Source organism: Giraffa tippelskirchi, chromosome X (assembly GCF_054371585.1).
Source record: "Giraffa tippelskirchi isolate mGirTip1 chromosome X, T2T-mGirTip1v1.2.pri, whole genome shotgun sequence".
Classification (NCBI taxonomy): Eukaryota; Metazoa; Chordata; class Mammalia; order Artiodactyla; family Giraffidae; genus Giraffa; species Giraffa tippelskirchi.
Genome location: NC_137289.1, coordinates 70,785,111 through 70,857,199, shown reverse-complemented (window position 1 = coordinate 70,857,199; position 72,089 = coordinate 70,785,111). Strand labels below are relative to the sequence as shown.

Here is a 72,089-nt window from a genome sequence, read left to right as displayed (position 1 = left end):
AGCTGATCCTCTTCTAGCATGGAGAAAGTTGATTCACCTGACTTATTCAGAAATGGGTCAGGGATCCATTCCTTCCCAGTTTGGGAATCAGTTTTGTGACTGAAAAGTGATGCTCAAGCTCTTTTGAGAGTTGAAGGAAGTGGTCATGGACTAGCTGGCAGAAAGAAGGCCCTGGCTCAGTCCGTTTCAAAATCTCTGCTAATATTGCTAAAATTTGAAAAGTGTCAAAAATTCCGATGTTCACACATCATTTCCATAATTCCAGTTTAACTTTGGTTTTGGCCACTTTATCCTCCAACTTGAGTTGTCTTTATCCCCTGAAGTGACAAACTGAGCTAATTGTGCAGGTTCAATGTCACACAGGTAAGCAAGTTTTGTGATCCATTCTGTGTCACTGAAATGTTCTGCCACTGGTGACTTTTTCTAAAATAAATCTCTGAAGCTGCTCTCAAAACTCAAAAACTCTGGCCAGGTGACCTAGCCTTAGAATAGAAAGCCATATCACTTCTGTGTATAAGAGAAGACATGTGTGCTCTGCATAAATCTCCTCACAGAGCTGCGTGGACAATTGTGAGTTAAGGGCATATAGTTTAACATGGTTGATAATTTTAACTGCAAACTGCAAAATATTGTTAAGTTCAGGTGACATTTTTTGGTTAGCCAGCATTTCCCTATGGATGACAGAGTGCATGGATTTACATTCAGAAGTGACCTCTTTGACCTGAGTAGTGAAACCAGAAAGCTTCTCTGTCATGCCAACCACTCTATCCATGCATATAAGAACACAAAATAACCAATTCAGTTTCGTGATATGTAATCATTCAAAAATTTGAATAGTTCTTCAGCTTTGCTGTTGGTTGGCAACAAAAGTGCACATCACATACCCTCATGAAAAAATAAAGCTGCAATTTTCACAGTGATAAGTGGAGATTTTTTTTAAAAACAGCAAATAAATACCAGAATTGAAAGAGACACGTGTACCCCAATGTTCATCGCAGCACTGTTTACAATAGCCAGGATATGGAAGTGACCTAGATGTCCATCAGCAGACGAATGGATAAGGAAGCTGTGGTACATATACAAAATGGAATATTCAGTTCAGTTCAGTCGCTCAGTCGTGTCCGACTCTTTGCGACCCCATGAATCGCAGCACGCCAGGCCTCCCTCTCCATCACCAACTCCCAGAATCCACCCAAACCCATGTCCATCGAGTTGGTGATGCCATCCAACCATCTCATCCTCTGTCATCCCCTTCTCCTCCCGCTCCCAATCCTACCCAGCATTAGGGTCTTTTCCAATGAGTCAACTCTTCGCATGAGGTGGCCAAAGTATTGGAGTTTCAGCTTCAACATCAGTCCTTCCAATGAACACCCAGGATTGATCTCATTTAGGATGGATTGATTGGATCTCCTTGCAGTCCAAGGGACTCTCAAGAGTCTTCTCCAACACCACAGTTCAAAAGCGTCAATTCTTTGGCACTCAGCTTTCTTCACAGTCCAACTCTCACATCCATACATGACCACTGGAAAAACCATAGCCTTGACTAGACGGACTTTTGTTGGCAAAGCAATGTCTCGGCTTTTCAATATGCTATCTAGGTTGGCCATAACCTTCCTTCCAAGGAGTAAGCATCTTTTAATTTCATGGCTGCAATCACCATCAGCAGTGATTTTGGATCCCCCCAAAATAAAGTCTGACACTGTTTCCACTATTTTACCCATCTATTTCCCATGAAGTGATGGGACCAGATGCCATGATCTTAGTTTTCTGAACGTTGAGCTTTAAGCCAACTTGTTCACTCTCCTCTTTCACTTTCATCAAGAGGATCTTTAGTTCTTCTTCACTTTCTGCCATAAGGGTGGTGTGATCCGTATATCTGAGGTTATTGACATTTCTCCCGGCAATCTTGATTCCAGCTTGTGTTTCTTCCAGCCCAGCGTTTATCATGATGTACTCTGCATATAAGTTAAATAAGCAGGGTGACAATATACAGCCTTGACGTACTCCTTTTCCTATTTGGAACCAGTCTGTTGTTCCATGTCCAGTTCTAACTGTTGCTTCCTGACCTGCATACAGGTTTCTCAACAGACAGGTCAGATGGTCTGGCATTCCCATCTCTTTCAGAATTTTCCACAGTTCATTGTGATCCACACAGTCAAAGGCTTTGGCATAGTCAATAAAGCAGAAATAGATGTTTTTCTGGAACTCTCTTGCTTTTTCGATGATCCAGCAGATATTGGCAATTTGACCTCTGGTTCCTCTGCCTTTTCTAAAACCAGCTTGAACATCTGGAAGTTCATGGTTCATGTATTGCTGAAGCCTGGCTTGGAGAATTTTGAGCATTACTTCACTAGCATGTGAGGACTTCCCTGGTGGCTCAGAGGTTAAAGCGTCTGCCTCCAATGCGGGAGACATGGGTTCGATCCCTGGGTGGGGAAGATCCCCTGGAGAAGGAAATGGCAAACCACTCCAGTATTCTTGCCTGGAGAATCCCATGGACGGAGATGCCTGGTAGGCTACAGTCCACGGGGTCGCAAAGAGTCGGACACGACTGAGCAACTTCCCTTTACTAGCATGTGAGATGAAGGCAATTGTGCGGTAGTTTGAGCATTCTTTGGCAATGCCTTTCTTTGGGATTGGAATGAAAACTGACCTTTTTCAGTCCTGTGGCCACTGCTGAGTTTTCCAAATTTGCTGACATATTGAGTGCAGCACTTTCACAGCATCACTTTTGAGGATTTGAAATAGCTCAACTGGATTTCCATCACCTCCACTAGCATTGTTCATAGTGATGCTTTCTAAGGCCCCCTTGACTTCACATTCCAGGATGTCTGGCTCTAGGTGAGTGATCACACCATCGTGATTATCTGGGGCGCGAAGATCTTTTTTGTACAGTTCTTCTGAGTATTCTTGCCACCTCTTCTTAATATCTTCTGCTTCTGTTAGGTCCATACCATTTCTGTCCTTTATCGAGCCTATCTTTGCATGAAATCTTCCCTTGGTATCTCTAATTTTCTTGAAGAGATCTCTAGTTTTTCCCAATCTGTTGTTTTCCTCTATTTCTTTGCATTGATCACTGAGGAAAGCTTTCTTATCTCTCCTTGCTATTCTTTGGAACTCTGCATTCAGATGGGAATATCTTTCCTTTTCTCCTTTGCTTTTCACTTCTCTTCTCTTCCCAGCTATCTGTAAGGGCTCCTCAGACAGCCATTTTGCTTTTTTGCGTTTCTTTTTCATCGGGATTGTCTTGATCCCTGTCTGCTGTACAATGTCACGAACCTCTGTCCATAGTTCATCAGGCCCTTTGTCTATCAGATCTAGTCCCTTAAATCTATTTGTCACTTCTACTGTATACTCTTAAGGGATTTACTCAGCCATTAAAAAGAATACATTTGAATCAGTTCTATTGAGATGGATGAAACTTGAGCCCATTATACAGAGTGAAGTAAGCCAGAAAGAGAAACACCAATACAGTATTCTAATGCATATATATGGAATTTGAAAGTTGGTAGCAATAACCCTATATGTGAGACAGAATATGGGACACAGATGCATAGAACAGTCTTATGGACTCTGAGGGAGAAGGTGAGGGTGGGACGTTCTGAGAGAATAGCATAGAAACATGTACATTATCATATGTGAAACAGAACACCATTCCAGGTTCGATGCATGAGACAAATGCTCAGGGCTGGGGCAATGGGATGACCCAGAGGGATGGGATGGGGAGGGAGGTGGGAGGGGGGTCCAGGATGGGGAACATATGTAGACCCATGGCTGATTCATGTCAATGTATGGCAAAAACCACTACAATATTGTAAAGTAATTAGCCCCCAACTAAAATAAATAAATTTATTAAAAAAAAAAGAAAGTTAGTTAAAAATGTCAGAATATACTTTTTTTTAATTTGGATTTTTCTTTAAAAAAAAAAAAGTAAATAAATATAACATCTGTGCCCCCATTCATATGTTGAAATTTAAGCCCAATACAATGGCATTAGGAGGTGTGGCCTTCAGGATATGATTAAGTCATGATTGCAGAGCCCTCATGAATGGGGTTTTTGCTGTAACAAAAGCAATCTCGGACTTACCTGGAGCTCAGTGGTAAAAAAAATCCACCTGCCAATGCAGGAGACATCAGATGCGTGGGTTCAATCCCTTGGTGGAGAAGATATCATGGAGAAGGAAATGACAGCCCATTCCAGTATTATTGCCTAGGAAATCCCATGGACAGAAGGAGACAGGTCGGCTACAGTCCATGGGTTTGCAAAAGAGTTGGACACAATTTAGTGACTAAACAACAACAGCAAAAGTGACCCTAGAGAGCTCTCTGTCCCCTTCCTCCATATAAAGGAAAACACAAAGAAAAAACATCCATTGATGAACCAAGAAACCCTCAGATCAGTTCAGTTCAGTCACGTAGTGGTGTCCAACTCTTGCCAGCCCATGGAGTGCAGCACACCATGCTTCCTTGCCCATTACCAACTCCCAGAACTTACTCAAACTCAGGTGCATCCAGTTGGTGATGCCATCAAACCATCTCATCCTCTGCTGTCTCCTTCTCCTCCTGCCTTCAATTTTTTCCAGCATCAGGGTCTTTACCAACAAGTCAGTTCTTTGCATCAGGTGGCCAAAGTACTGGACTTTCAGCTTCAGCATCAGTCCTTCCAATGAATATTCAGGACTGATTTCTTTAGGATTGACTGTTTTTATCTCCTTGCAGTCCAAGGGAGTCTCAAGAGGCTTCTCCAATACCACAGTTCAAAAGCATCAACTCTTGGGTGCTCAGCTTTCTTTATAGTCCAAATCTCACATCTATACATGACTACTGGAAAAACCATAGCTTTGACTAGATGGACCTTTGTTAGCAAAGCAACGTATCTGCTTTTTAATATGCTGTCTAGGTTAGTCATAGCTTTTCTTCCAAGAAGCAAGTGTCTTCATTTCATGGCTGCAGTGACCATCTGCAGTGATTTTGGAGTCCAAGAAAATAAAACCTGTTACTCTTCCCATTGTTTCCTCATCGATTTATCATGAAGTGATGGGACCAGATGCTATGATCTTAGTTTTCTGAAAGTTGAGTTTTAAGCCAGGTTTTTCACTCACTTCTTTCACTTTCAGCAAGAGGCTGCTTAGTTCTTCTTCACTTTCTGCCATACGTATCTCTCACCATCCACAGGCATCTCGGTCCTGAACTTTCCAGAAACCAGAATTGTGAGAACTAAATTTTTGTTGTTTATAAATTAAGATAAATAAATAAATAAATAAAAATAAATAGAAAGAAAGCAAATGACATCCAAGTAAACCTTAGTTCATAGAACAATAGTATTAAAGTGAACAGAGAGATCACTAATCCAAAGGTCTCGTTTTTCAGATGAAGCCTCCTATGATGCTAGAGATGTCATAGGATGCAGAGAAAGCAAAACGCTTGTAGAATTAAACCTTTTTTTCCACTTTGATTGTCTTTGCCCTATCATATTATAGTTGTAACATTTGATTCCCCAAAACAGAGTTATTGTGTGAAAATTAGATAAGATTTGTCAATTTAAAAATGAAAGGTCAAAAGTCTGTCAATAAAATGATAACGAACAAACATTAATTGTATTTCTAATTCTAAAATTTAAATAATCAGCATTGGGAAAACTCTAATAACATATTTGAGACCACATGAAAACTGAGCATCAAAAAATGATACTTACATTGAGTTTTTTTTTTAACTCAAATAAGGAGGTACACTAGATCAGGTAAGTTTTTGTTGTGCAGTTATATTTGTGTTTTTTCTTCTTTTGCTATCAACTTACCTCAAAAATGAGTCTTCAGAAGACTTTACACATGGACATCACCAGATGGTCAATATCAAAATCTGATTGATTATATTATTTGCATTCAAAATTGGAGAAGCTCTGTACAGTCAACAAAAACAAGACTGGGAGCTGACTGTGGCTCAGATCATGGACTCTTTATTGCCAAATTCAAACTTAAATTGAAAAGAGTAGGGAAAATCCCTAGACCATTAAGTTATGACCTAAGTCAAATCCCTTACGATTATACACTGGAAGTGACAAATAGATTCCAGGGATTAGATCTGATAAACAGAGTGCCTGAATAACTATGGACAGAGGTTTGTGACACTATACAGGAAGCAGCGATCAAGACCATCCCCAAGAAAAAGAAATGCAAAAAGACAAAATGGTTATCTGAGAAGAAAAGAAGAGAAGCTAAAGACAAAGGAGGAAAGGAAACATATACCCATTTGAATGCAGAGAACCAAAGAACAGCAAGGAGAGATAAGAAACCCTTCCTCAGTGATCAGTGCAAAGAAATAGAGGAAAACAATAGAATGGGAAAGACTAGAGATCCCTTCAAGAAAATTAGAGATACCAAGGAAATATTTCATGCAAAGATGAGCTCAATAAAGGACAGAAATGGTATGGACCTAACAGAAGCAGAAGATGTTAAGAAGAGGTGGCACAAATACACAGAAGAACTATACAAAAAAGATCTTCATGACCGAGATAATCATGATGGTGTGATCACTCACCTAGAGTCAGATATCCTGGAATTCAAAGTCAAGTGGGCCTTAGGAAGCATCACTACAAACAAAGCTAGTGGAGGTGGTGGAATTCCAGTTGAGCTATTCCAAATCCTAAAAGATGATGCTCTGACAGTGCTTCACTCAATATGCCAGCAAATTTGGAAAACTCAACAGTGGCCACAGGACTGAAAAAGGTCAGTTTTCGTTCCTATCCCAAAGAGAGGCAATGCAAAAGAGTGTTCAAACTACCACACAATTGCACTCATCTCACATGCTAGAAAAGCAATGCTCAACATTCTCCAAGCCAGGCTTCAACAGTACATGAACTGTGAATTTCCAGATGTTCAAGCTGGTTTTAGAAAAGGCAGAGGAACCAGAGATCAAATTGCCAACATCCATTGGATCATCAAAAAAGCAAGAGAGTTCCATAAAAACATCTACTTCTATTTTATTGACTATGCCAAAGCCTTTGACTGTGTGGATCACAACAAACTGTGGAAAATTCTGAAAGAGATGGGAATACCAGACCGCCTGACCTGTCTCCTGAGAAATCTGTATGCAGGTCCAGAATCGACAGTTAGAACTGGATGTGGAATAACTGGTTCCAAATTGGTAAAGGAGTATGTCAAGGCTGTATATTGTCACCCTGCTTATTTAACTTATATGCAGTATACATCATGTGAAATGCCAGGCTGGATGAAGCACAAGATGGAACCAAGATTGCTGGGAGACACCCTGGCAGAGAGGGCCCAGTTGGGCTAGGCCTGGCTGGCCAGCAGGATCCCAGCTCAACTTAGGAGATCCTGATGGCTGTGGTGTTTCTTGTAAAACTCTATGAGTACTCACCTCTTTCTTACATCATGTCGCTCATTATGTGCTTCATCGTGACCACTGGCCTGGTGTTGAGATGGTTTGCTTGGGATGTTCCAGTATTTCTGAGTAATTCAGAAGAGACCCAGTTCAACACAAGAGTTTTCAAAAAGCAAATGAGACAAGTCAAGAGTTCTTTTGGCTTAGAGATCACCAATCCATCTTCAGATTCAATTACAACTGTCATAACTTTGTCAACAGATTGCTTGAAGATAGCTGCCTTACATGCTACCGGGGGTGTAGTGTTCAAAAATTATATGAAGCTCTACAGAAGCAATTTTTACTTCTTCTTAACAAGCACTCTGAGAGCATTAGAAGATACTCTGTATAGTGAATATCTCTATCAAGAGCAGTATTTTATTATAAAGGATAGCAACGAAGAAATATATTGTCAGTTACCAAGAGATATTAAAATTGAAGATCTCACTATCCTTTGGTAGAACTGTTGACCCTGACCAATGAGGATGACTGAGAAATTTGTCATTATTTCCATGATGTCAGTAACTCATATTCCTTATGACTTATAAACTCTCCTGTAGAATATTATATCAATATATATTCCTAGTTCAAGGTCAATTTCATGATCTTAATCAACTTTTCATGTCTGCAAATAATAATTGCACTCCCTCCAGCAATTCTTGTCCAGAAGAAAAAAACACAGACCAAAGTTTGCTAGAAAAGACAGGACTATCTGAAAGTGAAGTGGAGCCTTCAGAAGAGAATAGCAAGGACTGTGTGAGTTGCCAGAACAGGACTGTGAACTGGGTGCTCTTGCTGTGTAGACACACGTGCTTATATGATGGCTGTGTTAAGTATTTTCAGCAGTGGCCAATGTGTAGGCAATTCATTCAGGAATCTTTTGAACTTTTCAGTCAAAAAGAGCAAGATGTCAATTTATGGCAAAACAAATACAATATTGTAAAGTTAAAACATAGATAAATAAACTAATTTAAAAAAATAAAGATGTAAAACACAATAAATATAAATGAGATAAAAAAAAAAGACAAACTGAAAAGACTCTGAGGATGTTGTAACAACTGAAAAGTACACTTCCCGCTGAAGATGCAAACTTTGTATTCTTGGAATTAATCACAACATGAAACCTACAGTGTTAACCATCAGTGTAAATTCTAACTTCATATTTGTATCAGACATGGATGGCAAAAATTAAGTATTCCTTGCTGTTCAGTATGACAAGTACTGGAATTACACTCTGTGTTAATGCGTAAAAGCCCATTCAATCTCTTGTGAATAATGTAAACATTTGGCCTTTTATCAGCTAGAGGAATTCAGGTAATTTCAATTAGAAAAATTCTGAAAAGCAATCCATCTAAATTTTGAAGAAGTAAAAGTCTTAATTTCAAAATATTTTTTCTTTGACATATTCTAAAGTGCAATTGGATAAAAGCTGAATTCTTAAATAATTGTATGTTCGCTAGTATACAAAAGAGTTGGAAAAGGCTTCTAATTTAAATCCATTCCTGAAATACCAGTTTTTATAAATATCCATCTGGTTTGGTTTCTCATTTTCCTTATAATCATAGTCACATAAACACAAGTCTTAATTTTTAAATATAGCATCTAAAGTTATAAATGCAAGGAATAATTCTTGACTGTTCTCAGTGTATCATAGATTTAAATGATACTCATTTATAGGAAGCAGATATATAAAACATTGGTAATACAATTTATTCAACAATTAAATTTATTGTAAAATAATATTAGATTATCAGGGTGTGACCTACCAGAGAAGATCTGTGAAACTCTCAATACATTACCTAAAATTTCCTCCTGCATAAAGAATCCATCCAAAACTGGAGAGGTTTCAGAGCCAGAAAAATCACTAAAAGAAACAAACCATTTTTTTATAGCATGTTTTTTTTTTTAATGCCAAAATGACCCCATGCCCTTCTGAATAGTAAATCACTTTGACCGTCCCTTGTCATATCTTCTGAGGAGTTGAGGAAACTGATAGTCAAAAAAAGCCCCATTCCCCACTTTTCCCAAGATGATTCTGAAGAAAAAAATAAATCAGAGCTTCCTGTTTCTTCAATGGAAATACATTTAATTCACTAAGAAATTATGTCATGGTAAATAAACTGATATGCAAAAGAAAAGATTGCTGGGAGAAACATCAATAACTTCGGATATGCAGAAGACATCACCCTTTTGGCAGAAAGTGAAGAAGAACTGAAGAGCCTCTTGATGAAAGTGAATGAGGAAATGAAAAAGTTGGCTTAAAACTCAAGATTCAGAAAACTAAGATCATGCCATCTGGCATGATCACTTCATGGCAAATAGAAGGGGCAATAATGGAAAAAGTGAAAGACTTTATTTTTTTGGGTGCCAAAATCACTGCAGATGGTGACTGCAGCCATGAAATTAAAAAACAAATAAACAAACAAACAAACAAAAAACATTTGCTCCTTGGAAGGAAAGCTATGATCAACTTAGACAGTGCATTAAAAAGCAGAGACATTATTTTGCCAACCAAAGTCCATTTAGTCAAAGCTGTGTTTTTTTCCAGTAGTCATGTATGGATGTGAGAGTTGGACTATAAGGAAAGCTGAGCACTGAATTATTGATGCTTTTGAACTGTGGTATTAGAGAATGCTCTTGAGACTCCCTTGGGTTGCAAGGAGATCCACCCAGTCAATTCTAATGGAAATCAGTCCTGAATATTAATTGGAAGGACTGATGCTGAAGCTGAAAGTCCAATACTTTGGCCTCTTGATGCAAAGAACTGACTCATTGGAAAAGAACCTGATGGTGGGGAAGATTGAATATGGGAGGAGAGGGGGACACAGAGGATGAGATTGTTGTATGGCATCACTGACTCGATGGACATGAGTCTGAGTAAGTTCTGGGAGTTTGTAATGGACAGGGAAGCCTGGTGTGCTGCAGTCCATGGGGTGGCAAAGAGTTGGACACAACTGAGCTACTGAACTGAACTGACCAATCACGTATGACTTGAAATCACTGAAATAATTGAAATAAATTCATCACGTTTATGCCTCTCAAAGTTCTGACAATGATGAATGGCAGACCACATAGTGCTGTTGAATCAACCAGAGCATTATTTTTGATACTGTAAGTGTCATCCACAGACACACTGACCTTCACTGTGCCCCTGAGAAGTTTAATTATGGAATTCTAGCTTATGGACATTCATTTCAATATTTCAAAGTCATTGCTTATTTTTTTTAAAGCACAGTTTGACCCTACCAAAAGTATTATTGATTACTCTTCTATCATCTTTCTTTCTTGATTAAAGATAGGCAATAGACACATTCTTGAATCTTAGTCATATAAAACAATAAGTCATTAATTTCAAGAAAGAGGGATGAAAGAATATTTTTTTGTGGTGATAATAAAGAAGAAAAGGAAAGCCTATGTACACACATTCATGCAAATGCTATTTATCTAGTATTTATTAGCATACTGATCTAAGCATTAAGGATATTGTAGTGGTGAACAGGACTGCAAAAATCAGTTTTCAATCCACAAGACTGGAAAAGGTCAGTTTTCATTCCAATCCCAAAGAAGGGCAATGCCAAAGAATGTTCAAACTACTGCATAATTGTGCTTAATTCACAAGCTAGAAAGGTAATGCTCTAAATACTTCAAGCTAGGCCTCAACAGTACATGAATTAAGAATGTCCATATGTACAAGCTGGTTTTAAAAACCAGAGGAACCAGAGATCAAACTGCCAACATCCATTGTATCACAAAACAAGCAAGAGAATTCCAGAAAAATGTGTACTTCTGCTTCATTGCCTACACTAAAGTGTTTGACTGTGGAAATTTTTTCAAGAATACCAGGGAATACCAGACCACCTTACCTGCCTCCTGAGAAATCTGTATGCAAGTCAAGAAGCAGTAGTTAGAACCAGACACGAAACAGTGAACTGTTCAAAATTGGGAAGGAGTACATCAAAGTTGTATATTGTCATCCTACTTATTTAACTTATATGCAGAGTACATCATGTGAAATGCTGGGTTGGATGAATCACAAGCTAGAATCAAGATTGTTGTTGTTGTTCAGTCACTCGGTCATGCCTGACTCTTTGCGACCCCATGGTTTGGTCCACTGAAGAGGTGATGCCATCCAAACATCTCACCTTGTGTCGTCCCCTTCTCCTCCTGCCTTCATCCTTTCCCAGCAAACTGATCTTTTCCAATGAGTCAGGACTTTGCATCAGGTGGCCAAACTATTTAAGCTTCAGCTTCAGCATCCGTCCTTCCAATGAATACTGAAGGATGATTTTCTTTAGGATTGACTGGTTTGATCTCCTTGCTGTCCAAGGGACTGTCAAGAATCTTCTCCAGCATCACAGTTGGAAAGCATCAATTCTTCAGTGCTCAGCCTTCTTTACATTCCAAATGTCACACCCTTACACCAGTACTGGAAAAAAACATAGTTTTGATGATACAAACCTTTGTCAGCAAAGTGATGTCTCTGCTTTTTCATATGCTGTCTAGGCTTGTCAGAGCTTTTCTTCCAAGGAGCAAGCATCTTTTAATTTCATGGCTGCAGTCACCATCTGCAGTGATTTTAGAGCCCAAGAAAATAAGGTCTGTCACTGTTTCCATTATTTCCCCATCTATTTGCCATGAAATGATGGTACCGGATGCCCTGATCTTAGTTTTCTGGATGTTGAGTTTGAAGCCCACTTTTTCACTCTCTTCTTTCACCTTCATCAAGAGCATCTTTAGTTCCTCTTTGCTTTCTGCCATAAGGATGGTGTCATCTGCATATCTGAGGTTGTTGATATTTCTCCAAGCAATCTTGATTCCAGATTTTTCTCCATCCGGCAAGGCATTTTGCAAGATGTACTTTTCATAGAAGTTAAATAAACAGGGTGACAATATACAGCCTTGATATACTCCTTTTCTAAGGAGTAAAGCCAATAACAGAACCCTCATGAGACAGCAAACACTGGCAGAAGCTCCTTGGAATTTTGCTGTATTTTGTTAATGCTTTGCAAAGCACAAGCTCTGCATGACCTGGAGTATGTTGTTGTTGTTGTTCAGTCACTCAGTCGTGTCCGACTTTTTGCCACCCCATGGAATGAAGCACGCTAGGCTTCCCTGTCCTTCACCATCTTCAAGAGCTTGCTCAATCTCATGTCCATTGAGTCGGTGATGCAATCCATCTATCTCACCCTCTGTTGTCTCCTTCTCCTTCTGCCCTCAACCTAACCCAGCATCAGAGTCTTTTCCAGTGAGTTGGCCCTTTGCATCAGGTGGCGGAAGTATTGGAGCTTCAGTATCAGTCCTTCCAATGAATATTCAAGACTGATTTCCTTTAGGATTGACTGGTTTGATCTCCTTTCTGCCCAAGGGACTCTCAAGAGTCTTTTCCAGCACCACAGCTTGAAAACATCAATTGTTTGGCACTCAACCTTCTTTATGGTCCAACTCTCACATCCATTCATGACTACTGGAAAAACCACAGCTTTGACTATACAGATCTTTGTCAGTAAAATAATGTCTCTGCTTTTTAATATGCTGTCTAGATTTGTCATAACTTTTCTTCCAAGGAGCAAGTTTTTGTTTTTGTTTTTTTTTTTTTTTTTAATTTCATGGTTTCAGTCACCATCTATAATGATTTTGGAATCCAAGAAAATAAAGTCGGTTACTGTTTCCATTGTTTCCCCATCTATTTGCCATGAAGTGATGGTACCAGATGCCATGATCTTAGTTGTTTGAATGTTGAATTTTAAACCAGCTTTGTCACCTCTCCTCTTTCAATTTCATCAAGAGGTTCTTTACCTCCTCTTCACTTTCTGCCATAAGGGTGGTGTCATCATATCTGAGGTTATTGATATTTCTCCTGACAGTCTTGATCCCAGCTTGAGCTTCATCCAGCCCAGAATTTCACACGATGTACTTTGTATACAAGTTAAATAAGCAGGATGACAGTATACAGCCTTGACATACTCCTTTCTCACTTTTGAACCAGTCTGTTGTTCCATTATCTGTTCTAACTGTCACTTCTTACCTCCGTATAGGTTTCATAGTAATCAGGTATGGTAGTCTGCTATTCCCATCTCTTTACGAATTTTCCACAATTTTTTGTGATCTACATAATCACAGGCTTTAGCATAGTCAATGAGGCAGAAATAGATGTTTTTTTCTGGAATTCTCTCTTGCTTTTTCTATGATCCAATGAATGTTGGCAATTTGATCTCTGGTTCCTCTGCCTTTACTAAATCTAACTTGTATATCTGGAAGTTATCAGTTCAAGTACTGCTGAAGCCTAGCTTGAAAAGTTTTGAGAATTACCTTGCTAGCATAAGAAATGAGTACAACTGTTTGGTAATCTGAACATTCTTTGGCATTGGCCTTTTTTGGGATTGGAAATAAAACTGACCTTCTCCAGTCCTTTGGCCACTGCTGTGTTGTCCAAATTTGCTGGCATATTTAGTTCATCACTTTAACGGCTTCATCTTTTAGGAGTTGATATAGCTCAGCTAGAATTCCAACACCTCCACTAGCTTTTTAGTTATGCTTCCTAAGGCCCACTTGACTTTGCACTCTATGATGTCTGGTTCTAGGTAAGTGATCTCACCATTGTGGTTATCCAGGTCATTAAAATCTTTTTTGTGTTGTTCTTTGGAACTCTACATTCAGATGGGTATATCTTTCCTTTTCTCCTTTGCCTTTCACTGCTCTTCTTTTCTCAATTATTTGTAAGACCTCCTCAGACAATCATTTTTCCTTTTTGCATTGGGCATCTTTTTTGGTGTTAGTTCTAGAAGATCTTGTACGTCTTCATAGAACTGTCACTGCAGTTTCTTTGACATTAGTGGTTGGGGCATAGAGTTGGATTACTGTCATATTGAATTGTGTGCCATGGAAAAGAACCAACATCATTCTGTCGTTTTTGAGATTTCACCCAAGTACTGCATATTGTACTCTTTTGTTGACTATGTGGGCTACTCCATTTCTTCTAATGGATTCTTTCCCACGGTTGTAGATATAATGATCATCTGAATTAAATTTGCCCATTTCCGGCCATTTTAGTTCACTGACTCCTAAAATGTCAATATTCACTTTTGCCTTGGCTTCCTTGATAGCTCAGTTGGTAAAGAATCTGCCTGAAGCTCAGTTGGTAAAGAATCCACCTGAAATGCAGGAGACCCCATTTCGATTCCTCAGGAAGATCCACTAGAGAAGGGATAGGCTACCCACTCCAGTATTCTTGGACTTCCCTTGTGGCTCAGCTGGTAAAGAATCTGCCTGCAATGTAGGAGACCTGGGTTCAATCCCTGGGTTGGGAAGATCCCCTGCAGAAGGGAAATGCTACTTGTTCCAGTATTCTGGCCTGGAGAATTCCATTGACTCTATAGCCCACGGGGTCCCAAAGAGTCAGACACGACTAAGCAAATTTTACTTCACTTCACTCTTGCCATTTCCTTTTTGACCACTTCTTTCTACATTTGATTCATGGACCTAACATTCTAGTTTCCTATGCAATGTTCTTCTTTACACCATTGGACTTTACTTTCACCACCAGACACATCCACAACTGGGTGTTGTTTCTGCTTTGACTCAGGTTCTTCATTCCCTCTGGAGCTATTTCTCTGTTCTTCTCCAGTAGCACACTGGGCACCTACAAACCTGGGGAGTTCATCTTTAAGTGTCGTATCTTTTAGCTTTTTTCATACTGTTCACGGGGTTTTCAGGGCAATAATGCTGAAATGGTTTGCCATTCCCTTCTCCAGTTGATCACGTTTTGTCTGAACTGTCCACTATGACTGTTGGGTGGCTCTGCCTGGCATGGCTTGTAGTTTCACTGAGTTAGACAAAGTTGCGATCCTTGTGACCAACCTGCAGCTTAGTGTTTCTGCTGCGTGTGTGGGGGGAACTTATGGGTGTGCTAAATAAAATGGCATATTTTGTCAGCGTTCAAGTAATGAAATGTATTGGTGGTACTAGGTCATTTATCTCTGAGTCAAAGCAACCTTCCCTTCCATCCCAGCTTTTCAGATGTTCACCTTGCTTCTATCTCTAACTCCACTTCAACAAATGTGTAGAATTAGGGGTACTTGAGGCAAATCAAAAAGTCTTCTTGATTTTTTTTTTCACCTATTTTCAGGTAATATACATCTCTGAGAAACTTATTAAAGTTTTGGACAATGTTATTTTTCCTCTTCTGAAAAGGGAAAATGCACATGCACACAAATCTTTGCATAGTTTCAGGACATCTCTAACTCTTTTAGAAGTCACTCATGGGCCCCTTAGGGGAATTTAGACTCCAGATCATGAACTTCTAAACCAGAAGCTATCATAAATGGCAGCATAAGGTCAGGCTAAGTAGGTGGGTCTGCTTTTTATTAATATTTTCTGAACCATTACTGCTAAGACCACCTATGCCAGGGGACTCTGCTGCAAGCTGTTTTCAATTTTTGTCTCTGGTAATGCTCTGTAAACTTTCTAGAGTCTAACTTGTACACTCAGAACAAAAATTCATCTTCATACCTTGTTAACTCTTTCCACTGTTACTTATGTATTTTGCCTTTTCCCTTTCCCTTAATGCTTAACAGTGGATCTTCATATCAATTTCAAAAGTGTAGACAAGGTCCAAATATTTTATTTATTTGTTTGTCCATTTCTTTTTTATTTGAAAATACTTATGTGAGAAAGTCACTCAAATAGAATATAAATCAAAATATATGAATCTATCAGAAGCACAGATTTACCCACTCTATCAAAGGCTAAGTTGTCCACGTAAGTAATCCACTTAGAGGTCCTTTTTGGTTCATTAAATGAGGCATCCGAGTAAAATGGTTGCAAAATACTTGGGAAATCCTTCCAAGGGAAAACATCATCACCTTTATTAGTGGTTCTCAAAATTCAGCCTTTGGAACTGAACAACTTGTCTGTATTGGGCTCAGAATTCTCTATTTTATTTTTTTTTTTTATTTTTTTTATTTATTTTTTTTTTTTACTTTACAATATTGTAATAGTTTTTGCCATACATTGACAAGAATCAGCCATGGGTTTACATGTGTTCCCCTTCCCGAACCCCCCACCCACCTCCCTCCCCCTCCCATCCCTCTGGATCATCCCACTGCCCCGGCCCCGAGCCCTTGTCACATGCATCGAACATGGAATGGTGCTCTGTTTCACATATGACAATACACATGTCTCAATGCCATTCTCCCAGAACGTCCCACCCTCACCTTCTCCCTCAGAGTCCATAAAATTGTTCCATGCATCTGTGTCTCTCATTCTGTCCCGCATATAGGGTTATCGTTACCATCTTTCAGATTCCATATATATGCATTAGTATACTGTATTGTTGTTTTTCTTTCTGGCTTACTTCACTCTGTATAATGGGCTCCAGTTTCATCCATCTCAGTAGAACCGGTTCAAATGTATTTTTTTTAATGGCTGAGTAATATTCCATTGTGTATATGTACCACAGCTTCCTTATCCATTCATCTGCTGATGGACATCTAGGTTGCTTCCATGTCCTGGCTATTGTAAACAGTGCTGCGATGAACATTGGGGTACACGCGTCTCTTTCAATTCTGGTTTCCTCGGTGTATATGCCCAGCAGTGGGATTGCTGGGTCATATGGCAGTTCTATTCCCAGTTTTTTAAGGAATCTCCACACTGTTCTCCATAGTGGCTGTACTAGTTTGCATTCCCACCAACAGTGTAAGAGGGTTCCCTTTTCTCCACACCCTCTCCAGCATTTATTGCTTGTAGACTTTTGGATAGCAGCCATTCTGACTGGTGTGAAATGATAACAGACATTTCTCCAAAGAAGACATACAGATGGCTAACAAACACATGAAAAGATGCTCAACATCACTCATTATTAGAGAAATGCAAATCAGAATTCTCTATTTTAAAAACCTCTGGTGATTCTGATGCTGAACTGCACTTTGGGACACTGGCCTATAAGACTCAGCTCTTAGGCAAATAGTCACAAAAACAGAAAATCAGTGAAAAATATTGTACATCAATATATACACAGAAAGGCAAATTTGTCCAGAAATTGCCTAAATTGGAAAAGTAACTGCAGAGTTTTACCTGGAAAATGCTTCATCGTGCTCAATGTAAATTGTATAGTGACTGTCAATTACTGAAATGTCTGATCAGCATTCTCAACTTAAACAATAAATTCATTATTGAATTTACTTTACATTTCAATAAGGAAACTATGATTATTTGTGTGGTATAAAAATACATCGATCTCATATAAAGCATTATTCTTGTTCTTTAATTAGGTATTATCCCTGTATTTTAATTGTAATTATCCCACTAAATATGCTGAGCCAGTTATTCCAGTGTAATAAAAAAGTCTAATTAGAAATGAGGAAAATGCTATTTTGGTCTTATTTTTAATTTCTTCACTAAAGACCAACTACCTTTGCAACTACTCAAAGGAGTAATAATTCTAAGGGACTCTGAGCTGAACTGTCTTTCTTTTATAAAAATTACCCTATAAGGACTATACTATATGAACTACTATAAGTTTGGCCTTGTTCTCTGTTTATTTTATATTTACCCAAATGCCTGATCAAGGAAAGAAAAGCTCTCTTTCAGTAAAAAGCACACTGGCCATTAATATACAGCAATGACACCTGACATATATTCTAACAGGGCCATGAAAGGATAGCTTCACAGTCCATTTTCTTATATACTCCCTAGTACAAAGATTCACTCTATCTAAATACAAAGAGATGTCCATTGTGAAATTCTGTGGCTTTCATTATAAGTGAGGCATTAAACAGAAAAGGGAGCAAATATCATGTCTAAAATATTTCACTGCTTTTTTTTTTTTTAAGCATCACAGACTGCTTGCTCCTTGTTCAAAATTATTCTAATTGTCCACACGTGGCCTAGTTGCACTGAAATTCGGGGATGTTTAATTTTAACTGGGGTGATTTCTGGCCCTTGTTAAGATTGTTTAGTTCTTTTATTAAGAGAAGGTATATAAAAGTTGCTTCTGTGGTATTTTATGTGGTACTATTTCAGGAGCCTATGCAAAAATCATTTGTAAGTGTGCAAGTTTACCAATAAAATGAAATAATTGCCTTGAACATTACCATCCATTTGTTTTTAATTACTGAGATCAAAGATTCCTATCATCTTTACAATTTCTTCATTTCCATTTTTTTTTTTCCTAAGAAATTATGAAGGGTGTGTAGTAGACATCACTCATTTTCAAGGTACCCTTCCTGAGGGAAGATGTTTATATTGACTTTCGTCAAATATTCTACAGTGAAACCATCTTCAGTAAAGAGAAGAACTGTGTTATTGAAACTCTAATGCACAGCTTTCAAACATTCGGTTCAGTTCAGTCGCTCAGTCGTGTGCGACTCTTTGCGATCCCATGAATCAGAGCACACCAGGCCTCCTTGTCCATCACCAACTCCTGGAGTTTACCCAAACTCACGTCCACTGAGTCAGTGATGCCATCCAGCCATTTCATCCTCTGTCGTCCCCTTCTCCTCCTGCCCTCAATCCTTTCCAGCATCAGGGACTTTTGTAATGAGTCAACTCTTCGCATGTTCAGTTCAGTTCAGTCGCTCAGTCATGTCCGACTCTCTGCGACCCCATGAATTGCAGCACACCAGGCCTCTCTGTCCATCACCAACTCCCGGAGTCTACCCAAACCCATGTCCATCGAGTCGGTGATGCCATCCAACCATCTCATCCTCTGTCGTCCCCTTCTCCTCCCGCCCCCAATCCTACCCAGCATTAGGGTCTTTTCCAATGAGTCAACCCTTCGCATGAGGTGGCCAAAGTATTGGAGCTTCAGCTTCAACATCAGACCTTCCAATGAACACCCAGGATTGATCTCTTTTAGGATAGACTGGTTGGATCTCCTTGCAGTCCAAGGGACTCTCAAGAGTCTTCTCCAACACCACAGTTCAAAAGCATCAAATCTTAGGCGCTCAGCTTTCTTCACAGTCCAACTCTCACATCCATACATGACCACTGGAAAAACCATAGCCTTGACCAGATGGAACTTTGTTGGAAAAGCAATGTCTCTGCTTTTTAATATGCTGTCTAGGTTGGTCATAACTTTCCTTCCAAGGAGTAAGCATCTTTTAATTTCATGGCTACAATCACCACCTGCAGTGATTTTGGAACACAGAAAAATAAAAGTCTGACACTGTTTACACTGTTTCCCCCTTTATTTGCCATGAAGTGATGGGACCCGATGCTATGATCTTAGTTTTCTGAATGTTGAGCTTTAAGCCATCTTTTTCACTCTCCTCTTTCACTTCCATCGAGAGGCTCTTTAGTTATTCTTCACTTTCTGCCATAAAGGAGGTGTCATCTGCATATCTGAGGTTATTGATATTTCTCCCAGCAATCTTAATTCCAGCTTGTGCTTCATCCAGCCCAATGTTTCTCATGATGTACTCTGCATATAAGTTAAATAAGTAGGGTGACAATATACAGCCTTGAAGCACTCCTTTTCCTATTTGGAACCAATCTGTTGTTCCATGTCCAATTCTAACTGTTGATTCTTGACCTGCATATAGACTTCTCAGGAGGCAGGTAAGGTGGTCTGGTATCCCCATCTCTTTAAAAATTTTCCACAGTTTGTTGTGATCCACACAGTCAATAGCTTTGGCGTAGTCAATGAAGCAGAAGTAGACGTTTTTTCTGGAACTCTCTTGCTTTTTCGATAATCCAATGGATGTTGGCAATTTGTTCTCTGTTTCCTCTGCCTTTTCTAAATCTATCTTGAACATCTGGAAATTGATGGTTCAGGTACTGTTGAAGCTTGGCTTGGAGAATTTTGAGCATTGCTTTACTAGCATGTGAGATGAGTGCCTTTGTGCAGTAGTTCAAGCACTCTTTGGCATTGCCTTTCTTTGGGATTGGAATGAAAACTGATCTTTTCCAGTCCTGTGGCCACTGTTGAGTTTGCCAAATTTGCTGGCATATTGAGTGCATCACTTTCACAGCAGCATCTTTTAGGATTTGAAATAGCTCAACTGGAATTCCATCACCTCCACTAGCTTTGTTCAGTGTGATGCTTCCTAAGGCCCACTTGACTTCACATTCCAGGATGTCTGGCTCTAGGTGAGTGATCACACCATCGTCATTATCTGGGTCATGAAGATCTTTTTTGTACAGTTCTTCTGTGTATTCTGGCCACCTCCTCTTAATATCTTCTGCTTCTGTTAGGCCTATACAATTTCTGTCATTTTTTTGTGTTCATCTTTGCTTGAAATCTTCCCTTGGTATCTCTAATTTTCTTGAAGAGATCTCTAGTCTTTCCCATTCTATTATTTTCCTCTATTTTTTGCACTGATCACTGAGGAAGGCTTTCTTATCTCTCCTTGCTATTCTTTGGAAGCCAGATAGGTCTGAGTTTTAAGTCTGACCCTGTTACTTACTTGTTGTTCTGTCTCAGTCATGTCTGACTCTTTGTGACCCCATAAACTGCAGCATGCCAGGCTTCCCTGTCCTTCACTATCTCACAGAATTAGTTAAAACTTATGTTCGTGAGTTACTTATTAATTACATGATTAAAGACAGTGCAATAAGTTGCCTGAACTTCAGTTTTGTCACCTTAAAAGATTATAATAAATCTAACACTCGTCCCAAAGAGTTTGTCATCAATGTTAAGTAAGATATAAACATGAAAATGGCACACAGTAAGTAATTCTGTTTTCATTAAGATATTGTTAATTTAAAATTAAGAATTATGTATTCAAACAGGTTGATTCATTCATACAAGCATTAAACTACTTGAAAAGTGATTGTTCTACATTTCCAGGTTTCATTCAGTTTGCTTGTGTTTGGTGGTTCAAAAGGAATAAGAGAAAAAAAAATTCTGTTGTCACAGAGTTTACAATAAACTGTAATAAATAAACTTGGAAAATGAACACAAAATTTTAATTGTGGTGAGCACTAAGAAATAGAGGCATAAAATGCTATGAGAATGTGGACAGGTGTGAGGGAAATATATATACTGAAATTTGTATATGATTTTGCAGTTTACCAAAACACCATTCATATATATAATTTTAATTGAGATTCACAACAATGCTATGATTTATATATGAAAGATGTTGTCATCTCAGTTTTGTGGAGAACAGAAAAAATGAGAACTTTATTTTCATCTATTCTCATCTTAAAAAAAAATATTGAAGTGATCACCATTTCTCTATTATTTTTAGTTTCAACCAGAAAGAAACCTATGTTGTTGTGTTAAACTGTTCTGATTCCATATATCTGCCACATCTGTTTTTAAATAGTTTCTTAATCCTTAGATATGATCCCTTATGCACACTTGGCTATTTAGAAATAATACAAATCAAAATCATTTGTTTTTTGCTTTCTATTGGCAGCTTTACTATCTCCTTATTTATCCAGATTTAAAAAGATAGGAGAAAAGACAGGATAACAGCAAGGCAGACAGTGAACCTCACGATAGATGCTTACCTACCCCATCATTCCCTTTTGGAACACTCTCCAAAGCAAAAGAAAATCCCAAACTCCCTGTGTTCATTTTTTTTCTTGCTGCTACTTACAGGGGTTTTTTTTAAAGATAAGTTCATAACAGAATATTAAATAATGCATAAAGGTGTTCATGATCTATTAAATGAAAATTTAAAAAGCAGATTATTGGACAATATGACCAGCATAATAATTGTTTGTTAAAAATTCAGACTAATGCATATGCATATTTAAAAATGATTTAGAAGTACTTGTGTTACCAATATGGTGACAAATTGCTTAGGGCTGTGGACTAATGGGTGATTTGTGTTCTATTCTTATTGTTTATATGTATTTGCTACATTTTTCACTGTAAGCATGTACTATTTTTTTAGTAATAAAAACAATAAAAGTTATTTTTGATAAGCACAAATTTAGACTTCAAATATCATTCTAAATTTTATGTAGACAATTACATGTACAGGCATTGCCATTTAAAAGTTCACTTCTCAGCTTTTCTTTTCTATTCTTCAAATCTGAGGTTAGATGCTTCTGCTTCAGAATGTCTTACATGTGACTCTTGGCCTAGTTTGTTTCCATTGCCATACGCTTCCAGAGTACATTGTGATTACCTTATGTTAGCATCCATTATTTTGTATTATAGTGACATGTATATTTATGTCTGTTTGAGGTCATAAAGCCCGTAATTAGCTCAATTTCTGTCAGTCCTTGTTAAAACAGTGCTTATTGCCTTGCATATGTTTAATAAATACTTGTTGGATTAAATGTGTTGAAATATTTGACATTAAACCAGAGTTTATCTTCAAACTAATGTTCTGAGGTGGTGATGGTAGTGAGCCAAAAGTTGGGTTACTTCTGCAGGTTCAGGAATTCTGTGACTCCAGTAAATTTAGGGTCCAGTTCCCTCTCTATGTTCCACCTTATGCTGTATTGACCAATGTGTAATTAGTGGGTGAAGTATGTCAGCAAGTTTACCACTAACTGGAAGGGAAGTCAGAGTTTACAATAGACAAGAGCCATTTGAAGAGGCTCAGCAGTACATACCTTGAAGAACCGAAACTCCCTCAGTTTGGTTTACTGAGTAAATTTTTCTGATGTCTTGAAACCATTGCCAAATTGCCTTATATGAAAGAGGTTAAAGACCAGGACTCCTTTGTTTTTGCTGGTAGTTTGGGTATGAGAACTTTATTTCTGATAGGATATGCATTTACACCAACGGTAATGTCATTGTGGTGATACCAGTTGAAGACCCTCTCACTTGTTGCAGTCTGGAGCATGGGGAATGCTTCATGCGAAATTTCCTCTGGAGCCTGATGACTGTAGCCTTTGGTGGCCTTTATGACTCCCATGTGATTGGCAGATTCTATTCAACCTTCTACTTCTGTGTGAGTAGTGAGTACCATGTCAATGGTTACTGTGCCCAGACTTCAGGTTTTCTTAAATACATGAGAAGTAGAATTTCTCACAAGGACTGAATTTTTCACATATAAACAGTTATATTTTAGATTCAGAATAGGATTCAGAATCCTATATGCAAAATAGAGGGAGAGATGGAAGAGGCAGTCTTATACATGAATAATGCTATTCTCCTAGGGCCCCCAAATGCATTTAGCTTTGCAGTGTGTTATATCATTTTTGTTTTTTCTATGATAATATTTTAATTAAATAATCATTAATTTTGCCTTTTCATACTATCCATGGGGTTCTCCAGGCAAGAATACTGAAGTGGTTTGCCATTCCCTTCTCTAGTGGACCACATTTTGTCAAAACTTTCCACCATGACCCGTCCTGTCTTGGGAGGCCCTACCCGGTATGGCTCATAGTTTCATTGAGTTAGACAAGACTGTGGTCCATGTGATCATTTTTATTAGTTTCCTGTGATTGTGGTTTTCATTCTGTCTGCCCTCTGATGGATAAGGATAAGTGGCTTATGGAAGTTTCCTGATGAGAGAGACTGACTATGGGGGAAACTGGGTCTTATTCTGATGGGTAAAGCCATGCTCAGTAAATCTTTAATCCAATTTTCTATTGATGGGCAGGGCTGTGTTCCCTCCCTGTTGTGTGACCTGAGACCAAACTATGGTGGGGGTAATGAAGATAATGGTGACCTCCTTCAAAAGGTCCTGCACTCAGTGCCCCCAACCCTGCAGCAGGCCACTGCTGACCCACGCCTCTGCCGGAGACTCCTGGACACTGACAGGCAAGTCTGGGTGAGTCTCTTGTCGGGTCACTGCTCCTTTTTCCTGGGTCCTGGTGTACACAAGGTTTTGTTTGTGCCCGCCAAGAGTCTGTTTCCCCAGAACTCTGTAAGTTCTGGTGGCTCTATGTGGGGTTAATGACGATCTCCTCCAAGAGGGCTTGTGCCACACCCAGATCTGCTGCATTCAGAGTCCCTGTCCCTGCCGCAGCCCACTATTGACCTGTACCTATGAAAGAGACACTCAAACACTCAAAAGCAGGTCTGGTTTAGTCTCTGCAGGGTCTCTTGATGTGCACAATGTTTTATTTGAGCCCTCTGATCAACTCTGGCAGGTATGGGGTTTGATTCTGAACATGATCTTTCCCCTCCTACCATCTTGCTGGGGCTTCTCCTTTGCCCTTGGATGTGGGATATCTTTTTGGTGGGATTCAACATTCTCCTATCAATGGTTGTTCAGCAGTGAGTTGTAATCTTGGAGTTCTTTTGGAGTTCTTGCAGGAGAAGATGAGCACAGCTCCTTCTACTCCACCATCTTGCTGTATATGGAATGGGCAAATTTAATGCATATGACCATTATATCTATTACTGTGGGCCAGAATACCTTAGAAGAAATGAAGTAGCCCTCATAGTCAACAAAATAGTTCAAAATGCAATACTTGGGTGCAATCTCAAGAATAACAGAATGATATCTGTTGGCTTTGAAGGCAAACCATTCAATTTCACAGTAATCCAAATCTAGGCCCCAACCAGTAATGCTGAAGAACCTGAAGTTGAACAGTTCTATGAAGACCTACTAGACTTTCTAGAACTAACATCCAAAAAAAAGATGTCTTTTTCATGATAGAGGAGTGGAATGCAAAAGTAGGAAGTCAAGAGATACCTGGAGTAATGGGCAAATTTGGCCTTGGAGTACAAAATGAAGCAGGGCAAAGACTAACAGAGTTTTGTCAAGAGAACACACTGGTCATAGCAAGCACCCTCTTCCAACAACACAAGAGAAGACTACACATGGACATTACCAGATGGTCAATATCGATACCAAAAGGATTATATTCTTTGCAGCCAAAAATGAAGAATCTCTATAAAGAAAGCAAATCAAGATGGGGAGCTGTCTGTGGCTCAGATCATGAACTCCTTATTACCAAAATCAGACTTAAATTGAAGAAAGTAGGGAAAACCACTAGACCATTCAGGTATGACCTAAATCAAATCCTTTACAATTATACAATGTGACAAATAGATTCATGGGATTATATCTGATAGAATGCCTGAAGAACTATGGACAGAGGTTAGTGACATTGTACAGAAGGCAGTGATCAAGACCATCTCCAAGAAAAAGAAATGTGGAAAAGCAAAATGGTTGTCTGAGGAGGACTTACAAATAGCTGAGAAAAGAAGAGAAGCTAAAAAAAGAGAATAAAAGGAAAGATATACCCATTTGAATGCAGAGATCAAGGTAGAGCAAGGGGAGATAAGAAAGCTTTCTTCAGTGAGCAATGCAAAGAAATAGAGGAAAACAATACAATGGGAAAGACTAGAGATTTCTTCAAGAAAATTAGAGACACCAAGGGAATATTTCATGCAAAGATGGGCATAAGAAATGACAGAAACTGTATGGAGCTAATAGAAGCAGAAGATATTAAGAAGTGGCAAGGATACACAGAAAAACTATACAAAAAATATCTTCATGACCCAGATAACTACAATGCTGGGATCACTCATCTAGAGCCAGACATCCTGAAATGGGAAGTCAAGTGGACCCTAGGGAGCATCACTACGAACAAAGCTAGTGGAGATGATGGAATTCCAGTTGAGCTATTTCAAATCCTAAAAGATGATGCTGTGAATGTGCTGCATGCAACATGCCAGCAAATTTGGAAAACTCAGCAGTTACCACAGGAATGGATAAGGTCAGTTTTCCTTTCAATCTCAAAGAAGGGTAATGCCAAAGAGTGTTCAAACTACCACACAATTGCCCTCATCTCACATGCTAGCAAAGTAGTGCTCAAAATTCTCCAAGCCAGGTTACAACAGTAGCTGAATAGTGAACTTCCAGATGTTCAAGCTGGATTCAGAAAAGCTAGAATAACAAGTGACCAAATTGTCAACATTCACATGATCATCAAAAAAGCAAGAGAGTTCCAGAAAAGCATCTATTTCTCCTTCATTGACTACGCCAAAACCTTTGACTGTGTGGATCAAAACAAACTGTGAACAATTCTTCAAGAGATGGGAATGCCAGACTACCTTACCTGCCTCCTGAGAAATCTGTATGTAGGTCAAGAAGCAACAGTTAGAACTGGACATGGAACATCAGACTGGTTCCAAATTGGGAAAGGAGTATGTCAAGGCTGTATATTGTCACCCTGATTATTCAATTTATTTGCACAGTACATCATCCAAATGCCAGACTGGATGAAGGACAACCTGGAATCAAGATTGATGGGAGAAATATCAATAACCTCAGATATGCAGATGACACCACCCTTGTGGCAGAAAGTGAAGAATAACTAAAGAGCCTCTTGATGAAAGTGAAAGAAGAGAGTGAAAAAGTTGGCTTAAAGCTCAAAATTCAGAAAACTAAGGTCATGGCATCTCGTCCCATCACTTAAGGCAAATAGATGGGGAAACAGTGGAAATAGTGGCTGACTTTATTTGTATGGGCTCCAAAATCACTGCAGATGGTGACTGCAGCCATGAAATTAAAAGATGCTTGCTCCTTGGAAGAAAAGCTATGACCAACCTAGACAGCATATTAAAAAGCAGCGACATTACTTTGCCAACAAAGGTCCATCTAGTCAAGGTTATGATTTTTCCAGTACTCATGTATGGATGTGAGAGTTGGACTATATAAAAGCTGAACACTGAAGAATTGATGCTTTTCAACTGTGTTGTTGAAGAAGACTCTTGAGAGTCCCTTGGACTGCAAGGAGATCCAACCCGTCTATCGTAAAGGAGATCAGTCCTAAGTGTTCATTGTAAGGACTGATATTGAAGCTGAAATTTCAATACTTTGGCCTCCTGATGCGAAGAGCTGACTCATGTTAAAAGACTCTGATGCTGGGAAAGATTGAGGGCAGGAGGACAAGGAGATGACAGAGGATGACATGGTTGGATGGCATCTCCAACTCACTGGACATGAGCTTGGGTAAATCCGGGAGTTGGTGATGGACAGGGAGACCTGGCGTGCTGTGGTCCATGGTTTCGCAAACAGTCAGACACAACTAAGTTATTGTACTGACAGTTGGTAATGGACATGGATGCCTGGTATACTGCAGTCCATGGGGTCACAAATGGTCGGACGCGACTGAGTGACTGAACTGAACTAAATCATTATTTTAGCAATACATACTGAATGATCATGTAAATGAAAAATTCTAAAAGTTATTGGAAGTTCTGTATCAATTGTAACTTATGATTCCTATTGATGAAGCTTAAAAACAACAAAAAATCAACTGAATAAGAATGACAACTTGGACATTTGACTAACTGAACAGCCCAATACTGAATTAAAACTCGTGTGGAAGAAACACTCCTCCTTCTCTTCCTGTTTCTTCATCTCCTTACAGCTTTTCCTTCCCTTCTTTACTATGTTGTGTTTGTCTCTCAGTCGTGTGCAACTGAGTGAGACCCCATGGACTGTAGCCCACCAGGCTCCTCTGTGCATGGAATTCTCCAGCCAAGAATACTGGAGTGGGTTGCCATGCCCTTCCCCAGGGGAACTTCCTGACCCAGGGATCAAAATCGTGTCTCCTACATTGCAAACAAATTCTTTATCATCTGAGGCAACAGGGAAGCCCATGTAAAGACTCTGTAAACCAATGCCAGTTTTGTTTTTCCTCCTTTCCCTAAAGAATTGGTTGACCTGCCCAACAGGGACTGACAAATCTATTCACCCACGTTGGAAAGCTTCATCCCTCATCCTCTAGCCTAAGGGAGAATGCCTCTCTGGAAGGCCCAGGTGCAACACTAAGACTCCCACAAGGAAGAGGTAAAAGCAACTGGAAAGATAGGGAAAACCAATTGAGGACTACACCCTGAAATTCACTGGCCTGGTCCCTAGCTTAAGGGAGGAAGAGAAAAGGAGAACCCCACCTACTTGAATGGCAGTTACTGGGGCACAATAGGCTGTGGGTCTTTGAAACACAACAGAGAGTAAACCTGGACAGAGTTCCTCAATTGTTTCCATAGCCACTTGCCTATTCACAGAGGGTTCAAGGGGAAAGAAATGAGAAAAACATGGAGGAAGTCTTTGAAAAAGCAGTTAGTACCAGATGTCTCTGCAATACCAAAGTAACCAGAATAGACCTGTGTATTATCAAAACAACCAGAATAAACTTCTTCACTATAGTGATTCTTCAATGAGTGCTCTGAATTGTATTTAAACACTCCAAATACTAAAATATGTAAAGTAAAATCAAGATACAACATGCTATTACGAGAACATATTTGACCAGTAAAAAATATAAAACAGAAAACTCATTTAAAATAAAGTCAGAAGAGAGAATAGGATGGCAGAGAAGTAGGTGGACATGGAGTACATCTCTCTCCACGGATACATTAGGAATGCACTTTCAGACACAGAAGTGCATGCAGAAGACCAGATAAGAGCGAACAGGAGTACCTGACCAGTGAAAAAGAATATATAGAACCACTAAAAACTTGGTAGGATGAAGGATCTAGGGGGAAAAACAGGAGTGTTAGTAAGACTGGACCTGCCTTTGGTGTGTGGGGGAACTGAAGTAACGGTCCGATTCCCACAGCAGGGCAATTGTCTGAGTCAGAAGAAAAACATTTAAGGGTGAGAGTGAAAAAGCTGATCTGTGGCAGCCTAAATGAAATGAGAATCAGACAGTCCTTGCCACAGCCATACATACGCTGGGCAGGAACGCTGGTCTGCTGGAAGGGGCAGCAGCTGGGAGCTGGAGTTTAGGGATTGCGGAGCAATCACAGGCTGAGGGCTGCTGTTGACTGCAGAGAGACGGATCGAGGGGATGTGAGGCAGGAGGTCATGGTGGGAAATACCTGTGGAGAAAAGCCAGGCAGCCATGGAAGCAAGGTGATACTGCTAAGTCACGTGTAGGGGTGGAACCATCACCATAGCTTCTCTCTCCCCACACGCCAGCATCAGCAGCTGAACAAGAGAGAGGCTGGCCCATCAAAATCCTGAAGCACTAAAGTTCAGAGTAAGATCCCACCTAGGGTGCCCCTTTAAGTGCCTCATGCGCAGAACAACAGAGAAGGACCCCAGACAAGGGATCCCTCTAAGTGCCTGAATGGGCAGAGCTACAGAGAAAGACTGGCCAAAAAGGTCTTCTGATCACCAGCTACAAGAGGCTTAAAAAAAGACTCTGATAGGGGCATAACTCCTGCCATGGAAGCAGTCTGTGTCCCTGCACATCTGGTGCCACTGGGGTCCCTGCAAGTCAAACAGCTGCACCGTCTTCATGAGCAATTCTCACTGGGGCAGAGCTGACACAGGCCAAAAAAAAAAAAAGGCTTGTGTTGATGCAGGAAGGGTCACTTTGGTGCTGTCCAACTCTTTGCAACCCTGTAGAATGTGGCCTGCCAGGCTTCTCTGTCAGAGGAGGGGAGTCTCCAGGCAAGAATACTGTAGCATATTGGCCAATACTGGTTGTGATACCCTTCTAGAGCACTATATTTCCTATTACCCTAGACGCCAACACCCTTGGATACCTGGTACTGCCAGAATCCCTGTGATGCAAGCAGCTGCACCACCTCCACACCTGGCCCTCACAGGGGCGAACTCAAGTACTCCAGGGCAGCCTCAGTAGCAAATCCCAGTGGATGACCCACATGCAGAGGTGGAAGTAAAACCACAATTGAAAGCCAGGGGCAGTGTGGTTAAGGAAGAAGACCCAAAACCTTCCCACCAGCTGTACAAGCTACAGATTATATCCACACGATCAACTAGGAAGACTCTGTATCTATGGAATATGTAAAAGCCATCTAGAGCTCCCACAAAAGAAAATGCACTAGCTCTGATAGCTGTGGACATTGGAGGCAAGAACACACAGGAGTAGGAGCAGATAAGAACCTGAGCAGCCTGCACAGCTGATCCAGAGATCAGCACAATGCTGGAGGGCATCCTAGGGAGGTAAGGTGGGCTGATTTCCAGCACAGGAAAGGCCTCTGACAGGAGTGACTCAAGGAAAACTTTTATTATTCTTGTTTTCTGACTTGCTCTGTAGATTCTTTTGGATATTTTACTTTTTTTCTCCCCCTTTCTTTCCCCCTCTGTTGTAGTTGTCTATTTTATTGTCACTAAGAAATCCAATTAAGGTTTTGAGCTTTTTTTCTTTTTTTTTTCTTTTTACTCAGACACATATTTATTGTTGTCATAAACCTCTGCTTCTATGTTGGGCTTTTACAGTTCTGTAGAGTTTTCATCTTTTTTTTCTAGCTTTTAATTTTAATTTTTTAAACCTATTATTATTTTGCTCCATTTATTCCTCTGTTGGCTTTTAATACTGTTCTTTCCCCCTTGCAGTCAATCTTTAACATATATTAATATTCTTTATCTACCTCTATTTATATTTGCATATCTATTTTTTCTTTCTTTTCTTTCTCTTTTACTCTCAACATATTTGTTAAATTTATTTTCATTTTTTTATTCCCCAATTGGCACCTTGCTTTACTGTTTTTTTGTTGTTGTTGTTGTTTTTACTGTTTGTGCTTTAATTAGATTTGTTCTTTTAGATATAATTTTTGGTTTCCTTTGTTTGCCGAGTGACACTACCATACTTAATTTTTGATGGACTGTTTTGATTTTGCTTGTAGATGTGTATATAGATATATATGTGTGTGTGTGTTTGTGTGTGTGTGTATTCAGTCACACTTTATATTGTTATATATGTCTGCCTCTACATTGGGCTTTTGCAGTTGTGTGGACGTTTCCTTTTTCCCTTTTTCCTTTCTTCTCCCTTTTTTTCTATTTTCTGTTTTTTTTATATTTTTAATGTTTTAAAAACTATTTATATTTTCTAAATTTATTCCTTCATTTACCTTTCCTACTGTGCTTTTCCCCTTGAAGTTAATCTTTAATGTATAAATCTTCTTCATCTACCTCTATTTAAATTTACATACCTATTCTTTCTTTCTTTTCTTCCTTTCCTTTCCTCTCAACATATTTGTTAGTTTTGTTTTCATTGCTTTATTCCTCACTTGGCACCTTGCTTTAGTTCTGTTTTCCAGTTTGTGCTTAAGTTCGTATTGTTCTTAACTGGTACATATAATTTTGTTTTCCTTTGTTTGCCAGATCAATCTACTTTACTTTATTTTTGTTGGACTGTTTTCACTTTGCTCATGTATGTATATGTATATGTGTATGTTCCATTATTTTAATTATTATTTGTCTGATTTTGTAACTGCCATTTGTTTGGGGTTCATCTTTCATTAATCATTTTTGGATATTTGTTTTACTCTCCCTTAATGCCATAAGAAACCACTTGTGGAAACTTTGTCCCTGGCCAGAGATTAAACCCTGAGGCTTTGGAGTGGAAACACTGATTCCAAGATTCTAGACTACCAGAGAACTAACCCTAGGGAGTATCAAAGAGTGAGAACTGACACAAAGGATACCACTTATATACAAGACCAGGCATCACCCAACCACTAGTAGCACCCTGTGCAGGACGCCTCATCAAAACAATAAGCAAAACAAAAATACAAACCCAGTCATCAGCAGACAGGAGTACCACCTCACACAGCCTTGCCCATTAGAGGAGAAACAAACAAACAAAAACTCAGCACGAATATCACACCATACAAAGCTCACATAAACTACTGGACCAACCTTAGGAGGGCAGAGCCAAAAGGAAGAAAGAACCGAACCTTCTTCAAGGAAAGAGTTCAGCTTTCTTTGAAGTCTGGGAAAAAGAGACGTCAAACACAATAACTTTAAAAAAAAAAGGCAGAGAAATGCTGCACAAATGAAGGAACAAACTAGAAACAGAGAAGTCCAAATAAATGAAGAAAAAATAGGAAAACTACCTGAAAAAGAATTCAAAATGATGATAGTAAAGATGAGCAAAACCTTGGAAACAAAATGGAAAAAAATGAAATAATCAATTAAAAATACCTAGAAGAATTAAAGAATAAACATGCAGAGACAAACAACACAATTACTGAAATTAAAAATACTCTAGAAGAAATCAATAACAGAATATCTGAAGCAGAAGAATGAATCAGTGAGCTGGAAGATAAAATGGTGGGAATAATTTCTAAAGAGCAGAATAAAGTAAAAAGAATGAAAACAGCTGAAGACAGTCTCAGAGACATTTGGGACCATAGCAAACATACCAACATTCCAATTATAGGGATCCCAGAAGAAGAAGAGAAAAAGAAAGGGTATGAGAAAATTTTTGAAGGGATTATAGTTGAAAATTTCCCCAAAACGGAAAAGGAAAGAGTCAATCAAGTTCAAGAGGCACACAGAGCACCATACAGGATAAACCCAAAGAGAAACATACCAAGACACACTAAGCAAACTAACAAAGATTAAACACAAAGAAAGAATATTAAAAACAGCAAGGGAGAAGCAACAAGCAACATGCAAGGGAAAACCTGTATGTTTAACAGCTGATCTTTCAGCAGAAACTGTGAAGGCCAGAAGGGAATGGCATGATATATTTAAAGTACTGCAAGGGAAAAAAAAAAAAAAAAACTACAACCAAGACTGCTGTACCCAGTAAGGATCTCATTCAAAATTGATGGTGAAATCAAGTTTTCCAAACAAGCAAAAGTTAAGAGAATTCAGTACCATCAAACCAGCTTTACAACAAAAGTTTAACGGGCTTCTATAGTCAATAAATACAACAGAAGAAAAATGATCTACAAATCAACCCCAAACAATTAGAAAATGGCAATAGGAACATTTATATCAATAATTGCTTTAAATGTAAATGGAATAATGCTCCAACCAAAAGAAACAGACTGGCTGAATGGATACAAAAACATGACCCATATATATGCTGTCTACAAGAAACCCACTTCAGACCTCAAGATACATATAGACTGAAAGTGAGAGGATGGAAAGATCCATTCCATGAAAATGAGAAGAAAAAGAAAGCTGGAGTATCAATCCTCATCAGACAAAATAGACCTTAAAATAAAGAAGATTACAAGAGATAAGGAAAGACACCACATAATGATCAAGGGATCCATCCAAGAGGAAGATATAACAATTGTAAATATCTATGCACCCAACATAGGAGTACCACAATACATAAGAGAAACACTAACAGACATAAAAGGAAAAATTGACAGTAACACAATAATAGTAGGAGACCCCGCTTACACCAATGGACAGACCATCAAAACAGAAAATTAATAAGGAAATGCAAGTCTTAAATGATACATTAGATGAAATGCATTTCATTGATATCTTCAAGACATTCCATCCAAGTGAAGAAGAATACATCTTCTTCTCAAGTGCACATGGAACTTTCTCCAGGAGAGACCAAATGTTGTCACAAATCAAACCTCAGTAAATTTAAGAAAACTGAAATCATATCAAGCATCTTCTCTGACCACAATCTTGGGGGACTAGATATCAATCACAAGAACAACAACAACAACAACAAAAAAAAAACTGTAAGAAACACAAACACATGGAGATTAAATAGCATGTTTCTAAATAAACAACAGGTTACTGAAGAAATAAAAAAGGAAATTAAAAAAAATTTCTAGAAACAAATTACAAGGAAAACATCACAACTGAAAACCTATTGGATGTGGCAAAACCACTTCTAAGAAGGAAGTTTATAGCAATACAATCCTACCTCAAGAAACCAGAAAAACAGTGAATAGACAATCTAAATTTACACCTAAAGCAACTGGAAAAAGACGAAGAAAAAAAAACAATTTTAGTAGAAGGAAAGAAATCATAAATATCTGAGCAGAAATAACCAAAAAAGAAATGAAAGAAACAATAGTAAAGATTAACAAAACTAAAAGAGTTTGTCAATTTTGTTTATCTTTTCAAAGAACCAGCTTTTAGTTTTATTAATCTTTACTATTGTTTCTTTCATTTCTCTTTCACTTACTTCTGCTCAGATATTTATGATTCCACTCCAGTACTCTTGCCTGGAAAATTCCATAGATGGAGGAGCCTGGCAGGCTGCAGTCCATGGGGTCGCTAAGAGTTGGACACGACTGAGCAACTTCACTTTCACTTTTCACTTGCATTCATTGGAGAAGGAAATGGCAACCCACTCCAGTGTTCTTGCCTGGAGAATCCCAGGGACGGGGGAGCCTGATGGGCTACCATCTATGGGGTCGCACAGAGTCAGACGCGACTGAAGCGACTTAGCAGTAGCACATGACAATAACATAGATAACCTGGAAGAAATGGACAGATTGTTAGAAAAGTTCAATCTTCCAAGACTGAACCAAGAAGAAATAGAAATCACCCAACAACCAAAATTATAAGCACTGAAATTGAAGATGTAATCAAAAATCTCCCCAAAAACAAAAGCCCAAGAGCAGATGGCTTCACAGGAGAATTCTATCACACATTTAGAGAAGAGCTAATGCCTATCCTTCTAAAACTCTTTCAAAAAATTTCCGAGGAAAGAACACTTCTAAACTCTTTCTACAAGGCCACTATCACCCTGATACCAACACCAGACAAAGACAACACAAAAAAGGAAACTACAGTCAATATTACTGATGAACATAGATGCAAAAATCCTCAACAAAATTTTAGCAAACAGAATTCAGCAACACATCAAAAAGATCATACACCATGATCAAGTTGGGTTTATTCCAGGGATGCAAGGATTCTTCAGTATACAGAAATTAATCAATGTGATACACCATATTAACCAATTGAATGATTTAAAAAAACATATTATCATCTCAATAGATGCAGAAAAAGCCTTTGACGAAATTCAGCACCTATTTATGATTAAAGCTCTTCCAAAAAATGGGCATAGAAGGAACCTACCTCTAAACAGTAAAGGCCATATATGATAAGCCTACAGCAAACATTGTTTTCAATGGTGAAAAACTGAAATCATTCCCCCTAAGATAAGGAACAAAACAAGGGTGTCCACTTTCACCTGTATTATTCAGCATAGTTCTGGAAGTCTGAGCTACAACAATCAGAGAAGAAAAAGAAATAAAATGAAACCAGATCAGAAAAGAAGAAATAAACCTCTTACTGTTTGCAGATGACATGATACTGTAGATAGAAAAACCTAAAGATAATATTCAGAAAATTACTAGAGCTAATCAATGAATTTAGCAAAGTTTCAGGATACAAAATCAATACAGAGAAATCATTTGCATTTCTGTACAGTAACAATGAAAAATAAGAAAGAGCAACTAAGGAATCAATCCCATTCACCATTACAAAAAAAAAAGGGTAAATATCTAGAAATAAACTTACCTAAGGAGATGAAAGAACTGTACACAGAACATTATAAGACACTAATGAAAGAAATCAAAGGTGACATAAACAGATGGAGAGATATTCCATTTTCCTGGGTAGGAAGAATCAATATTGTGAAAATGAATATACTACCAAATGCAATCTACAGTTTCAATGTGATGCCTATCAAATGGTATTTTTCACAAAACTAGAACAAAAAAAAAATCACAATTCATATGGAAACACAAAAGACCCCAAATAGCCAAAGCATTCTTGAGAGAGAAGAATGGAGCTGAAGGAATCAAGCTTCCTGGCTTCAGGTTATACTACAAAGCTACAGTCATCAAGACAATATGGTACTGGCACAAAAACATAAATATAGATCAATGGAACAAGATAGAAAGCCCAGAAATAAACCCATGCACCTATGGGTACCTTATGTTTTACAAAGGAGGCAAGAATATACAATGTGGTAAAGACAGCCTCCTCAAAATGGATTAAATACCTAAATTTAAGACCCAAAACTATAAAACTCTTAGAGGAAAACATAGACAAAACACTCTCTGACATAAATCAAAGCAAGATCCTCTATGACCCACCTCCTAGAGTAATGTAAATAAAAACAAAAGTAAACATGTGGGACCTGATTAAATGTAAAAACTTTTTCACAGCAAAGGAAAGTGTAAGCAAGGTGAAAAGGCAGCTCTCAGAATGGGAGATAATAATAGCAAATGAAACAACTGACAAAAGATTAATTTCCAAAATATACAAGCAACTCATACAACTCAATACCAGAAAAACAAACAATCCAATCAAAAAGTTGGAAAAAGCCCTAAACAGACATTTCCCCAAAGAAGACACACAGATGTCTAACAAACACATGAAAATGTAGGATACATGCCTGCTAAAAAGGCCTGGCAAAAGAATTAAACAATCTTGCTGAGTGAACATGACTCAGAATGTGACTCCTGAAGGAATCCAAGAAGGAACAAAAAAACTTCTTGAAAGCAGAATGTATGCCTGTAGATGGAAAGTCATCAACAGACTGTTTCCATCTTTGGCACCTGGGAAGTACATAAAGATTAACTGGGTCTTTGTCCTTGAGGCAGAAAAGCAGGGATACAAAAATGTTAAATGTTAACTGCACAGGATTATCATTGAAGGCCACCTGGCCTGCTATGCTCGTGTAAACACGTAAAAGCAAGTCTCAAAAAGTATAATAAAGCAGACTTGAGATCAGTTTGAGCACCTTCACCTCGTGGTGATGTTGGTCTCCTTATCTCCAAGGTAACTATCTTGAGCGTCTCTCATTCTATCGTCGTGCCATGCTTTTGGGAACCTGTGCTGTTGAGCTGGACTCGGCATGAAAAGATGCTCAACATCACTCATTATTAGAGAAATGCAAATCAAAACTATAATGAGATATCACCTCACATTGGTCAGAATAGCAGTTATCAAAAAGTCTACAAACAATAAATGCTGGAAAGGGTGTGGAAGAAGGAACACTCTCGCACTGTTGGTGGGAATGTAAATTGATACAGCCACTATGGAAGATGATATGAAGATTACTTAAAAAATTAAGAATAAAACCACCATGTGACCCAGCAATGCTACTCCTAGGCATGTACCCTGAGGAAACTAAAATTGAAAGAGACACATGTATCCCATTGTTCATTGCAGCACTATTTACAATAGCTAGAACACGGAAGGAACCTAAATGTCCATTGACAGATGAATGGATAAAAAGATGTGGTATATATAAACAAAAAGGAATGTATTTGAGTCAGTTCTAATGAGGTGGATGAACCTAGAACCTATTATACCGAGTGAAGTGAGTCAGAAAGACAAAGATGAATATCGTATTCTAATACATATATACGGAATCTAGAAAAATGGTACTGAGGAATTTATTTCAGGGCAGAAATGGAGAAACAGACAGAGAATAGACTTATGGACATGAGGAGAGAGGAGGAGAGCATGAGATGTATGGAAAGAGTAACACGGAAACTTACATTACCATATGTAAAATAGATAGCCAACAGAATTTGCTGTATGACTCAGGAAATTCATACAAGGGCTCTGTATCAAACTAGAGGGGTGGAATGGGGAAAGAGATAGGAGAGAGTTTCAAAAGGGAGGAGATATATGTATACCTAAGGCTGATTCATGTTGTGGTTTGACAGAAAACAGCAAAATTCTGTAAAGCAATTATCCTTCAATAAAAAAAATAAATTTTTAAAAATAAAATCAGGAGGACAGAAGGATGAGCTCTCATGTTACCACTTGATGTCAGCTTCAGAACTAACAGGAAGAGACATACCTTTGAATCTCCAAGAAGAAGGTTATTGCTTTACTACCCAGCAAGAAGGATGAAGAATTTCTCTTTGCCCAGCAAAAGCCCAGTCACAGAGTTTGCCACAGCTCAGCCAATGAAAAACCACTATGATTCAGACTTCCAGTTTCTTCCAATGAACAGTTTCTTTATAACACTCCCTTTCAGCTCCTTCTTCTCCTCTGCAAAATAAGGTTCCTTTCGTTTGTTCTTTGGACTTACCCGTGGCTCACCATAGATTGCTTGTTCTGAATTGAAATTTCTTGCTGCTCCTGAATAATATGATTTTGCTGATAAAATAGTTGACTATTTTATTGTTTAAGGCCAATAAATCTAAAGTCTTGGAACAATTATTGTTATTGAAGGATCATTTTCCACATGTCCTTGCTGTTCTTTTGGCCCAGGGATGTTACCTCTCATCCATATGTCGTGCATCCTATTATAACAAGAGAACTCATGCTCTCTTCAAAGCTTACATGATTGATGATATATTACAAAAGTTGATGTACTTTGCAGCCAGGAACAGTCCAATGATTCTGTGATCTATCTGAGCTAACATGGCTCCAACTATCTTATTTAGTCAGGTTGTCATTGGTCTCTAGGCCAAGCAGAGAGAGGTTAAAGACATTTTTTTTTTCTTTGAGTTTCCAGACCAAGCTGATCTGTTTGATCTCTTATCCTTTTTGGTGTTTGCTTGAAGATGCTTCTCCAGTGGACCACGTTCTGTGGGTCATGGTGGAGAGGTCTGACAGAATGTGGTCCCCTGGAGAAGGGAATGACAAACCACTTCAGTATTCTTGCCTTGAGAACCCCATGAACAGTATGAAAAGGCAAAAAGATAGGACACTGAAAGATGAACTCCCCAGGTCGGTAGGTGCCCAATATGCTACTGGAGATCAGTGGAGAAATAACTCCAGAAAGAATGAAGGGATGCAGCCAAAGCAAAAACAACACCCAGTGGTGGATGGGACTGGTGATAGAAGCACCTTTTCATTATAAGGGATTGGAATGTAGGAAGTCAAGAAACACCTGGAATAACAGGCAAATTTGGCCTTGGAGTACACAATGAAGCAGGGCAAAGGTTAATAGAGTTCTGCCAAGAGGACACACTGGTCATAGCAAACACCCTCTTCCAACAACACAAGAGAAGACTCTACACATGGACATCACCAGATGGTCAACACTGAAATCAGATTGATTATATTCTTTGCAGTCAAAAATGGAGAAGCTCTATACAGTCAGCAAAAACAAGACCGGGAGCTGACTGTGACATAGATCACGAATTCCTTATTGCCTAATTCAGACTGAGATTGAAGAAAGTGGAGAAAACCACTAGACCATTCAGGTATGACCTAAATAAAATCCCTTATGGCTATACAGTGGAAGAGAGAAAAAGATTTAAGGTACTGGATCTGATAGACAGAGTTCCTGATGAACTATGGATGGATGATCATGACATTGTACAGGATACAGGAATCAAGATCATCCCCAAGAAAAACAAATGCAAAAAAGGAAAATGGCTGTCTGAGGAGGCCTTACAAATAGCTGTGAAATGAAGGCAAGAGAAAGCAAAAGAGAACAGGAAAGATATACCCATTTGAATGCAGAGTCCCAAAGAATAGCAAGGAGAGATAAGAAAGCTTTCCTCAGCGATCAATGCAAAGAAATAGAGGAAAACAATAGAATGAGAAAGACTAGAGATCTCTTCAAAAAAATTAGAGATACCAAGGGAATAGTTCATGCAAAGATGGGCTCAGTAAAGGACAGAAATGGTATGGATTTAACAGAATTAGAAGATATAAAGAAGAGGTGACAAGAATACACAGAAGAACTGTACAATCAAGATCTTCATGGCCTAGATAATCATGATGGTGTGATCACTTACCTAGAGCCAGACATCCTGGAATGTGAAGTCAAGCGGGCCTTAGGAACCACCACTATGAACAAAGCTGGTGGAGGTGATGAAATTCCAGTTGAGCTATTTCAAATCCTGAAAGATGATGCTGTGAATGTGCTGCACTCAATATGCCAGCAAATTTGGAGAACTCAGGAGTGGTCACAAGAGTGGAAAAGGTCAGTTTTCATTCAAATCCCAAAGAAAGGCAATGCCAAAGAATGCTCAAACTACCACACAGTTGCACTCATCTCACACACTAGTAAAGTAAATCTTAAAATTCTCCAAGCCAGGCTTCAGCAATACGTGAACCATGAACTTCCAGATGTTCAAGCTGGTTTTAGAAAAGGCAGAAGAACCAGAGATCAAATTGCCAACATCTGCTGGATCATCAAAAAAGCAAGAGAGTTCCAGAAAAATATCTATCTCTGCTTTATTGACTATGCCAAAGGCTTTGACTGTGTAGATCACAAGAGTGAGTGAAGTCGCTCAGTCGTGTCCGACTCTTTGCGACCCCATGGACTGTAGCCTACCAGGCTCCTCCATCCATGGGATTCTCCAGGCAAGAATACTGGAGTGGGTTGCCATTTCCTTCTCCAGGTAGATCACAAGAAACTGTGGAAAATCCTGAAAGAGATGGGAATACCAGACCACCTTACCTGCCTCTTGAGAAACCTGTATTCAGGTCAGGAAGCAACAGTTAGAACTGGACATGGAACAACAGACTGGTTCCAAATAGGAAACGGAGTACGTCAAGGCTATATATTGCAACCCTGTTTATTTAACTTATATTCATATTACATCATGAGAAACCCTGGGCTGGAAGAAGCACAGGCTGGAATCAAGATTGATGGGAGAAATATCAATAACCTCAGATATGCAGATGACACCACCCTTACGGCAGAAAGTGTAAAAGAACGAAAGAGCCTCGTGATGAATGTGAAAGAGGAGAGTGAAAAAGTTGGCTTAAAGCTCAACATTCAGAAAATGAACATCATGGCATCTGGTCACATCACTTCATGGAAAATAGACGGGGGAACAGTGGAAATAGTGTCAGACTTTACTTTTCTGGGCGCCAAAATCAATGCAGATGGTGAATTCAGCCATGAAATTAAAAGACACTTTCTCCTTGGAAGGAAAGTTATGACCAACCGAGACAGCATATTAAAAAGCAGAGACATTACTTTGTCAACATAGGTCCATCTACTCAAGGCTATGTTTTTTGTTTTTTGTTTTTCCGGTGGTCATATATGGATGTGAGTGTTGGACTATAAAGAAAGCTGAGTGCCAAAAAATTGATGCTTTTGAACTGTGATTTTGGAGAAGAGTCTTGAGAGTGCCTTGGACTGCAAGGACATCCAACCAGTCCATCCTAAAGGAGATCAGTCCTGGATGTTCATTGGTAGGACTGATGTTGAAGCTGAAACGCCAATACTTTGGCCACCTGATGTGAAGAGCTGAATCATTTGAAAAGATCCTGATGCTGGGAAAGATTTAAGGCAGGAGAGGCAGGGGATGATAGAGGATCAGATGGTTAGATGGCATCACCGACTCAATGGACATGGGTTTGGGGAAACTCCGGGAGCTAGTCATGGACGGGTAGCCCTGGCGTGTTGTGGTTCATGGGGTCGCAAAGAATCGGACATGACTAAGTGACCGAACTGAACTGAACTGAACTGAAGATACTTTCCTTGATTTTTAGAGATGAAGTTCTCAGAACCACATTTTTGACCTGAGAAAACTCTTGGTATCTCAGAAACATTTGCCATATTTTATCATTCACTCCTACTTGAAACACCTTTTTTATATTGTTGCCAATATGCTACACTTTCTGATTTTGGTTCTACATCTATGCCTCTGACTCGTGTATCTATTATACTATATCTCTTGGACCTTTGTTTTCATATTTTTAAATCAACATCTGAAAGTGAAATCCACAATTGGCACTTGGAAATTTTTGAAGGAGATATAGACAATTCATTTGTAAAACTAAGAAATGCTATCCAATCTCAACTGATAGTCCTTTCATGGCAAGAGATTATCTATGACAACATCACCAACAGAAGTTTATCAGTCTCAAAGCTAGACATATAACTTAGTTCTGACATAGCCTATACTACATATATATGTATATATATACATATATATCCATTACAGATCTTGTTATCTGTGAATGTATTAAAAATTAATTTTCATAAATCTATATTTTATTTTTGTATCTGTTTTCTGGGCTTTCTGAAAGTTTTTTATTTGGCATTCTAGGTAGTATTTCTTCTTGTTTGTTCTGTTAAATTATTCTTTATCTTTTGTTTATTTTTTTAAAAAAGTAAGTAGTAGTAAGTTTTTCATAACAAGTCAAACTACATACAAATTTATACATAAAAGTTAATATTCTCCTGTCTCACTCCATATCCACCTCACTACCCTATAATTTTCCCACGGAGACAAGCTGACACAGCAGTGAAGCCCTAGTGTCCCATGCGAATCATGAAGGCTACGGAAGAAACCTGAGAAATAAACTCCAGCCCTCCTCATCCCATTTATCTCCTTCAGTAAGTCATTTGATGAGACAAAGTCATCCCATGAGGGAACACTGAGGTGGATATCTTGCTAGTGGTGAAGCAGAGTATAGACACACTTCTGTAGCCTTTTTGGTATTGAAACATTGCGGAAAACATATAGAGTTGGGTACCCAAAACCATGACCAGTGCCACATGATTGCAACGTCAAGTAGGCATCACCGGTGCTGGAGACAAACCTGTTTAAAAACAACAGAACAGATATTGCAATTCATCATTTATTCAGTTTGGTAGCTGAAAACATTTTGATTCCCAAGGAGAAAATCAAACCAGTCAGTCATATTATATCACAAGCCAGTGAAAACTTAGAAGACAGTGTGTATCTACAACTGTCCTATCCCATCACCATGAGAACACATGCATGTTTCTCTTCACAGATGCTGGAACTGCAAGGAATGTACAATCCTGAAAGCTTCAAAATGCACTCCAAAGAGTAACATAAAGCAGACAGTCTTTCATGTTCATGTGTAAACATGGGGGGAAATCATTTAAATGCTCTCAACTTCAGGTTCTTCATCTATAAAACCGGGTGATAATAGTACCTAACTCATAAGGTTGCTGTGAGGATTAAAGGAATTACATATGTAAAGCACTTAGACTAGTGCCTGGTACATAGGAGTTTGGACAGGCTTGGATGCCTTTATTGACAGAAACAATGATATCCCACAAAATCGTTGGCTTTGGCTACACAGTAGGATGAAAATGATAGGTTAGATGAATGATAGAAGCCAAAATAATTTGAAAATCTAAGTTGTAGATTCTTATTCTATATATTTTTAAAAATGAGATATTTCAGTTTCTAAAGATACTTCCGGTTCATTAATATATCAAGACTTAGTCCTAAGATGTTTGAATTCACTTTATTGCTATCTTTCATGAATTTAATTTTGTGTCCTTTTGCCCTAGTCTCCAGATGATCAAGTCTTAATATTTTAAAATCTATTCTTTATATCAAATGCATGTTTCAGCAGCTATTAAGGAAAATTATACTAACAAAATATGGCAAATTCTAGCTTATATTTACTCCTAGAGGAATAGAAGTAATTTTGCATAGGAGTAGATGTTCTAGAGAGAGAGGCTTAAAATGTTTAAAATGATTAGAGCTATTCTAGCTCTAATTTTTGTTAGTACAGTCATTGAAAACTGACTTGCTATAATATGTTACTTCCTTAATCAGGGATTAGCTGCTGGATTTTCACTTGAAAATCAGTATCAACTAATGAACATACATTTAACAAAGTACAACAGTGACATCTGAGATCTGTATTCCTTCAGAAACAAAGTTCCTTTTAAAATCCTTAAAGCAGAAATTTTTATTAAAGACAACTTTTTGTAAAAAAAAAAAAAAACAACATAAATTTATTTTAGAATTTAGTTGAAATAATTTGAAAAATTTTTTAGAGATTTCAAAGTTTATTCAGTGATGGACTGAAGAATAGATGATAGTAAGACTTTGAAAGATGCAAAGTATTAAGCCAATAATTTTAGAAAATAGTTAATCTAGACTTGTTATATGCATGCTTCTTATTTAGAAACTCTGAGTGGTAAGAAGACAATTTGGGGACTTCACAGAAAACTTAGAATGTGTTTATGAAATAGCCAAGACATTAATTTATGAATAGGTCCTTGGTAGGTAGTTGTGTTTTCATTGAGTGGGTTATGTAAAAGGATCAAATAGCATACTCAGTATATCTGTTATTCAGTGTTTCTATTTTCCATAGCTTTTTTAACGCTGCTGCTGCTGCTAAGTTGCTTCAGTCGTGTCCGACTCTGTGCGACCCCATAGACGGCAGCCCACCAGGCTCGCCCGTCCCTGGGATTCTCCAGGCAAGAATACTGGAGTGGGTTGCCATTTCCTTCTACATTTAACATTTCAGTTTTTTAAATAAACAATTCATGACCACTTAGAAACTTTAAAACTTCATATTATTATCAAACCATAGATATGTAATAATAACAATTGTTAAACTTTTTGGACACTTAGCATATGCAAGTCACTATTCTTGTTGTTGGAGAAGGCAATGGCACCCCACTCCAGTTCTCTTGCCTGGAAAATCCCATGGATGGAGGAGCCTGGTAGGCTGCAGTCCATGGGGTTGCTAAGAGTCAGACAGGACTGAGCGATTTCACTTTCACTTTTCACTTTCATGCATTGGAGAAGGAAATGGCAACCCACTCCAGTGTTCTTGCCTGGAGAATCCCAGGGACAGGGGAGCCCAGTGGGCTGCCATCTATGGGGTCGCACAGAGTCGGACATGACTGAAGCGACTTAGCAGCAGCAACAGCATTCTTGTTGTGAGTCAAAAAAAAGTATAACCTTATATGGAACAACTCACTGGTTCAAAATTGAGAAAGGAGTACGACAAGGCTGTATACTGTCGTGTGTGTGTGTGTGTGTTATATACAGAGTGTTGCTGTTGTTGTTATTCAGTTGCTGAGTCATGTCCAACTCTTTGCAACCCATGGACTGCAGCACACCAGGCATCCCTGTCCTTCATCATCTCCCACAGCTTGCTCAAACTCATGTCCATTGAGTCGGTGATGCCAACCAGCTATTTCATCCTGTCATTCCCTCCTCCTCCTGCCTTCAGTCTTTCCCAGCATCAGGGTCTTTTCTAATGAGTCAGCTCTTCACATCAGGTGGCCAAAGTATTGCAGTTTCAGCTTCAGTGTCAGTTCTTCCAATGAATATTCAGAACTGATTTCCTTCAGGATTGACTGGTTTGATCTCCTTGCACTCCAAGGGACTCTCAAGAGTCTTCTCCAACACCACAGTTCAAAAGCATCAACCCTCCAGTGCTCAGCCTTCTTTATGGTCCAACTCTCACATCCATATATGACTACTGAAAAAACATAGCTTTGACTATGTGGACCTTTGTTGGCAAAGGTGTACCTCTACTTTTAAATATGATGTCTAAATTTGTCATAGCTTTTCTTCCAAGAAACAAGTGTCTTTTAATTTCATGGCTGCAGTGAAATTTAATTTTAATTTCTCCATCTGCAGTGACTTTGGAGCCCAAGAAAATAAAATACGCCACTGTTTGCATTGTTTTCCCATCTATTTGCCATGAAGTGATGGGACCGGATGCCATGATCTTAGTTTTTTGAATGTGAGTTTTAATACAGAGTACATCATTCAAAATACTGGTCTAGATGAGTTGCAAGCTCATCGAGATTGCCAGGAGAAATATCAACAATCACAGATAATACCACTCTAAAGGCAGAAAGTGAAGAGGAACTAAAGAGCTTCTTGATGAGGGTGAAAGAGGAGAGGGAAAAAGCCAGCTTAAAACTCAATATAAAAAAAAAAAATCTAAAACATGACATATGGTCCCATCACTTCATGGCAAACAGAAAGGGGGAAGGTGGAAGCAGTAACAGATTTTCTATTCTTGGGTTCTAAAATCACTGCAGATGGTGACTTCAGCCATGAAATTAGAAGATGATTACTTCTTGGAAGGAAAGCTATGACAAACCTAGACAGTGTATTAAAATGCAGAGACATCACTTTGTTTACAAAGGTCCATTTAGTCAAAGCTATGGTTATTCCAGTAGTCATGTATGAATGTGAGAGTTGGATCATATAGAAGGCTGAACACCAAAAAATTGATGCTTTCAAACTGTGGTGCTGGAGAAGACTTTTGCGATTCCCTTGGACTGAAATGAGATTAAACCAGTCAATCCTAAAGGAATTAAATCCTGAATATTCACTGGAAGGACTGATGCTGAAACTGAACTTCCAATACTTTGGCCATCTGATGCAGAGAGCTGACTTGTTGGAAAAGACCTTGATGCTGGGAAAGACTGAAGGCAGAAGAGGACAACAGAGGATCAGATGGTTGGGAAGCATCACTGATTCAATGGACATGGACTTGGGCAAACTATGGGAGATGGTAAGGGACAGGAAGCCTGGTGTGCTGCAGTCCATGGGGCCACAAAGAATTGGACATGACCTGGTGACTGACCAACAGCCACAATTCTTGCCATTTATTTCATTTAATATTGAATCTTATAACAACTCCATGAGATAACTAGTTATTATCCCCATTTTACATATATAGAAAACAAGGCACAGAATGATTGAATAATGTGTGCAAGATCATGCAGGTGCTATTCTGTGGCTATCAATTCAATTTGTAATTATTACTAAGTTTAAGTTTTCTAGGTTTTAGTTAGATAGCTTGAAAATTAGAGATACTTGTTACTTCATGAGAAAGATAAAAGAAAAGGTATGTAAAGCTTCCAAGCACCTGTGTGTTTTTGTTTTTATATTTTTAGAAGGACGTATTTTGTTGTATAGATGTTAGCTGTCTACAGTCTGTGGTCTGAGATGTAAATTTGGTCTCCACCAGTTAGTTATTTGGGAAAATTACCTCAATTTTCTGAACCTCTATTTCTTCATCTGTAAAATGAAAATAAACTGTTTTTACTTCATACGAATGTAGTGGTAGTTAAATAGCGATTAAATGAAATTATCTCATAAATCCCTAAGCTTTAAATATATTATTATTGTTACTCACTAATATCCTGTATCACTCAACCTGTGTCCTCACCAGCTGGACAATAGCTTCTTAACTCTCTTACCTGTTACAAACATTCACTAATCCATTTTGAATACTGCTACTGGACCCGTGTAATTGCCCCAAATTCCCTAGCATCATGTCACTGTCTTATTAAGAAGCTGCATTATAAAAGTAGGATAAAGAGCAGCAACTTTAAAGCCCTGTAGATCTTGGCTTGTATCCTGGAGCATCAGTTAGGTTATCAGCATCTAAAATTGTACTCATTAGAGAGTAAGCAAAACTGCTTATTGAATGTATGAGATAAAAATGCAAATACTTTTAGGAGAAGAAATGCCACAGTGAGTATCTCATATATTGGCAGTCACAGGTGTGAATTTTGATAGCCTCACCTCACCTAGTAGATAACAAGAATAATAGAAGGCAAAATATGTTCTTAGTATCTATCCTTGATGTTAGATGAAATTTGTGAAAGCACATTTGCAATTAAGTAAGAAATGTTAGTGCTTCCTGATGTGACCTACACAAATGAAAATTGGTAACCATATTAAACATGATGTTATTTCTATAATACTTATTTCCATGTAACCACTCAAATAAGAGCACTATATATATATATATATATATATATATATATATATGGAAACACAGAGACCAATAGAACACATCAAATGGCTAAACAGAAGTCAAATAAAATTAAGTGGAATAAAAATAATTACCTGTATTCACAAATCAATTTATTTCTAAATAAATTTACAGTGTGCTTAAAATAGAACAATTGCACAATGTGTCTATGAAGAAAAAAATGCTGCATTCTGTTGTTGCCCAATTTTCATTGAGTCTGGTTAAAACCATGTTAAACTAAACTTTTAAATGAGCAGTTTCTGAAGAAAATATGAAACAGGTCCTTATCAGCTAAAAGAATGGAAAATGAAGATTGAAGAAGTGATAAGCAGTGTTGGGTAAAGATCTTTTGATATGCATGTTAGTGAAAACAACAGATATATATATATACCAGCGCATCTGCAGGCAAGGTCTCAAATACTTAGTTATTCATAATTATGTCCTGAAAATGTTATTCAGGCAAATCAGTGTGGGAAGACAGTTGATTACTATTTTATGTCTATCATCATTCTTATAACTCCCGTCCAAAAATGAACCTGATTCCCCATCCCTTGCCCCAGGTTTTGCCACCAATTCATCTCTTCCCTCTACCCCATGTAGATCTGTATTTAGTCAGTGTTTCTGACCAGTGCACATTCTTAACTAGCTTTTGTAATCAGGGAACAAAAAGTAAAGGGAATGACAGTCTTCCAAAAACTTCTATAAGAGTCTTGGCTGTTGCCTAGTAACCTTACTCTAGAGACTTTCAAGGTAAGGCCATTTGGTGGTAAACATTCTTGCCATAAGATACAGCTCTCAGATGGAATTTACAACTGGTTGACATAAAAAACATTTATTTCAAAAATCACCTTCCTAGGCAGAAGAAAAGCTGAAAACTAAGTTTATAACTAGGTAATAAAAAAGTTTATTTATACCTACACCAATAATAGATATAAGATATAAATATTTAAAATTAATATAAATATAAATATTTATGTAAACATATATATGTTTGCATAAATATAAAGGAATACAAATAGAAATCTACAGTCAGCCCTCCATATCTGCAGGGTCCACATTTGGGGATTCAACTAAAAGCAGACTGTGATTTTCAGTTTATTGAATTCTCTTATGGGGAACCCATGGGTACATATGGTGGGTCATCTCTTCCATGCCATTTAATATAAGGCAGTTCAGCATTTTGGTATCTGCATGGGCCTTATAAACGCAGATTTAAATAAATATTTAACTATATTATTTATGATATACTTATCTATATTTTAATATTAATGCATTTATCACTATGAAGCTGATTTGCATAATTAAAAAATAATGCTATCTATTGTTAATGAGTAGATGGGGCAAAATACATTATCATATACTATTGCAGGAGGTCTAAACTTACATAGTCTTCTTGAATGTTAATTTGTCATTACCTATGAAAAACAAAGCAACTGCCGTTCTAGTTTTCAATTATAATAAAGTGTGCAATGGCATAGCAGCAACAATATTCCTTGAATTGATATTTGTACCAAGAAAAGAAAAATAGAGATAAATTAAATGGATATAATAGGGGGATAGTTAAATTATGGTGTCTCCTTAATGAGAAAACTACAGTAAGTCCCCTAATATGAAGCTTCAAGTTGTGAACTTTCAAAGATACCACGTATGTTCACATGTCCAATGATGTAAGTTAGTTTATGTCTGGCATGCATTGTCACATGGGTGCATCTTCTACAAGTAGCTATGCTTTTGTGTACTTTTTTGTACATCACTGTATAGAGTACAGTAGTACAATATCTTTACTTCAAGCCCAAGATGTCCAGAAGCAAGTATAAAAGCAGTGGTGTTGTAGTTGGTACTGCTAAGAAGTGCCAAGCAATAATGATAGAAACAAAAGTCAAAATAATTGAGAGAGTAGAGCAAGCCAAAAAGATGGTAGATGTCGCTCATTCTTATAACATGAATCGTTCAACCATAGGCACAATTCTAAAGAACAAGGACAAAATCATGGAACATGTGAAGCCTGCTGTGCCAATGATGTCAGCAATAAACCATATCTAAGAAGCATGGAAAAGTGATGGAGGAGATGGGGAAATTCCTCAGTGTGTGGATGCAGGCTCAGCATCAGTGTTGAGTCCTTCTCAGCTTAATGCTGATTCAAGAAAAAGCTAAAAAGCCTTTATGAAGACTTGAAAAAAAAATAGTGAAGAACCAGAGAGTGCATCTTTTAATGCCAGCCATGGCTGGTTTCATCAGTTCAAGACTAAAGCCAAACTCCACAACATAAATGTAAGTGGTGAGGCAGCGAGAGCAGATATAGTAGCTGTCCAGGAATTTCCTAAGATACTTCGAGACATTATTGATGAAGGTGCCTATTTGCCAGAGCAGATTTTTAATGTGGATGAGACAGGACTGTATTGGAAGAGGATGCCAGACCAATGTTACATCCATAAGGGGGAAAAGTTGATGTCTGCCTGCAAAGCAGCAAAGAATAGGCTAACTGTGCTGTTTGGTGGCAACACATCCAGTAACATGAAGTTGAAACTTCTCTTAGTTTATCATTCAGATAATCCAAGAGCCCTTGGAAAAATAGCCAAGGACTCTCTTCCTATTGTGTGGAAGAGTAATCCCAAAGACTGGGTTACACAGGCCTTTTCAGGACTTGTTTTTTTTCCACCACTTTATCCAAGAGGCAGGGAAATATTGCTTGGAGAAGAATTTCTCACTCAACATTCTTTTGTTGCTCAAAAATGCTCCAGACCACATCCCATTCATAGACAACTTTCATCCAAACCTCAAAATAGTGCATCCACCACTGAATACTACATCAGTCATCCAACTAATGGACCAGAGAGTCATAACAACTTTAAAGAAATATATTTATGTCACATTTTTGTAAGGCAGTAAAGGCAAGTGATAAATCAATTTTGGAATGGCTATACCATGGAAAAGACCATAAAAAGCATTGACTTTATTTGGCGTGAGGTTACAGCTGTCACCATGAATGGGATCTGGAAAAACTTTGACTGCAGTTTGTTCGTGATTTTCATGGATTTGAAATGATGGATGAGGAGTCCAAACAAGTCTTTAGCAATTAGTGATCTTCAACAAGAATCTGGAGCTAGACCTGCAAGAGAGTAGCTTCATTGCTGTGCAACACAAGGAGCTTACTAATGAAGGTCTGATGGAATTGGAGGCCCAAAGAAAGGATGAAGAGAGTCAAGAGGAAGAAGTAACTGAAGATCCAAAGAGATTAACAATGCAGGAAATAGCAAAGGGGTTTTCTTTATTTGAGGAGGGACTATTAGCTTTTGAGGCACAAAATCCAAACATAGAATGCACACAAATGTTGCAGCAGGTGTTCAGAATGCAATTCAGTGCTACTGTGTCATCTATGATGAGAAAAAAAGAGCTATTAGCCTCTATGATGAGAAAAAAGGAGCTACTACCCAGACATCACTAGATTTTTTTTTTCCAAGAGGGTAGATAGGATTAAATCCAGCAAGGAGCCAGAATCTGTGCCATCGTCAGACATGAGTGAAATTGAGCTTGCCCTTTGTGTCTTATTGCTGATGATCCTTCAGTTCTACTATCTTCCACCTCCTCTCCCTCCTCCAGTCAGTAACTGTTCTTGTCTGTTCACTCAATGCCAGCCTATGTATGCCAGTTGTAGTGTAATACTGTACTTTTCAAGAGCCTGTACTGTAAGATTAAAAATGTTTATTTTCTGTGTTTTCATGTATTATTTGTATGAAAAGTATTATGAATTTTTTAATCTAAATCTACAAGTGCTATAGAGCCAACTGTGCTAGTTGAGTACCTAGGCTAACTTTGTTGGACTTATGAACTTAGAATGACTCTCATAAAGATACTCATTTGTATGTAAGGTATTTGCTGTATATAGTTATTAAAATGAATGAGGAAAGAGGTTTGTTCCAATCCAGATGGTGGAATACTAGGACAAGGAACTCACATCTTCCCACAAATACATCAAGTATACATCTACAAATGAGACAATTCTCAGAGAACACCTACTGAATACAAGAAAAAGACCTCAAACACCTGAAAGGACAAGAAAAGTCTCCACATTACTGGGTAGAACAAAGGGGAAAAAAGAGGAAGTGGAATGGGATCTGTGCCCCTGGGAGGTATCTGAAGAAGAGAAGATCCTGAAACCTGGGAAGCCCCCTTGCTCATGAGAAGATCAGCTGGGACAGAAAAGGAGCTTCAGAGGCTCAAAGGAGAGCCTGGCAACTTGTTTGTGGCAGGCAGGGCAGAGAGAGACCTACACAGATGGTCTGGGTGACAACTATGTATATCACAACCTGAGACGTGCCTCCACTGATACGGGCAGAAGCTGGGTGCCGGAACACAGGATTTAGAGAACAGACCAAGGGAGAGGACTATTGTTTGCTGTGCATAGACAGCCTGAAGTGGCTGAAGTGTGGTTTGCCACAACCAGGAGTGTTTGTGGAAGAAGCTTGGGTTGCCATAGGAGTGAAGCACTATTGTTAACAAGCATGTGAAAGGAGGGTTAGGGCTGCCATTACAGCCTCTTCCCCCATGCACTGGCCTCTCCCACTGTAGGCTACAGGGGAGGCCCCAACCTGGGCAGGCTCTTGTGCCAAGGTAACTGCCCATAATCCTTCCTGCCTGGGCAACCTCACACACCCCAGCCACCTGGGAGCAGGTGCTGGAGGTTTCCCCACGTGCAGAGGTGGAGGTGAAATCACAGATAAGCTACAGGGACTGTGTGATTTAGGAAACACCTGAAACCTCTCCTCGTGACTGCATGCATCATGGATTTATACCTCTGCCTCCAGCTTTGTAAATGCACCTCCCATGGAGCATCCACAGACCATGACTGCTCCTTTTTCTGTTGGTGGAATGGGTCTGGCCTTATCAGCTGTGGGCTTTATGGGTGCATGCATGTGAGAACTGGCTGGACCAGGGTCTTAGATGCCTCCATAACTCCCAAGTAGGTCCAGGTACTTGACTACTGCAGACCTGGGACCTGACTTCAGTGGATCTGCGCTGAGAGACACCAGGGCTGAGACTATCAGCATGCCCACAATTGATGTGGAGCCAAGGGCAGTGCCAATAATTGTGTACTCTGTGATCCCACACAATAGGTGATAGAAACACAGGTGATACAACAGAGTATACTCACAGGTGAACAGCTCCAGGTCAGGAATATTCAGGGGCTTTTCTCCCAGTACAGATACTCCAGTCACACTACCTTGCAATGCAGGTCAGAAATGCAGCTCAGAAACTGATCTGGGAGCTTCTACTCCAACAAGTAGGCATCCAAAGGCAGCTCAGGGGTAGAGAGTCTGCCGGCCATGCCTGCCCAGGCATGCACACTCATGACCTTTTAAACGTGCAGAGGCCTGTAGCTTAGTTATGACTGTGCAGTACAAAGATTCTCTTGGCTACTCCAAGATGATTTGAGATCTTTTTTTCCCATCTCCCTGCTTTGCTGCAAACCTCGGGATCTCACTGTTTTGGCTTGCTGGGAGTTGGGCAAAAAAATACCAAGATCAAGCCCTGAGCCTTTGAAGTGGGAGCACTGACTCCAAGTCCCTAGACAACCAGAGATCTAACCCTAGGGAGTATCAAATAGTGGGAACACATGGAAAGGAAACCACTCAGTTACAAAACCCGGCATCACTCAACCACCGGTAGCACCCTGTGCAGGATGCCTCATCTAAACAACAAAGAAAACAAAAATACAAATCCAATCATCAGCAGGCAGGATTACCACCTCACTCAGCCTTGTCCATCAGAAGGGGGAAAAAAAAAAACTCAGCACAAATCTCACCCTATACAAAGCTTACACAAACCACTGGACCAAACTCAGGAGGGCAGAAACCAAAAGAAAGAAGGAATTCAACCTTGAAGCCTTGGAAAAGGAGACCTCAAACACAATACATTAAAAAAAAATACTGAAAAGGCAGAGAAATACTACACAAATGAAGAAACAAACTAGAAACACAGAAGTCCAAATAAATGAGGAAGAAATACGCAAATTACCTGAAAACCAATTCAGAATAATGATAATAAAGATGACCAAAAGCCTTGAAAAAAGAATAGAGAAAATGCAAGAATCAGCTAACAAAGATCTTCAAGAATTAAGGAATAAACATATAGAGACAAACAACAAAATTACTGAAATTAAAAATAATTTAGAACTAATCAATAGCAGAATATCTGAGGCAGAAGAACGAATCAGTGAGCTGGAAGATAATAATGGTGGAAATAACTTATGAAGAGCAGAATAAAGTAAAAATAATGAAAATAACTGAGGATAGGCTCAGAGACCTCTGGGACAATATCAGACACAACAATATTTCAATTATAGGGATCTCAGAGAAGAAAAGATAAAGAAAGGGTATGAGAAAATTTTTTGAAGAGATTATAATTGAAAATTTCCCCAACATGGAAAAGGAAATAGTCAATCAGTCCAAGAGGTACAAAGAGTCCCATACAGGATAAACACAAGGAGAAACACAGCAAGACACACAATAATCAAACTAACAGAGACTAAACACAAAGAAAATATATTAAAAGCACCAAGGGAAAAGCAACAAGTAACTTACAAGGGAAACCCCATATGTTTAACAGCTGATCTTTCAGAAGAAACTCTGCAGGCCAGAAGGGAATGGCAGGATATATTGTACTGAAAGGGAAAAACCTACAACCAAGACTACTGTACCCAGCAAGGATCTCATTCAAAATTGACAGATTCATGTCAATGTATGGCAAAACAAATACAATATTGTAAAGTTAAAAAATAGATAAATAAACTTATTAAAAAATAAAAAAATAAGTAAGTAAAAAAAAATGATGGAGAAATCAAAAGCTTTTCAGACAAGCAAAAGTTAAGAGAATTCAGTACCACCAAACTGGCTTTACAATAAATGTTAAAGGGACTTATATAGTCAAGAAATACAAGAGAAGAAAAAGATCTACAAATCAACCCCAAACAATTAAGAAAATGGCAATAGGAACATATATATCAATAATTACTTTAAATGTAAACAGATTAAATGCTCCAACCCAAAGACATATACTGGCTGAATGGATACAAAAACATGACCCTTATATATGGTGTCTACAAGAAATCTACTTCAGACTTAAAGACACACATAGACTGAAATTTAGAGGATTGAAAAATATATTCCATGCAAATGGAAGCAAAAGAAAGCTGGAGTAGCAATCCTCATATCAGACAAAATAGATCTTAAAATAAAGAATATTACAAGAGATAAGGAAGGATACTACATAATGATCAAGGGATCGATCCAAGAGGAAGACATAACAATTGTAAATAGCTATGCATCCAACTTAGGAGCACCTCAACACATAAGACAAACACTAACAGACATAAAAGGAGAAGTTGACAGTAACACAATAATAGTAGGAGACTTTAACACCCCACTCACACCAATGGGCTGATCATCAAAACAGAAAATTAATAAGGAAACACAAGTCTTAAGTGATGCATTAGATGAGATGTATCTCCTTGATATCTTCAGGACATTCCATCCAAATGCAGAAGAATATACCTTCTTCTCAAGTGCACATGGAACATTCTCGAGGATAGACAACACCTTGGGTCATAAAGTAAACCTCAGTAAATTTAAGAAAATTAAAACTTTATCAAGCATCATTTTTGACCACAACACTACGAGATTAGATATCAATTATAAGAACAAAACTCTAAAAACAACAAACACATGGAGATTAAACAGTATGTTTGTAAATAACCATCAGGTTATGGAAGAAACCAAAAGAGAAATCAAAAAATTTCTAGAAGCAGATGACAGTGAAAACATGACAACTCAAAACCAATGGGAATCAGCAAAAGCAGTTCTAAGAGGGACGTTTATAGCAATACAATCCTACCTCAAGAAACAAGAAAAACATTGAATAGACCACCTAACTTTACGCCTAAAACAACTGGAAAAAGAAGAGCAAAAAACCACAAAATTAGCAGAAAGAAAGAAATCATTAAGATCAAAACAGAAATAATTGAAAAAGAAATGAAAGAAACGATAGTAAAGATGAATAAAACTAAAAGCTGGTTGGTTCCTTGAAAAGATAAACAAAATCAAAGAACCAGCTTTTAGTTTTATTCATCTAAATAATTAATTTAGAGTAAGATGAAAAGTTATGATCAACCTAGTCAGCATATTAAAAAGCAAAGACATTACTTTGCCAACAAAGGTCTGTCTAGTGAAAGCTATGGTTTTTCCAGTAGTCCTGTGTGGATGTGAGAGTTGGACTATAAAGAAAGCTGAGGCCTGAAGAATTGATGCTTTTGAACTGTGGTGTTGGAGAAGACTCTTGAGAATTCCTTGGACTGTAAGGAGATCAACCAGTCCATCCGAAAGGAAATCAGTCCTGAATATTCATTAGAAGGACTGAGATTGAAACTGAGACTCCAATACTTTGGCCACCTGATGTGAAGAACTGACTCATTTGAAAAGACCCTGATCCTGGGAAAGATTGAAGGCAGGAGGAGAAGGGGACGACAGAGGATGAGATGGTTGGATGGCATCACCGACTCAATGGACATGAGTCTGAGTAAACTCCAGGAGTTGCTGATGGACAGGGAGGCATGGCGTGCTGCAGTCCATGGGGTCACAAAAAGTCAGACACGACTGAGTGACTGAACTGAATCGATCAAGAAAAAAAAGAGAGAAGAATCAAATCAACAAAATTAGAAATGAAAAAGGAGAGGTTACAAGAGACAATGCAGAAATATAAAGGATTTTAAGAGACTATTATGAACAATTATATGACAGTAAAATGGATAACCTGATAGAAATGGACAGATTCTTAGAAAAGTTCAATCTTCAAAGACTGAACCAGGAAGAAGTAGAAAGTATGAAAAACCCAAGTACAAGCACTGAAATTGAAGCTGAGGCTTGACAGAAGACAACAAAATTCTGGAAAAAAAAAAAATCTGTCTGCCAATGCAGGAGACACAAGATACTTCGGTTCAAGCCCCGCATTCGGATGATACCCTGAAGGAGGAAATGGAAATCCACTCCAGTATTCTTGCCTGGAAAACCCCATGGTTAGAAGAGCCTGTCAGGCCACAGTCTATGGGATTCCAAAGAATCGGACACGACTGAATGACTGAGCACACAGGCATGCATACACACACACACTCAAACAACTAGGGAGCAGCTCCTCTTCCTGACAGGGAAGTTCCTGACAACCACAGAGCAAAAAGGAGGTACTGCTCAATACCCGGCTCAGGCTCTGTTCACAAAATCAGTCATACTTCCTATTTAAGGAGATAATGGCCAGCAGACACTGAGGAAAGTGGTGGCAAGCATTCATGATAAAAGCAGCCCTTGTACCAAAAATAGTAAAGCCTTGCAGGATACACAGGGATGTTCCCATGTAAAAACAGCCATCCGAGACCACAGTAGATAATTGTTTTTCCTAAACTCATAGAGCAGTAGAAATACAAGTAAAATTAAGAAGCAGAGGAACCACTCCCAAATAAAGATCAAGAGAAATCACCTGAAAGAACAATGAAACTGATCTCTTCAGTCTAATGGACACTGAGTTCATAAAGGAGATAAAAAATACTTTAGGATTTAAGAAAGGCTGTCAACAGAAAAGTAGATTATTGTAAAAAGGACCTAGAAACTATAAAGAGGAGCCGAGAGAATTTAGGGAATTAATTTCAGGAGATGAAAGCTGAGCTAAAGGCTATGAGTAGCAGAATGAATAACACAGAAGAACAAATAAGTGATCTGGAAGTTAGAATAATGGAAACCACCCATTAAGAACAGCATAAAAAATCCACATTAAAACAAAAAAAAAATGAAAGTGATATACATTTTGTAGCGGCACTGAAGGCTGCGTTCAGCAGGCGCTGGGAAGTCCTATGGAGGAGCGCAACCCTGGCCTCTGCAGTCTCTCGCCGCTGTGGTCACCTTGCTTCTCCATGCCTCAGGCCAGATTCGACCAGCCAGGGCGCCACTCTGCCGTCCTGACAGCCCTCCAGCTGCTCCCCGCGCCTGGAATCCCCTCCCAGCCGTTCACCCACAGCCAATTGGCCGCACACTTCCCCGGAGCCGGGCCTAAGGCGGGCAGTGGCTCAGTGTGGCTGGGCTGAATTCTGTGGTGTCCCCATGGCCTCTGCTGGCTGGCTGGCTGGCTTCGGCTAGAAGTACTGGCTGGTGGCGGTTGGCTGAGGCTGTGTGGGCAAATCCATGCTCACCATCCAGTTCACCCGGTCTTATTTTGTAATGGACTATAATCCAATCATGGAGGATTTTGACACAAAGAATTGCGTGATAGATGACCAGGCAGCCCAGCTAGACATTCTGGATACAGCGGGACAAGAGGAATTTGGAGCTATGAGTGAGCAGTATATGAAAATTGGCGGGGGTTTCCTTTTGGTCTTTTCAGTCACAGATAGAGGCAGTTTTGAAGAAATCTGTAAGTTTCAAAGGCAAATCCTCAGAGTAAAGGATCGTGATGAGTTTTCAATGCCTTTAATTGGTAATAAAGCAGATCTGGATCATCAGAGACAGGTAACACAGGAAGGACAACAGTTAGCACCACAATTTAAAGTAACATACATGGAAGCATCAGCAAAGATTAGATTGAATGTAGATCAAGCTTTCCATGAACTTGTCCGAGTTATAAGGAAATTTCAAGAGCAAGAATGTCTTCCTTCACCAGAACCAACACAAAAAGAAAAAGACAAGAAAGGCTGCCATTGTGTCATTTTCTAAGAATCCCTTTAATTTTAGCTACCAACTCCCAGGAAAGCCTTCATCTTCTCCTTACAGTTTGCATCACGTTGGTGGTACCTTTGTAGCCTTAGATAAATGATCACCGTGGTAGGCTTAGACCAAGAAGCTGGCTAATCCTTTACATGAAGCTAATCCAATGGTAATTTCAAGAGAGTTTTAATGGAAACACTAAGGCTGCTTCAAAGATTATCTGATTCCTTTTAAATGTATATCTATGTACATGGACACATTCTTTTTTTTTTTTTTTTTAAGAGCTTACTTTTAATAGGGATAAATCAGTTTTGGAATCTAAGCTGTTTGCCAAGCTGAAGTCATAAGTTGTGAAATAACTTTTAACTTCTGGAATCATATTGCCTACTGTTACTCAAAATAGAAACATAGGGAGTTTTTTTTTTTTTAATGTGAATTTTTGCCTAAATTTTTAGCTCTAAAATTTTTGATATCAACTTTAGTTAACCTTAAATACACTGAATTAAATCTACAAAATTGAGACATCCCAAAACTTTCCTGATGCTATAGCCTTTGGTTTTCAGTGGCCAAAATGCCAAAAAGTTTATTGTATTTATAGGTTAAAAACTGCATGCAGAGCCTTTGCTATTACTCCTACTCTTAAAAATAATATTCTGTGTGGCCAAATATTTGGACTCTTTCTGGACTTAGGTATTTCAATGTTCTTAGTATTTTAATTTAACTCTTTTTCACAGCCATGTTGAGAGTAAAAATAAACAATTTCTCTCTGTCTTCCTTTTCACATATTTATGGATAAGGGATTCAAAAAACCAAAACTGTTTTTGTTTTTAATATAAAATATGGAATTGATCTTTCCAGAGTCAGAGATAATTAATGTTTTGCTATATACTTTTATACATTATTTTCTTATCAAATTAATTAACAAGTATTTCTATATGTTTGTAAACAAATATGCTTTCACAGCATACCTTCTGTATATGTACAGATAAGTATTCTCACTGTTCACTTTTAACTGACAAAGAAAAAAAAGTGAAAAATACAGAAACTGAGGTAAAATCTTACATTCTGTTTTGGTCCTGGTTGTACCCACCTTTGGCCAGTCACATAGCTACTCAAGAAACCTTCCCAATAGAGTAAAACAGGATGAGAATCTGAAATCACTTCCAATATCCCCTACTAGATATTGACTCTTCTACCAAGTAGTAAGTGGTAAAACTTTTAACTGACAAGTAGTATAAATGTGGATGACTCTGACTTTGTTTTTTAATTCTGTGCATTGTATTTAAACAATTCAAAAGTATGTCCCTGATTTTGAGATACTAAGGGTATTGCACAGTTGTCACTTGATTGAACGTGTACAACAGTTCCATGAAGTTTATAAAGCGTACCCTTCTATGGCTTCAGGTGCTGGAATTAAAATTGTTCTGTTATCTCTCTCTCTCTCACACACACACACACACATACACACAGAAAGCAATATACGAGACCTATGGAATAATATAAAGTGTTCCAATCTGTTCATAATATGGACCCTGGAATGAGAAGAAAGAGGATGATTGCAAAGGTATTTGAAGAAATTATGGCTGAAACTCACCTAAAGAAATAAACAGATATCCAGATATAGGAAGCAGAGATGGCCCCCAAAACGATAAATAAAAATAGTCCAGAAAGGTTGTTGCTGAACCATGAAAGATGCCTGGATTCTTGGTCTCCAGAGGAGAAGAATTCAATCTAGGGCCAGTGACGAGGCTTGATTGCTCAGAGCTTTTGTGTAATAAAGTTTTATTAAAGTATAAAAGAGATAGAGAAAGCTTCTGACATAGACATCAGAAGGGGGAAGAAAGAGTACCCCCCTGTTAGTCTTTAGCTGGATATTATATAGCTACTAGCAGTTTGCTAATTAGAGAAAGGAAATGTCTCAAAACTCAGAGAATGGCACCAGGCACCTCAGCCATAACATGCATTGAAATAACATTGGCACCAGGTGAGTCATCCCAGGCCATAAAATGATTGACATGAATCTTGAAGAAAGACAGATTTCCATACAAATATATAGCTTCATTAACATAGGTTAGGAGAGCAACATATAACATACTGGTTTGTCAAGTCGGTTCTGAGCCTTTAGGCAGACTTGAAGACGGAGACTAGGGTAAATACATAGTACATTAACATAGCTTAAGACAAACATTTCCATAAAAAAATTCATTGGTTAGCTCAAGGTTTGAGAAAAGTTAAGTTTAGGTGGAATCAGGTGTCATTATGGCAACACAAAATTTAAGAGAAACCTCTTTTTATATTTGTATAGAGAAGGGGAAAAAATATAACACTAGTTTGTTTCCTCCTGCCGCTTAAGAGAGAGATAGAGAATGTGACATTTGCACCCTATTTCCTCCGTTTGGAGACCCCTGGCCTTCCTGCGTGTTACCCTCTCAGCCTACATCAAGATATATTACGATAAATGCGGCAAAATTTAAAGAGAAGATTCTAAAGACAGGAAAAAAAAATAATTATTTACAAAGAACCCACAAAGGCTATCAGTTGATTTCTCTACAGAAACATTGCATGCCAGAAGGGAGTGACAAGACAGATTTGGAGTCCTGAAAGTGAAAAACCTGCAACCTTGGATACTCCTCCCAGAAATATTACCATTTATAATAGAAGGAGAGAGAAATAATTTCTTAGACAAGAAAAAGCTAAAAGAATACAGAAATATTAAACCTATATTAAAAGAAATTTTGAAAGGTCTTCTCTAAATAAGAAAGAAGAATCTATAGGAAAAATAAAATAATTTTTGGAAAGTAAATCACCCAATATGTAGATTTAAAAACAAAATAATGATAATAATAAAAATCTATGAAAGCAATGGTAGGGTCAATGAATAGTGAAAGGATGATAATGAAGATGCAGAACAGGATATCAAAATCATAAAATATGATGGAGGATAGTAAGAAAATGTAAGGTTTTTATCTGGAATGTGTTTGAGCCCATAGGGCTACCAATCTAAAACAAGTAGATATAGGAAGGGGTTAACATACTTAGAAAACAGGACAATCACAAACCAAAAACATACAATAGATTCACAAAACCATAAAGAAGCTAGCAAAGCATAATACATAAGAAATTCATTAAAAGACAAAAGGAAAAACAAAAAGAGAGAGAAAAAATGTAAAATCAATGGAAAAACAAGGTATAAAATGACAATATGTACATATCTATTAATAATTACCTTAAATGTCAATGTGACTTCCCTGGTGGCTCAGATGGTAAAGCGTCTGCCTACAGTGCGGGAGACCTGACTTCAATCCCTGGGTCAGGAAGATCTCCTGGAGAAGGAAATGGCAGCCCACTCCAGTATTCTTGCCTGGAAAATCCCATGGACGGAGGAGCCTGGTAGGCTATAGTCAGTCTGTGGGGTTGCAAAGAGTCGGACACGACTGAGCGACTTCACTTTCACTTTCACTAAATGTCAATGAACTAAATGCTTTAATCAAAAGACATAGAATGGGATATTGGATTTTAAAAAGACATACAATATGCTGCCTAAAAGAGACCCACTTTAGGGCAAAGCACACATATAGATTGGAAGTGAGGGGATGGAAGAAGATATTTCATGCAAACAGAAATAACAAGAAAGTGTGGGGGGGGGCAGTCACAATACTCATATCACACAAAATAGACTTTAAAACAAAGGCCATAAATAAAAGTAAAGAAAGACACTATACAATGATGAAAGGATAAATACAAGGAGCTATTGCACTCATCAACATATGCATTCAATATAGGAGCACCCAAATGCATAAAACAAATGCTAACAACACAAAGGGATAAATTGATGGGAATACAATAATAGTAAGAGACTTTCAGAGTCCACTCATATCAATGGACATATCTTTGAGACATAAAATTAATAAGGCAACAGAGATCCCAAATGTTACCATAAAACAGTCAGACTCAATACATATATTCAGGACATGACAAGAAAAATAGCACAATACACATATTTTTTTTCTTCAAGTGCACGTGGACCATTCTCTAGTATTGATTACATACTAGGGCACAAAATAATCCTCAACAAATTTAAGGGTATATAAAATTATTTCATGCATCTCCTCTGACTCAAAGACATAAAACTAGAAATCAACCACAGAAAAAAGAAACAAGAAAGAAAGAAACGATTACATGGAGACTAAACAACATACTACTGAAAATAAAATGGGTCAATGATTAAATCAAATAAGAAATTAAAAATATCTTGAGGAAAATGTCAAGGGAAACATAACCATAAGGTCTATAGGATGTAGCAAAAGCAGTCCTTCATATGAGAACTTCATAGTGACATAGGACTTCTTTAAGAAACAAGAAAAAATTCAAATAAACAACTTAATTCACTATTTCAAAGAATTAGACAAAGAGCAAACAAAGCCTAAAGTCAGTGGAAGTAAAATGATAATAAAGATAAGAGAGAAAATAAAACAATTGAAAACAATTGAAAAGTCAATAAGACAAAGCGCTGGTTATTTGAAAGGGTAAACAAAATTGACAAAGTTCTGACCAAGAAGAAAAGAGAGAAGAACTAAATAAACAAAATAAGAGATGAAAGAGGAGAAATCACAACTGATAGAGCAAAAATAAAAAAAAAAGAAAGAAAATACTATGAATAATTATATGCCAAAAAAAACTGACAACCTAGAAGAAATGGACAAGTTTCTAGAAACATATAGCCTGCCAAAATTGAACCAAGAAAAAAAATAGATAACTTGAACATATCAATTACTAGAATTGAAAAGCAAAACAAACAAACAAAAAAAAACCACAAAACAATCTCCTTACAAACAAAAGCCCAGAATCAGATGGCTTTACTGGGGAATTCTACCAAACATAAAAAGAACTCTTCCTGACCCTTCTCAAATTCTTCCAAAAGATTGAAGAGGTAGGAACACTCCCAAAGTCATCCTATGAAGCAAACATCACCTTGATACCAAAATTAGCCAAAGACACTACCAAAAAAGAAAATTACAGGCCAATATATTTGAATATAGACACAAAAATTCTCAACAGATATTAGCAAACTGAATCCAACAACATATTAAAGAAATGGTCATACACCACAACCAAACTGGCTCTATCCCAGGATCACAAGAATGGTTCAATTATGCAAATTAATCAATGTGATACACTGCATCTACACAAGAAAGGGCAAAAACCACATGACCATCTGAATAGATACAGAAAAAGCATTTGACAAAATTCAACATTCATTCAAAATCAAAATTCTAACCAAAGTATGTGTTCAGTCACTCAGTTGTGTCCAACTCTTTTCAACTCCATGGGCTGTAGCCCACTAGGCTCCTCTATCCATGGGATTTTCAAGGCAAGAATAGTGGAGTGGGTTGCCATTTCCTACTCCAGTGGATCTTTCCAACCCAGAGTTCAAACCTGCATCTCTTTTGTCTTCTCCTGTATTGGCAGGAGAATTCTTTACCACTGTGCCACCTGGGAAAGTGAGTATAGAGGGAACATATCTCAAGATAAGAAAAGCTCTTTATGATAAACCCAGAGCCAATATAATGCTCAACAGTGAAGAGCTGAAAGACTCCCCACTAAAATCTGGAAAAAGAAAAGAATGCCAACTCTCACCATTTCTCTTCAACATAGAATTGGAAGTCCTAGTCACAGCAATCACACAATAAAAAGAAATAAAATGTATTCAAATTGGTAGGGAAGAGGTAAAATTGTCATTATATGCAGCTGACAAAATAAACCCTAAAAACTCCACACAAAATTCAGCAAGGTATCAAGATGTAAGATTAAATTACGGAAATAAGTTGCAATTCTTTACATTAACAATTGAATATCAGAAAAGGAATGCAAACAAATAATCTGTTTTTTTAATTGCATCAAAAGACTCTAAATTCTTAAGAATAAATATTACCAAGTAGGTGAAAGACTTATATGCTGAGAACTACAAAACATTAATAAAAGAAATTGAAGATGATTCAAAGAAATGGAAAGATACCCCATGCTCTTGGATTGGGATAATTTATATTGTTAAGTCAGAATGAAAAACACCAATACAGTGTATTAATGCATATATATGGCATTTAGAAAGATGGTAACTATGACCCTATATGCGAGACAGCAAAAGAGACACAGATATAAAGAACAGACTTTTGGACCCTGTGAGAGAAGGCGAGGGTGGGATGATTTGAGAGAATAGCATTGAAACATGTATATTACCATATGTGAAATAGATGACCAGTCCAAGTTTGATGCATGAATCAGGGCACTCAAAGATAGTGCACTGGAATAACCCTGAGGGATGGGATGGGGAGGGAGGTGGGAGGGGGTTCAGGATAGGGGACACATGTACACCCATGGCTGATTCATGTCAATGTATGGCAAAAACCACTACAATATTGTAAAGTAATTAGCCTCCAATTAAAATAAATAAATACATTAAAAAAAAAAGAAAAAACAAGGTGATGCTACCCAAAGAAATCTACAGATTTAGTGTGATGTCTATCAAATTATCCATGATATTTTTTTTACAGAACTAGAACAAATAATCCTAAAAATTATATGGAATCCTGAAAAACCCTAATTTCCAAAGCAATCCTTAGGGAAAAGGAGAAAGCAGGCAGCATAACCTTCCTAGACTTCAGATAATGCTACAAAGCTACAGTAATCAAAACAATGTGATATTGGCACAAAAACAGGTATATAGATTAATGGAACAGAATAGAGAGCCTAAAAAAAAAAAAAAAACCCTACACACCTATGATCAATTGCTCTTCAACAAAAAGTCAAGAATATAAAATGGGTAATAGTCTCCTCAGCAACTAGTATTAGATAAGTTGGATAGCTACATGTAAATCAATGAAGTTAAAATACACTCTCACACTATGGACAAAAATTAACTCAAAATGGCTTAAAGATTGACAACTAAGATATGGCACTACGAAATTCTTAGAAGAGATCACAGGCAAAACATTCTCTGACATAAATTGTACTAATGTTTTCTTAGGTCAGTCTCCCAAGGCAATATAAATATAAATAAAAATAAACAAATGGGACCTGATCAGACTTAAGAGTTTGCACACCAAAGGAAACAAAAAAACAAAATGAAATGATAACCTAAGGAATAGGAGAAAATATTTGAAAAGGATGCAACTGGCAAGGGCTTAATTTCCAAAATATACTAACAGCTCATACAAATCAACAGCAAAAAAAAGAAAAAAGAAAAACCCAATTGAAAAATGGAAAAATGGACAAAAGACCTAAATAGGTATTTTTCCAAAGAAGACATGCAGATGGCAAATAGACACATGAAAAGGTGATCAACATTGTTAATTACTAGAGAAATATAATTCAAAATTATGAGGTACCACCTCTCACCAGTCAGAATGACCATCATTAAAACGTCTACAAATTACAAATGCTGGAGAAGGTGTGGAGAAAAGGGGAGCCTCTTACACTGTTGGCTGGGAATGTTAATTGTTGCAGCCCGTATGGAAAATAGTATAGAGGCTCCTCAAAAAACTAAAAATAGAGTTACCATATGATCTACCATACACACTCCTGGACAAAACTATAATTCAAAAAGATACACGTAGCCCTATGTTCATAGTAGCAATTTACAATAGCCAAAACATGGAAGCAACTTAAATGTCTATAGACAAATGAATGGATAAAGAAGTTGTACCGTTTATATATATTATATAAAATACATATATATTAATATTATTCAACCATCAAAAAGAAAAAAATAATGCCATTTTCAGTAACATGCATGGACTTAGAGATTATCATACTAAGCAAAGTAAGTCAGAAAGAGAAAGGCAAATACCACATGATATCACTTATATGTGGAACCTAAAATTCAACATGAATCAACTTATCTACAAAACTAAAACAGATTCAGGGATATAGAGAACAGATGTGGTTTCCAAGGAGTAGGGAGGTAGGGGAGAGAAGGATTGAGAGTTTGGGTAGAGCAGAGGCAGACTATTACACACAGAATGGATAAAAAAAAATGTTTGTAGAGCACAATGTATTCAACGTCTTATAACAAACCATAATGGGACAGAACAACACAAATAACCAGAATACATTAATTTGAGAGCTTAACCTTCGATATAAGCAGGGAATTTTTGTCTCTTTCATTTTTATACCTTTAGACTTTTCAATTAGGTTGATACAATTCAGGGTAATTAATTTTTTTATATAATGTAAATAGCTAAAGTCAAAATAACTAATAAAATTATACTGATGCAGGAAAAAACATCACTATATATAAATTTTTAAAAAAGAATGAGGAAAAAGGTATATTGATATATTGAAATAGAGTTTTCAGTGTTGAATTAAGAAAAATGCTTCCTGAACAATACATAAAACATGACCCTGCTTTTGTAAATTAACGTATCTCTCTATTAATTTTTGAAATCTGAAAGAATACAAATTGATCTATTAAAAATACTACTTCTGACTAAATTTACTGTGGCAATCATTTCACAATATATGTAAGTCAAACCATTATGTTATATACCTTAAATTTTTATAGTCATGTATATCAATTATATCTCAATAGAACTGGAAAAAAGGTAGTTATTTCTGAAGAGTAAGAATGAAAATGAAAGGGGATCTCTCACTTTCTATACTGTATGTCTTTTCATTGTTTTTGTAGTTACAAAAATAATGAAATCCTGCTTTCTTTTTAAAACTACCATACATGAATATATTAATATATATATATTCCAATGCACTTGTTTGTAGACGGCATTACCTTGTCACTTGATTGTGAATTTTTGAAGAGAAAGTTTATTCATATTTACATCCACAAAATTTCAACATAGTAGATATTTGAAAATGAGTGAATACATTTATCAAATAGTATAACTACTTCTTCTGGAATCAACTATGAACAGCAGTTTGATCTAGCCCTTTTTTACTCAAGGTGTGGTACTGGGCTCACTGGCCATTCTGCCAACAGGGTGGAACATGTTAGAAACACAGTCTTAGACTCCATTCTTGAACCTGACTCTGCGTTTTAACAAGATCTCTGGGTGATTCTGACATACATTAGAGTTTGAAATAAATTATACTAGAAGGTCATGTTGCAAATTTAACTCTGCTGCTAATGCACACATGGGTGCTAAGTTGCTTCAGTATTGTCCACCTCTTTGTGACCCCATGTTCTGTAGTCCATCAGGCTCCTCTGTCCATGGAATTTCCCAGAATATTGGAGTGGGTTGCCATACCATCTTCTAGGGAATCTTCCTGACCCAAGGATTGAACCCAAGTCTCCTGCTGCTCTAGAATTGCAGGCAGATTCTTTATTGCTGAGCCACTAAGAAAGCCCTACTGCTCATAAGAATGAGTAATTTGGGGTCAACCAACTATTTTCTCTCATATGTTATTCATCTGTAAAGAGGACTATTGTCCATGATATTGAACTTAGGTTGTTAAGATGATTTTGAAACTACAGGTACCTGGAACTTTAAAATGATGACATAGAAATTCATTTAAAATAAACTTAGACTATGCTAAATGTTTAAGTTGATCTTACATTGAGTAAAATGAAGAGAAAGAGGGAAAAATATATTGCTCAACAGTATAAAACTGTCATTTTTGGGGGAAAACCCCAGAATATATACTTTCTGTATTTGTTTTTTATTATTGCTCTAAGTAGAAGCATAGCTATTTGTGGGGGTAAAACCCAGAATCTATACTTTCTGTATTTGTTTTCATTATTGCTCTAAGTAGAAGCATAGCTCAATTATAAGTCAAGTGATTTCTTGATAGCATGTTTATAGCATTCAAAAATACTACTATCGGGAAACAATTTGAATAAAAAAAGAATTGTAGCAAAATTAATTATAACAAAATATTAATTGGAGCCACTTTCCTACCTAAAATTATGTCAATGTTTGAGAGCTCTATGTTCTTCCCCTACCACTACTATAACTAAGTGTGATGTCAAAGTACTCATATGTGTATGTAACAAGCATTTTTATCAACTGATAGCAAAACAAAATGAGTACACTAAGAGGGGAACAGGAGAAATTGGATAGAAAAAGCTACTGGTAGTAAGAAGCATCTGATCCTATGACAGTGCTATTAATCTTGCTCTGCACTGTTTACAAGCCTTGGCAAGCAGGTGCATGTGAGTGTGTGCACACATATACTGATAAAAGTAAAAAAAAAAGGCAAAAGGGGGAAAAGGAAATCATTGGAGAGAGGCAGAACTATGTTGTGGCTAAAATTTTGGGGTCTTAAGACAGTTAATCGAGTGTTCAACTCAACACTCGTGTGACCTTGGCAAAACTATATAACTCTAAGCCTCAGTATATATATATATACTCAGTATATATATATCCTCATCTATAATATAAGGTCATAAAAGTATCTCTGATCTAGAATTAGTTTGGGAATTACATAAAATAATGCAGAGACTGGGTATTATGATTTTAATACATTATATATACATTTTTACTTATAATAGGAAAACATGAAGAAAAATGATTTGGGGGAAATATCTTTGAAGGTGCAATGTTTTGTACATGATGATATAGCATATAGTTAGTTTAAAGTTGGAAATTATAGAATGCTTGGGTAATTTTGCAATACAGGGCTCTCTCCTCAACTACAGATACATACCACTAGCTGACTACTGATCATTTCCTCTTTACTGGTAGTCATCTCAAAAAGAACAGTCTAAGCTGAACTTGTGATATTTCAGCACTAATGATAGCCTTCTACATAGTTGTTGTTTTTTTTCCATTTCAGTTAATTCAAACTCCTTCCTTCCTAATCATAGTGTAATCCTTGGTCTTTCTTCTCTTTGTACACATCAAATCCATTAGAAAATCTTGTTTGCTCTGTCTTAAGAATATATCGCTTGAGCAGGCCAATGGGACAATGGATAATGCATCTGACTTCAGAGTATATTCCTTGAAGTTGGTTATTTCCATAATCCTGGGAAATAAGAATTGATAGGCATGTTGATGACCCTAAGCTTTACAAAGCTTCAAAGAAAAAAAAATGATAATCATGTGACAGGAAAGCAGAATTAGACAACCTAAAACAATTTACAGAATTGGACCTAATTTAAGATATTTTACATTTTAAGTTTTCAAACAATAAAATTAACATCAAAAATAATTATAAAAGATTGGAAGGACACTCCAGGCTTAGTCTACTCTATTATGTGGACCTGGGCATTATTCTCTTAAATTATACAGACAGTAGACTAAGATTGAACATAATTTTTAAAGATACCACATTTAAACTATCTCAGGTGAGAGATGCTCACAATCTGTTTCAGTGATTCATTCAAATGATTACCATGTTTGAATGTTCAGACCTGATGGTACATTGCTTGTCCAGGTTTCCTACATAGCTCTGCTATGCATACATGATCATGTTCTTATTTTTAAGTGTCCATTTTTGCAAATTCCATATCAACTTCGTCTAGTAAACAAAAATATAAATTTGAGTCCCTCTGGTAACATTAATTTTCCCTCTAAATCAGTCAATAGAAACTGTGGAATTTAAAGCTGTTTTTTTTTTTTTTTTAATGAATGGCTGGTGAATTTTACTGCTAACTGCTAAGTCACCTCAGTCGTGTCCGACTCTGTGTGACCCCACAGATGGCAGCCCAGCAGGCTCCACCGTCTCTGGGATTCTCCAGGCAAGAACACTGGAGTGGGTTGCCATTTCCTTCTCCAATGCATCAAAGTGAAAAGTGAAAGTGAAGTCGCTCAGTCATGTCCAACTCTTAGCGACCCCATGGACTGCAGCCTACCAGGCTCCTCCATCCACGGGATTTTCCAGGCAAGAGTACTGGAGTGGGGTGCCATTGCCTTCTCCGGGTGAATTTTACTAGGTTGCTCTCTATCTTTTTCACTTCCTCTCCAGAAAAGGATCTAAGACAATTTTTGTGAAAGGAATTATGGTCTCTGAATTGTGCAATTAATTTTACTTATTAAAACTGATTGCCAAGAGAACAAGATGACGAAGGAGTAGGTGGAGGTGGAGTACATCTCTCTCCATGGATACATCAGGAATACACCTTCAGATACAGAAGTTTATGCAGAACACCAGCTGAGAGCTGACAGGAGTATTTGACCAGTGGAAAAGAATATATAGAACCACGAAAAACTCAGTAAGACAAAGGAACTAAGGGGTAAAACAAGAGTGTTAGTAGGACTGTTGGGGGAACTGAAGCAGGGGTTCAATCCCCACAGTGGGGCAATTGTCTGAGTCAGAGGAGAAACATTTAAGGCTGAGGGTGAAGCAGCTGATCTATGGAAGCCAAAATGAGATAAGAATCAGACAGTCCTTGCCACAGCCATATATACGCTGGGCAGGAACACAGGTCTCCTGGAAGAGGCAGCAGCTGGGAGTTTAAGGATTGTGGAGCAATCGTAGGGTGAGGACTGCTGTTGACTGCAGAGAGATGGATTGATGGGATGTGAGGGAGGAGATCATGGTGGGAAATTCCTGTGGAGAAAAGCCAGGAAGCCATGGAAGCAAGGTGATACTGCTGAGTCACACGTAGGGGGTAGAGCCATCACCATAGCCTCTCTCCCTCCACATGCCAGCATCAGCAACTGAACCCATCAAAAGCCTGACACACTGAACTCAGAGTACGACCCCACCCAGGGTGCTCCTTTCAGTGAATGATGCTTTGAACTACAGAGTAGGACCCCCTCAGGGTGCCCCTTTAAGTGCCCGATGCACAGATCTACAGAGTAGGATCCCAGTCAGGGGGGCCCCTCTAAGTGCCTGAATGGGCAGAACTTCGGAGATAGACTGGCCAAAGAGGTCTTCTGAGCACCAGCTGCAAGAGGCTCGAAAAAAGACTCTGATAGGGCCATAACTCCTTCCATGGAGGCACACTTGGCGCCTCCAGTGTCCCCACAAGCCAAACAGCTGCACCACCTTCATGCTCAGTTCTCACTGGGGCAGAGATGACACAGGCAAAAAAAAAAAAAAAGTCTTGTGTTTATGCGCGCAGGGCCGCTTCTGTCCTGTCCGACTTTGCAGCCCTGTAGACTGTGGCCTGCCAGGCTTCTCTGTCAGAGAAGGGGGTTCTCCAGGCAAGAATACTGGAGCATATTGGCCAATACTGGTTGTCATAACCTTCTAGAGCACTATGTTTTCTACTACCCTAGCTGCCAAGACCCCTGAGTACCTGGTGCTGCCAGAACCACTATGACGCAAGCAGCTGCACCACCTCCACACCTGGCCCTCACAGGGGCGAACTCAAGTACTCCAGGGTAGCCTCAGTAGCAAACCCCAGTGGATGACCCACATGCAGAGGTGGAAGTAAAACCACAATTGAAAGCCATGGGCAGTGTGGTTAAGGAAGAAGACCCAAAACCTTCCCACCAGCTGTACAAGCTACAGATTATATCCACATGTTCAACTAGGAAGACTCTGTCTATGGAATATACAAAAGGACCTTGAGAGCTCCCACAAAAGAAAACACACTAGTTTTGATAACTGTGGACATTGGAGGCAAGAACACACAGGAGTAGGACCTGATTAGAATCTGAGCTGCTCCCACAGCAGGTCCAGAGATCAGCACAGTGTTGGAGGGCATTCTAGGGAGTTAAGGTGGACTGTGATTACCAGCAAGGCAAAGGACTCAAGAAAAACATTGATTATTCTTATTTTTTGACTTGCTGTGTAGATTCATTTGGATGTTTTTTTCTTTCTTTTCCCCCTTTTCTACCCCCCCACCTCTGTTTTAGTTGTTGATTTTATTGGCAATAAGATATCCAAATAAGCTTTTGAGTTTTTTTTTTTTTTCCCTCAGTCACATTTTTTTTTTTTATAAATTTATTTATTTTAGTTGGGGGCCAATCACTTCACAACATTGCAATAGTTTTTGCCATACATTGACATGAATCAGCCATGGGTTTACATGTGTTCCCCCTCCTGGACCCCCCAC

At 38.1% G+C, this 72,089-nt stretch overlaps 2 pseudogenes; both read left to right on the top strand.

Moving 5' to 3' along the window:
- Positions 1-7,337: 7,337 nt before the first annotated feature.
- On the top strand, positions 7,338-8,340 carry LOC145535662 (cell growth regulator with RING finger domain protein 1 pseudogene; annotated as a pseudogene).
- A 49,192-nt stretch (positions 8,341-57,532) lies between these two features.
- On the top strand, positions 57,533-58,141 carry LOC145535450 (ras-related protein R-Ras2 pseudogene; annotated as a pseudogene).
- Positions 58,142-72,089: the final 13,948 nt, after the last annotated feature.